This window comes from Myodes glareolus, chromosome 9, assembly GCF_982192425.1.
Source record: "Myodes glareolus chromosome 9, mMyoGla1.1, whole genome shotgun sequence".
In the NCBI taxonomy this organism is placed as follows: Eukaryota; Metazoa; Chordata; class Mammalia; order Rodentia; family Cricetidae; genus Myodes; species Myodes glareolus.
In genome coordinates this window covers 95,653,562-95,722,877 of record NC_142034.1, presented here as the reverse complement: position 1 = coordinate 95,722,877, position 69,316 = coordinate 95,653,562, and the positions used below count along the sequence as shown (strand labels likewise).

The following is a 69,316-nucleotide window of genomic DNA, read 5'->3' as shown; positions in this document are numbered from 1 at the left end:
TGAGCCAGGTCTGAGGGCATACGGGAGGGCAGAGTGGCCCTGTGTCACCCACTTCTGATTTTTTTTTCTGCAGTGTGTGGACGTCCCAGGGCTTCAGGCCGCATCGTGAATGGGCAGGATGCCCAGCCGGGCGAGTGGCCTTGGCAGGTCAGCGTGAGGGAGAATGGGGTCCACGTGTGTGGGGGCTCCCTGATTGCTGAGGACTGGGTGCTGACGGCTGCCCACTGCTTCAGTCAGTGAGTGTTTCCCTAAGGGTCACGCGGGCTGGCACCAGCTGGGCTTTCTCACATCCCTTCCAGATGCCCTCATCTCTCCATTTGGACTATAACCTCTACCTACTATGTCAGGAGACGAGACAGGGCTGTGTTCCTTCAGTACTGAAATTACCTGTTTCTGGGCTGGCCCTGCTGAGTCAATCACATAGTCTTATTTCCAAGAATCAACTCTTGGGTGGAGGGGAGGCTCAGAGGGTAGGAGGACTTGCTGTACAAGCGTAAGGCCTTGAGTTCAAATCCCCTGCCCAAATTCACGTAAAAAGCTAGGTGTGACCAGTACTGGGGGTGTGTGTGGAGATAGGAGGATCTCTGGGGAGGTTCTGTGATAAGGTCTGTCTTAAGGTCAAGGTCAAGGTCAAGGGTAATAGAGGATAGATCAGGGCATCTGACGTCAATTCTCTGCTTTCTACATGCACAGGAGCCTTCACACCCACCAACACACACACACAGACACAGACACCAACACACAGATACACAGACACGCAGGCACAGACACTAACACACAGACACACACACACACCAACACACAGATACACAGACATGCAGACACAGACACTAACACACAGAAACACACACCACACACACACCAACACACAGACACACACACCAACACACACACCAACACACAGACACATACACACCACACACACCAACACACAGACACACACACCAACACAAAGACACACACAACACACACACCAACACACAGACACACACACACACCAACACAAAGATACACACACATATACACACACACACACACACCACCACCACCCACACACCCCCACACGCACACACACAGAATCAACAGTTCCTAAAAACAGTTCTCTAGATCCCAAGGTCTTAGTGTAAGTATGCTTGCGTATGTGAGTGTATGTTCATGTGTGTGTGAATGTGGGCCCAGACACACTTCAGCCAGTGTGTGAAGATCAGAGGGCGACCTTGGGTGTCAATCCTTGCCTTCACTTAGCTTTGGGAGACAGGCTCCCTCTTTGGGTCCACTGATTCTCCTGTCTTCACCTCCCACCTCTCCAGAGGACAGGCTTGGCACAACTCTTATGTGGGTTGTGGGCTTCCAAACTCAAGTCTTTACGCCTGTACCACAAGTACCCTTGCACACTGACCCATCACCCCAGCATCTCAAGAATCCAAGATCTTGAATGTACTGCTCAACAGCCAGGCAGTCTTCCGATGGGTGGCATGACTTTGCTAGCTGTGTTCCATACTTGAAACATGGAGGAAGTGATGGTAGACCTATGGGTTACAAGGACCATTAATGGTGGCCCTTAAAAGGGGGTGTTTGGCATCGCTTCCATGTGCTTAGCTTTCAGAAAAGCCCAGTGGCAATATTAGAGCCTCCAAATGAAGACTGTCTTTCCTTTTCACCCTTGACCTTCCCATTCTTCCTAGGGAGCAGCCTCTGTCTGACTACACGGTAATGCTGGGTACCATCTCCTCCTACCCTGGGCCCAATGAGCCCAAGGAACTGAGAGCTGTGGCCCAGTGCATCAAGTACTCGAGCTATTCAGAAGATGAGCACAGCAGTGGAGACATCGCCCTGGTGCAGCTGGCCTCATCCGTCTCCTTCAACGACTACATCCTTCCAGTCTGCCTCCCGAAACCTGGAGACTCCCTGGGCCCTGGCACCCAATGTTGGGTCACGGGCTGGGGGAACATTGCCACAAATACACGTAAGGATGATTGGTAACAGGGTAGGGGGAGAGTAGAATGTGTATTCAATAGGGCCAGCCTTGACACTTTCCCCAAGGCCAGCCCTCACCCTCAGACAGGATCCATATGGAGTTATGCGAAGAATGTCCACTACAGAGGGTGCATTGAAACATTGCCACAATAGCTCATCACCAACTGGCTGCTGCCAGCTCCCTAACATTTAATCCGCCTAACATTTAATAACCAGGATAGTGTTACAGCCATAACGGACTGAGGGATGCCGATCCAGTCTGCACTACAACCTTCCTGCTACCCTTGCTGCTTTGTCCCTTGTGGACAGTGCTTACCAGGGGCTAACTGGGCAGCCTCCACTATCTGATGGGGCCCTGGATCTCTTGTCAATGTGCTCTCAAGAGTGCTGGCCTGGTGGGGTTAATGCCGGAGGTCCATGGCCTGATGCCGTCTAAGGCATTTCCGTTGCGCACTATCATCAGCATGGCCCCCATCCCTGCCATCATAAGTGTGATCTTGTTTCAGTGTCCTAGGCTGATGGTAAACCAGATAGGTGTTCAGTCTCAGTTCAGGAGACCAGAAGCCTGAAATGAGAGTATTATCCGACCTCAACTTTTTCAGGGCTCTAGGGAGGACCCCTCTTGACTCTCAACCTCTGCCAGGGCTGGGTGATCCTTGATTCTTGGTTGCATCACTCCAGTCTTGGCCTTGGGGTTCACACAGACCTCCACTGCATGAGTCTCCCCAGGTCCCCTCTCTCTGTCTGTTAAGGGCCTCTCATCCTGCACATCTGCAAGTCTTCTGCTTGATGGCAAGGTTACATTCTGAAGTTTTAGGTAGATGTGAATTTGGGGTCACCTAATTTAACCCACGCGGCACCGAAGCCACCTTTGATTTGATATTTGGAATGCTAAGGAGAGCAGGGTCACGTGATGGATGTGACGTGACCACAGGCAGTGTCCTGAAACCAGCCATAGGCTCTTGCTTATTGTCTTGTGCCCTCACCCCGTGTGCATCCCATCCCATTGTCTTCACACTGGGAGAGAAGTTGAGACCCACAGAGCTGTCACACATCTGTCTGTCTGTGTGTCCAGCTGGGGGAGGAAGAACCGAGATCTCCCTAGCTTGTGTCTGTGAGGACAAATCTACGTTCTCATCCTGGGGTATCACCTTTTCAGAACATTCAGGATTTCATGTGGGGAAATACGGCTCTGTTTGAAGAAGCAGAAGAAATGGCCCCGACCACAGGGTTCAGTTAAACTGTGGAGCTGGGAGGAGATGGAGCATCTTCTTCCTCTAACTCTGTTCTCTCCCAATTCCAGCTCTCCAACCACCATTTACCCTGCAGGAGCTGGAGGTGCCTCTTATTGATGCCCAAACCTGCAATGCCTACTACCAGGAGAACTCCATTCCCAGCATGGAGCCTGTCATCTTTGAAGATATGCTGTGTGCTGGCTTCGAGGAAGGCGAGAAGGATGCCTGTAATGTGAGTCATACCCAGACAGTGGCCTCTCACCAGGAACCCCAGTGGGCAGGGCGTTCCTGTCCCATCACACCGAGACCCTTCCAGAAGGACTGGGCATCTTATAAAACAACAGTACCACTAATATCACCAACACACACACACACACACACACACACACCACACAAGAGCTCAAAAAGAAATCCCGATGCTGTCTCCCTTTCAAATAATCATATTTGAAGGGCTGGGAAGATGGTCCATTGTTGCATCACAAGTATAAAGAACTGAATTTGAATCCTCAGCATCCACGTATTAAAAAAAAAATAAAAAGCTGGGTGCGATAGCACAAATCTATAATGCCATCACAGGGGCTGGTGTGTGTGTGTGTGTGTGCAGCGGGACAGAGACAGGCAGCTTCCAGAGGCTCGCTAATCAAAATGCACATTCCTAAGCTCAGTTAGAGACCCTGTCTTAGAAAGTAAGGTGGGGAATGAGAGAGGACATCAGTGTTGACCCCTGGCCTCTATGTGCACACACAGGGAGGGGATGCACCTCTCCATCACATGCCTCACCTCTCTCAGATACAATAAATATCACCAGAGTGTGGGGGTGTGGATCAGTGGTAGAGTGTTTATCAAATATTTGAAAGGCCTTGGGCTTTGCCCTCGGTAGAGAAAGGAGAGGACAGAGGGGGGGGCGGAAGGAGGGAGGAGGGAGGGAGAGAGAGAAAGAGAGAGAGAGAGAGAGAGAGAGAGAGAGAGAGAGAGAGAGGAGGGAGGGAGGAAGGAAGGGGAGGGAGGAAGGGAGGGGAGGGAGGGAGAGAGGGAGAGGAAGAGAGACCGAACAAGAGCCTTTGACTGTATTTTCACGAGGAGCAGGCCACTTTCAAGCTTGCTTGGTTGTATCCTGTCTCGTTTGCTCTTCTACACACCCTGACTGCCAAGTCCCTCTTGATTGCTACTTCAAAGAGATGTCTAGATAAAGCCAAACAAACTGAAGCAAGCAGCATTGTCTTGAAATGGCCCCTGCTCTCAGCTCTGAACACACAGCTGTGGTGTAAGTTCAAATTTGCTTAGAGACAGGTTGTGTGTTCCATTTGCTAGGGGACCCACTCTCCTTCGGTTCTCAGTCACCCAACCCTGTGTGATGGGTGTAGTCGACCGGTAAGCTGGAATTAACCAGACCGGCTCAAAAACAACAAATATAATTTAATAATTAGAAATGGGGAAACTCACACGACCAGGGTCCAGCGAGCACCAAGAGAAGAGAGTGTACCTGGATTCCCAGGTCTTTTTTCCCTGGCCCCAGGCGGCCACGCCCTAGCCAAATGTGATTGGCTGAGCTTCCCCATCACCTATGGCTTTCTAGGATCTACCAATTCATTGATCCTGTATACTCTGACAAAGAGAGCCAGGTGGGACTGGGTAGGAGAGCTTTGAATTCCTACCTGTGTAATACAGGCAGCAGGCTCAAACAACTGCAACACCTTTGAATCCCTTCTTTCTCCTCAGGGTGATTCCGGAGGACCCCTGGTCTGTGACATTGATGGTGTCTGGATCCAGGCAGGGGTGGTGAGTTGGGGAACCGATTGTGCCCTTCCCAAGAGACCAGGTGTTTACACCAACGTCAGCGTCTATACCTCATGGATTACGAACACAATGTGGAACTCAGCCCTAGAAGTGAAGAGTTTCTCTCCGAGCCTTGCAGGGACCTCAGTCTCTGGCCTGTTGCTGTTCCTGGCATCCCTGGCTAGCACCTTATGCTTCCTGGGGCCCTAACCTGCAACCTCAGTATCCCAACCCCTGTACTTGGAACTTTTGTCCTCTCTCTGCCCCCAGGCTAGAGCGGCTTCTCTCAGGGACCCCCTTCTTGTGCTCTCCTTGCATAGCCACATAAGCGTGCCCTTATGTGGTCCGTGGTCTGCTGTCCAGGGACCCTCTCTTCACTCCCACATCGTTAAGACCCTTGGGACCATCAGCTAACTCTGGTCTCCTGGCCCCCAGGGGCCCTGAGCAGAGGAGGTCTTTGAATTTCCAGGAGCGGAGGCACAGGAATCTCTCTTGCCTCTCACTCCAGGGCAGAGCCCAGGGTGCAGCCACCTTTCAGGGTATCCTTTGGTGGCGTCTGTGACTGGCCTGATCTCTCTAGAGTGAGCCTGAATGTGAAGCAATAAATACTGGATACAGCAGGATAGTTTCCCACTGCGTGGTTCCTCCTGTGCCTATGAACACCCAAGGATGCTCCTGCATGCCCCCCACATAGCGTGCGTCACCCGCAGAGTGTCGCTAGGTCCTTGGCACTCCTGTGTGCACATTGCTCTCAGCCCCATCACTCAGAAGCGGGAAAAAAAAAAAACGAGGGTTGGAAACTCAAGCTTGTTCTGGTCTTCTTGGCTCAGCATCCTTCCTTCTAGGAATGGCAGAGCGGGCTTCCTGAGGAGTTTGAGGCCATTGGTAGAACTGGGATACTATCAGGGTCATGAGTAAGGCCTGGGGTGACTTTCAGGCTCGTGGGTGTGAGGTAAATCCTAAAGGTCATTGGTAGGACTGAAGCGAATCCCAGCATTCCTGGCAGGTGTGAGGCCCAATCTCCAGGCTATGAGCAAGGATGGTGGTGGTGGGTCAGGCCTGTGCCTGCCTGGGCTGGGCAGGTGAGATGCCAGCTCACACCTCTGGGTGTGAATAGTCCTGCAAAGGTGACAAGCAGGTGTTGCTTTCAACCTCTGCCCTCCCCTGTTCTGTTGCTCCAGAGAAACCTGGAAACTGCCTGGGAGTATGAAACCTCAGCTGGAGGACGGCCCTCAGGCGGCAGCCCAGGCAGTGGTGGAGGTGTGAGAGGGGGAAAGGAGGGGATAGGAGGTGGGGAAAGACCAATTGTGTTTGTGATTGGGAGCCTCAGCCTGCCCCAGGATACCCCTCTGACCCAGTGGTCCCAGGGTACCGTAGCCCTTTGAGTCCCAGATCTCCTTTGCCTCAGATCCACATATAGAAGAGCCACCATCAGCCTTGTTTTCCCCCAATTCCCATCTCTGGTGCTTTATCAACATGGACACAGGCTCCCGGCTGCAGCCTCCTCTGGTGTGCCTGTGTCCCCAACCCTCCTTTTGCCTGCTGTGACAGGAGTGTCAGCCTCCAGAGCTACCCCTGCTGGCTGGTCAGACCCAGAGGCATCCACAGGCACCCTGGGCATCTTACCTACACATGGGAACAGGGCTTGCAGTGATGACGGTGATGGGGCCTGACAGCCAGCCCCGCCGAGGTAAATGTCTGTTTCCAGATCAATCACTCACTCAGTCAGACATCACTATGATCATGGCATGGTTCTCATGTTCCCGAGTCTCTTCTTCCTGTCACAGCTGAGGCTCTCTCCCCAACCTCTGTGCTTACTGGCTGGGGTACACGGAGGAGTATGGCTTGCTTTCTCCTCTCATGAACGGCTTTCTTACACACTGCCCGCCTGGGGCATGGCTTCCAGTAGTTACTGTCCACTTTCTCAGGAGCCCCATTGGGTGGCAGCCTAATGAGACAGAATAGAGGGGTCAGAGAAGAAAGTGCCAGGCCCCTCAGAGGTTCTTCTGAGCTTCTCAGATTCTGTTTGTTTGTTATTTTTACAAGACAAGGTTTCTCTGTGTAACTTTGGAGCCTGTCCTGAAACTCGCTCAGTAGACCAAGCGGGCCTTGAACTCACAGAGATCCGCCTGCCTCTGCCTCCTCAGGTGTGCCCCACCACCGCCCAGTGAACTTCACAGATTCTGTCTCAGGATCCAAAGAGGAACGTCTGAGGGCGGCTGAAAGCTCAGGCACAGCCACTCCGAGGCCCCTTGGCCCTAGGGACTCTGACAGCCTGTACCTTCCTTTTCCTTTTCCATTTCCCCAGTTCTTCTTTTTCTTTCTTTCTTTCTTTCTTTCTTTCTTTCTTTCTTTCTTTCTTTCTTTCTTTCTTCCTTCCTTCCTTCCTTCCTTCCTTCCTTCCTTCCTTTCTTTCTTTCTTTCTTTTATGTGTGTGTGTGTGTGTGTGTGTGTTTGTTTTTCAAGACAGGTTTTCTCTGTATAACAGTCTAGCTATCCTGGAACTAGCTCTTGTAGACCAGACAGGTCTCAAACTCACAGAGATCCGCCTGCCTCTGCCCCCTAAGTGCTGGGATTAAAGGCGTGCACCACCACCGCCCGGCATTTCCCCAGTTCTTTCTTTATCATCAACTCTTCAACTCAGCAGATATTCATCCGGCAAACACATCCCACATGGCGCTCACCAGGGGAGATCTTTCTGGCTCTTTAGTTTGGGGCAGTAGGGTAGATGGCTTATAGGGTCTCTAGGGTTCATTTTTGTTATGATCAGGGTGCAGAGGGCCCTGCCGAGGAGATACCGCTAGCACAGGGATCAGAAGGCCAGGGAGGTGCCAGTTCCGTAGCTGTCTGGGAGATAGTCTATAGTCCCCTGGTAGCTGGGGCAGATGCAGGCCTAACTGTGAAAGGATGGCCTGGGGCCAGAGATGGGAGAGGAGTCAAGGAACTGGGTAGGGCCTGTGAGACACTTAGTGGATAAAGCCAATTGTCACTCAGCCTGAGACCTCATTTTGTTCCCTGGGACCCACATGGTAAAAGGAGTACTCAACTTTTGTAAATTGTTCTCAGCACCCCCCCCCCCCCCCAATTAGGAACAAAAAAGCTCGGACAGCCTGCGAGGTCAGGCTGGGACCTGAGGCCTGAGCAACCCCTTGGGCTGCAGGCAGGATTGTCACCCAGTCTCCCAAGAGGGTAGCTGGTCCTGTGCCTGGGTGGTGAGCTGTGCTGGGTTGTGGCAGCAGGGGGCACACAGAGGAACACACAGATGGCTGAGATGCAAATGCTAGGGTTCCTGGGAAAAATCTTGGTCTTTCCCTACGCAATGGACCTGGTCCCCTAGCCTGCTGCCTTAGGACCCATTCTGCTCTTGAGTGTCTTGGCCAGCTCCTATGCCCACTGGCCCTTTCTTGGCAGGAGGAACAGAGGACAAACATTTGAGTTAAGGAGACCTTGGCTGTTGCTACACCAGCACCTTTAGGGGTCACCATTTGGGAATGCTCCCTAAAGTGCCTCCTGGTGAAATCCCTGGGTGACTGCTCCTGCCTTGCCATCAAGCTTAAGGCTCAGAACTCCCAGGAAGTAGATACCCTCGACAGAAGAAATGCCTTGACCAGAGAGAGCCCCCGAAGGCAGGCTGGGGACTATGCCATTCTCCCAATTCCGCTGTGTCCTGGAGGAACTGGGGGCTCAAGACACACAAAGGACATTGAGTGGGGACAGATCCTATGATCATTAATCTTTTTTAAATATTTATTTATTTATTATGCATACAACATTCTGTCTGTGTGTATGTCTGCAGGCCAGAAGAGGGCACCAGACCCCATTACAGATGGTTGTGAGCCACCATGCGGTTGCCGGGAATTGAACTCAGGACCTTTGGAAGAGCAGGTAAAGCTCTTAACCCCTGAGCCATCTCTCCAGCCCCCTAATCTTTTTTATTCATATCTTGAGACAAGATTTCTCTGTTATGTAGCTCTGGATGTCCTGGAGTTCATTATGTAGACTAGGGTAGCCTTGAACTTACAGGGATCTGCCTGTCCCTGCTGGGATCACAAGTGTGTGCCATCACACCCCGCCAGTGATGGTGAATCTTAATATTTACCTTGACAGCCTTGAGAATCACCTAGATTATAGGTAGCAAATATTTTTCTGGGTGTGTCTCTGAGGGCATTTCCAGAGATAATTTGATGTCCAGGGTTCTGACCTAAGGAATGAAGCAATACCTTGATATATTTGTAACATGATGGCATTATTAGGAGATGGTAAAATTAGGTGTGGTGGGCATGTGGTGGTGGCGCATGCCTTTAATCCCAGCACTCAGAAGGCAGAGGCAGGTGAATCTCTATGAGTTCGAGGCCAGCCTGGTCTACAGAGTGAGTTGCAGGACAGGTTCCAAAGCTACAGAGAAACCCTGTCTTGAAAAACAAAAACAAATGAACAAAATATAGGTGTGGTGATTTGAACAAGAATAGCCCTCATAGGCTCATATATTTGAATACGTGGTCCCCCATTAGTAGCAATGTTTGGGAAGGATTAGGAGGTGTGGCTTTGTTGAAGGAGGTGGGCTTGGAGGTTTCAAAAAGACTCCATCATTCCCGGTTAGTTCTTTCTGCCTCATGCTCATGTCTCAAGATGTGAACTCTGAGCTGCTGCTCAGGCACCATGCCTGTTGCCTGCAGCCATGTGTCTGCTGCAATGGTCATGGCCTCTAGCCCTCTGAAACTGTAAGCTCCAAATAAACTCTCTTTCCTGGAAATTGCATGGGTCATGGTGTCTTATCTCAGTGTAGAAAGCTAACTAACTGAGCTGGTAGCTAAGACCTAGCAGGAGGAATGGTTTTACTGGGGTGCTGTCCTTTTAGGGCTGTATCTTGTTTCCTTTTTTTCTTTATTGTGCTCTGCCACACCTTCCCTGCCATGACAGCCTCACACCTCTCAAACTGTGAGCTGATACAAAATCTTTCTCCCTCAAGTTCTGTTTGGTGTTTTGATTATAACAAGAGGAAACTAATACAGACTTCCTCCAGGGGTCACAGGTCACTGGGATCCTGAGATGGACAGCCCGGTGGTGTCTCTTTTCCTTTCATACACTTTTCTTGACCCCTGGACAAGAAAGCTACTAATGAATTAGTCAGTTTATTATTATGTATGTGCATGGTGTGCTGTGTTACACCTGCCGCAGCCCAAGGGTGGCGGTCAGGGGACAGCATTTTGCAGGTTAGTTCTCCCCCTTTACCCTTAGGTGGGTTCCAGGATCAAACTCAAATTGAAAGACTTTTCCCAAGTTTGTCCAAGGTAGTGTCAGCCTTCATCAGTATTTAATCCAGGGAGGCTAGAGTGAGGCTCAGTGGCTGTGCTCTTGCAGAGGACCCAAGTTTGGTTCCCACCATCCACATCCATCTCCAGCTCTAGGGGATCTGTTATCTCTGGAGTCTGAGGGCACTTACACTCACATACACATACTCCTGACTCCACTGCTGTACACATCATTTCACAAAATCCCTAGGTATGGAGATGGCTCAGCCGTTAAGAGCACCCGCTCTTTTAGAAGTCCTGGGGTCATTATGGATGGTGTAACGCCAATTCCCAGATCTGATGCCTCCTGGTTTCCGCTGGTTCCATATATGCATTCGTTGCACTTATAGGCAGGCAGGCAAACATTTAAACACATGGGCTGGAGAGATGGCTCAGAGGTTAAGTGCCCTGGCTGCTCTTCCAGAGGTCCTGAGTTTAATCCCCAGCAACCACATGGTGGCTCACAACCATCTGTAATGAGATCTGGTGCCCTCTTCTGGCCTGCAGGCAGACATGCAGGCAGAACACTATACATAATAAATAAATTTAAAAAATTTAAACACATACAACTAAACTTTAAAATCTTTTTATTTTTGTTCATATTTATATGCGTGTGCCTAGAAGCCAGGAGGCCTAGAGCTGCCGTCACAGGGAGTTGTGAGATGCCCAACACCGGTGCTGGGAACTGAACTTCGGTCCTGGGGAGAAAAATACGTGCTATTAACCACTGAGTCATCGCTCCTGACCCATAAAATAAATACGCCTTAAAAAAATCAATTCATAATAAGAAAACATAGAGGACTATTCAGGGAGAAGGAAGCAGAATAAATGGAGGAGAGGGAAGAGAAGCTATAACCAGAGCAAGATGAACTTCACTTGATTTCACTCAAGTGGATCTTCATTTGATACTCTACTCTCTTTTAAATTAAAAATCTAGTCGGGTGGTGGTGGCGCACACCTTTAATCCCAGCTCTCGGGAGGCAGAGGCAGGCAGATCTCTGTGAGTTTGAGACCAACCTGGTCTACAAAAGCTAGTGCCAGGTCAGCCTCTAAAGCTACAGAGAAACCGTGTCTCGAAAAACCAAAACCAGGAAAAAAAAAATCTATGTGTAAGAGTCTTCTGCCTCAGTAGGGCGTGGTGGTGCACACTTTCAATCCCAGAACTCGGGTGGCAGAGGCAAGCAGATCACTGTGAGTTTGAGGCCAGCTTAGTCTACAGAACAAGTTCCAGGACAGCCAGAGCTACATTGTGAGATCCTGTCTCAAAAAAAAAAAAAAAGAAAAACCAAAACAAAAAAGTTTTTGCCTGTGTGTATGTATGCATGTGTATATGTGTATGTATGTATGTATGTATGTATGTATGTATGTATGCATGTATGTATGTGTACCACATGTATCAGGGGTCAGATCCCCTGGAACTGGACTTAGTTATGTTTATGAGCTGCCATGTGAGTGCTGGGAGCTAAACTGGGGTCCTTGGCAAAAGCAGCCGATGTTCTTACCCGCCAAGCCTCCTCTGCCCTCCACTAATATTCTGAGGAGTTATTTGGAGGGAGCGCGGTGGGAGGGGCCAGGAGAGAACGCGGGTGAGCGTGAACACAGAATAATGATGCACACAGGATGGAAATGGCAACACAACCCTTTGTTTTGTATATTAGTGAAGAAATCAATTGAAAAATGAAGAAGAAAGGGTTCAATCCAGAACTTGATCCTGAGCCTGTCCATGTGAAGGGTTATCCCCAGCAGCCAAGACACCAGTCCACAGAGACATCTGCCAACGGATGAATGGACAAAGAAATGTGGTGCAGATGCACACAGACATTGTTCGGTCAGTTGTTCACAACATGGATGAGACTACAGGACACTGTACACGCACATTAAATCAGACACAGGGTAAATACTAGAAGGTGCAAGGCTCCGAGGTCCATCCCATCACAATAAAACAAACATACCTCCCCAACCTAGACAAAAATCAAACACCATAAAAGTTGATCTCAAAGTACAGAACCAAACAGTGGTAGCCAGAGTTTGGGAAGTGTGGGAGAGGGGAATGGTGGAGGATGGTGAGCCATAGGAGGCCGGGGTAGGAAGAGGAGTAATTTCTAGAGTGCCATAGCAAGGTGAGGGGAACTATGGGTGGCAGCAATTTACTGATTATTTCAGAATAGTGGAGAACATTTTCAATATTTCCAACACAAGAAAAGATGAACGTTTGATGGTGTGGATTTGCCATTTATTCTAAGCTGATGCTGCACATTTTGTGTCTGTACTGAAATACCATGCTAGTCAGGCATGGTACTAGATGCCTTTAACCCCAGCAATAGGGAGGCAGGAGTTCCAGACCAGCCTGTTTTACATTGCAAGTTCCAGGACATAGAAAGACCCTTTCTCAAAACACACAAACAGAAAAATGAAATAAAGAATGAATGAGGGAAACACCACACTGCACTCCATAAATATGTATAATTATGCAAGTTAAAAATAGAGGGTTGAGGCCTGGAGAGATGGCTCAGCAGTTGAGAGCCTTTGTTGCTCTTGCTGAGGATCTGGATTTGGTCCCCAGCACCCACATGCTAGTTTACAACCATCCGTAACCCCAGCTTCAGGGGAACACCCTCTTCTGACTTGTACAGGCCCTAGACATGCATGTGCTACACATACATACATACATGAAGGCAAAACACTCATACACGTAAAATAAAATTTAAAAGACGGTGATGATGGCGCTGAAGAGATGATTAAATGGTTAGGAGCACTTGCTTGCTCTTCTAGAGGATCCAAATTCAGTTTCAGTACTCACAGCTGGCCCACAAAGCCCGTAACTCCAGCTTTGGGGATCTGAGACCCTGTTCTTGACTCTCTGATAGCTACACATGAGTGGAACATACACAGAGACACTCACAAACATTTTTTAAAAAAGATTTACTTATTTTTGTGTGCACTGGTGCTTTGCCTGCATGTATGTCTGTGTGAAGGTGCCAGATCCCCTGGAACTGGAGTTCTAGACAGCCGTGAGCTGCCATGTGAGTGCTGGGAGTTGAACCCGGGTCCTCTGGAAGAGCAGTCAGTGCTCTTAACCACTGAGTCATTGGTGTAGGAGTTTCTTCTGTTTCTGTGTTGCTTTTATTTGGTTAACGAATAAAGGAACCACCTTGGCTTAGTTGATAGGGTGGAACTTAGGCAGGTGGAGAAAACAGAACTGAATGCTGGGAGGAAGAAGGGCAGAAGGAGAGAAGCCATGGATCCTCTGCCTGAGATGGACTCTGGTTGGAATCTCCGGTAAGCCACTGGTGTGTGGCAATACACAGATTAATGGAGATGGGTTAAACTAATATGTAAGAATTCGCCAATAAGAAGTTAGAGCTAACGGTCAAGCAGTGTTTTAATCAATACAGTTTCTGTGTGGTTATTTCAGGTGTAAGCTAAGCTGGGTGGCCGGGACAAACAAGGGGCCTCCCCTCCTCATACAACAAGCCATCTCTTCAGTCTCACAAACATTTAAAAAAAAAAAAAAAGAGAGAGAGAGAAAATAAACCAGACAAGATGGTGCACACCTTTAATCCCAGCACTCAGTAGGCAGAGGCACGAAAATTTCTGTGAGTTCAAGGTCAGTCCAGTCTACAGAGAGTTATTGGACAGCTGGAGCTACATATGAAGATATGTCTTAACAAACACACAACAACAAAACAAAACCACAAAATCAAAAAGATTAAAAAAGAGTGGGAAATTAAATATTGAAGTAAAATACCTCTATATTTTTAAATTTTTGATAGTCTTTGCCTTTGTGTGCGTGTGTGAGTGCATGCATGTGTGTGTGTGTGTGTGTGTATGTGTGTGTGTGTGTGTGTGCAAAGGAAAGAAATCCTAGGAGGCACTGAGGAAGCTATGGCCATAAATTTGAGGGCAGAGTGGGACACAAAATGAATCATTGTCTCAAAAAGAAAAGCAAACAAGCAACGATAAAACCAAAGAAAATAGAGAAGAAAAAAGAAGAGTAAATACATTAAAAGAAAAAAAGATTTCACAAGGAGGAAGGCCATTAAAGATAAACTTGCCGCCAGGGGGCAGCCTAAACCAGCGGGACTCTGCCGGTTGCTCAGGCCCTTCTCTTTCCGCCAAGAAAGTCCTGTGAAGGAGCAAGCTCTTGGCTGATTCCATGAGGGGTAGGTCTCAGAAGTGCTCATGGAGCTTCCTGGGGGCCTCTGGCTAAGGGTCAGCGGTTCTATCCTGGAGGAAGTTGTGGGCGGAGGACAGAGGGCACCCCTGAGCTCAGATGACACAAGGTCTGCTCGGGTTCCCTGGTTGCTGTGTCATATCAACAGCTTTTATGGACGTCCTGGATGACAGTGCCAGGGCATCATGGTCCCCAAACAGCATTTGGGCCTAAGGAGCTGCCTCTCCCCCGGTGGGCGCGGGCCTGGCCCAGCAGGAAGTAAGAGAGAGTGCCAGGCGGCGGGAGAAGTGGCCATGGGCGCGTGGGGCAAGACGTTGGTGCCACTGCTGCTGCTGGTGGCGGCGGTGGCCTCACAGTCAACCCTTTTGCAGGTGGAACCAGAGAATCCCTGTGAGCTGCTCTGGGGGTACTGTTGTGGGATTGGGGGCGGCGATAGGGAGATGGGGAGGTGAAGGTGAAGTGTCTCGCATTCTCTCACTTCATTGCAGTATGGCAGGAAGCAGACCTATTGTCAGGTAAGGGGATCAGAACATGCTTCCTGCGTGGCGGGCCTGCACTGGGGTGCGCCTCAACCATTCCTCTCCTTCGCCCCAGGATCGAGAACTCAAGTGTGTTTGCTAGTAACGGCCCCCGGGGGTGGGGGTGGGGACAGGTGCACACGGATCACGTGGGGAGTGTCCCAGCGAATCCTTAGGACTTCCGTCCCTCCTCATGCCCTTCAGTTATAAAGAGTGAGTGGTGTGTGTGGGGTGTGTGTGTGTGTGTGTCTGCTCAGTCTGTTCCTCCTCACAGGACCCTGTGGTCACAGGACCGTCCCTCCACGTATAGTGGGTGGCGATGACGCAGAGCTTGGCCGCTGGCCATGGCAAGGGAGCCTGCGTATATGGGGTACCCACTTATGTGGAGCGACCTTGCTCAACCGGCGCTGGGTGCTTACAGCTGCCCACTGCTTCGAAAAGTGAGTGTGGGGTCAAGCCGGGCAGTTGAGGGCTAGGGAGTTGGGGCCTGGGTAGGCATTTTAGTGTAGTCCCAGGAGTAGCTGTGATAGGTTAAATCTATAAGGATTTATAACATAATGTCCCTAGAGGCAACCCTCTCCCAGTTCTTCTAGAATGTTCTTTCAGGACACTCTCTGTCCCTCTTCTACCTCCCCTTCCTTCCTCAAGTCCTTCCCAAATATCCCCACACTGATTCCACCTTTGCTCAGCTCTTTTGGGGGCTGCACAAGGATTCCCTTAGGCCCAGCTGCTCTCTTTAGGACAGTTCTAACAGACGGCAAGACCACTTTTCTGCTCTCCCACTCCCAGTGCCCAGGAGCAAGGACTGTTTCCAGCCTGTCTGGATTCTGTGCTTCCTATAGAAGGCTTCTGGGCCCACAAGAAGGTCTTGGCAAGTATGCTAAGAATGAGCATCCTTACAGAGAGGCACCACAGAGAGAGGCCCAGGTGAACTCAGGTGACCTGTCTGCTCTCTCCTTCTCTGGCAGGAATAGTGATCCCTTTGAGTGGACAGTCCAGTTTGGCGAGCTGACTTCCAAGCCATCTTTCTGGAACCTACAGGCCTATTCCAACCGTTACCAGGTAGAAGATATCTTTCTGAGCCCCAAGTATACGCGGTCATATCCCCACGACATCGCCCTGCTGAAGCTGTCGTCTCCTGTCAACTACAACAACCATATCCAGCCCATCTGCCTCCTGAACTCCACATACAAGTTTGAGAACCGAAGTGACTGTTGGGTGACCGGCTGGGGGACTATTGGAGAGGATGAAAGTGAGGCTGGGAACACACGGGGTCGGGGGGGGGGGAGGCACCTCCCCATTCTTCCACACCAGTTCCTCCCTGGACTCTGCCACTGCAGTGAGCCCCTCTCCTCCACCACACAACATTTTCTCATCGATTTTTCTTACTTCTGCTTGCCAGGAGGTCAGGAGGCAGCCCTTTCCTTCCAGACAGGGTGCAGGCTGTAGCTCAGGGGTGCCAGGAGGCCTGCAGGGGCGGGGGGATCCCATAGGACCCACAGGGAAACTTCCACAGTATCGTATTTATGATCTCTCTACTTCTGCAGTCACCCCCATCCGTGAGTGTCAGGAAGCACGCTTCTCCATGTTCCACCCACCCCGATTCTGACTGTGCACGCCTTACAATTAATTCCCAAGTCATTTCCCTCCACTCCGTACTCACCACTGAAATCCCTTTGGAGGTCCTTGGAGGACATCATCAAACACCTACCTGCAATTCAACAGGAACACTTCCCCTCAAGATGCACTGATCACAGTATCCTCCTAGCCGCCTTGGGGCCTACAACCCCATAGCCTGGGCATGCCTTTTGTGTCCAGAGTGACCCTGCTCAGTGGCCCATTTCTGCAATGTCCCCTAATAAGACTGGCAGTGAGAGAGTCATCTCCTCTCCTGCATGGCATGCGCTTGACTCTGTTACAGGCTTGGGAACCCTGGTGCAGCAAAGCGGCAGCGTAACTAAAAAAATTCATCTTCTTATTATTTTTTGTGCATGGGTGTTTTGCCAGCACGTGGATGTCTCGGATCCCTGGAGCTGGAGTTGTAGACAGGTGTGAGCGGCCACACCAGTGCTGCAAATTAAACCTAGGCCTTTTGGACCGGGCTCCCGATCCTAGCAGCATAATTTTTAAAAGGGGGTTTTAAATATTTTATTTAATTCATATGTGTGTGAGTGTATCTGAGTGTATGTGCACATGTGTACAAGATGCCCACAGAGGACAGATGAGGATATGGAACCCCCAGGACTGGAGTTACAGGTGTTTCTGAGCCTCTTAGCATTGCTGGGGTTCCCACTTCTGTCCTCATTACTGAGAAAGTGCTCTCAATCACTGAGCCATCTCTCCAGGCAGCTTTAAAGGGATCACATCTATTTTTTTTAATATTTATTTATTTATTATGTACACAACATTCTGTCTGTGCGTATGCCTGCAGGCCAGAAGAGGGCACCAGACCTCATTACCGATGGTTGTGAGCCACCATGTGGTTGCTGGGAATTGAACTCAGGACCTTTGGAAGAGCAGACAATGCTCTTAACCACTGAGCCATCTCTCCAGCCCCTATTTGTTTTGTTTTTGAAACACTTATTTTTTTTTTAAAAGGGCCAGTGCCAGGTGGTGGTAGCACCTGCCTTTAACCCCAGCACTTGGGAGGCAGAGGCAGGTAGGTCTCTGTGAGTTTGAGGCCAGCCTGGTCTACAAAGAGAGTTCCAGGACAGTGAGGGCTACACAGAAAAACCTTGTCTTGAAAAGCAAAGCAAAAATATTTATTTTACTTGTTAAGTGTTTATGTGCTTGAGTGTATCTATGAATACCACATACATGCAATACCTGCAGAGACCAGAAGAGGGTTTCGGCTCCTCAAGAACTGGAGTTACAGGTGGTTGTGAGCTGCCTGTGGGTGCTGGGAACGGAACCCAAGTCCTCTGCAACAGCTGTCAGCGCTCTTAACAGCTGAGCCTTCTCTCCAGCCCTGGTTGTTTCCTATGTGATGGGGGGGGGGGCGCAAATTCACACAACGGCTCATATGTGAAAGCCAGGGAGAGCGTCCGAGAGTTGTGGGTCTTGGGGATCAAAACCAGACTTGATGGCAAAGGTCTTTACTCACTGAACCGTTTCATCTATGCAACAGTGTATTTTTACGTCCACTTTATAGCTGAGGTAATTGTGGGTATCATGGAGAGTGTCCAAGGCCCCAGAACTAGGAGGTGAGGCCAGGGTTCCATGGTGCAGACAGTGTAAGGGAAGTGGCAGGGAGAATGGAGAACCCGACGCTGAATCTGCTTGCTAGGCAGGAGTCCAGTCCTTCTCCTAGAGGGTTGTGAGCCCAGGAGCCCACCCAGGCCCACCTCGCTGCCTATGCAGAGCATAGGTCACGGTGGCGGGTGGCAGCATAGGGGGCATTTGTCTCCTTGAGCCTTGGCTTCTCTCTTCCCAGTACACAGATGCAGGCAGCAGGCCCTTCTGGTTTTGATATAGGCTCTGTTCACCCTGCAGCTGGGGCAACGGTATCTTTGGTTCTGCTAGCTGGGACACGCTGAACAAGACACTTGGCTGAACTATGCCTCAGTTTCCTCTTCTGTGGAATAGAATAATGGAAGCTCTGGCTTCTGTGAGCACGCTGAGATCTGAGCTCTTAGAGAGCTCTCAGCAGACAGGAGACACCCGCTGTTGCCACCCCTGCAGAGTCAGACAGTGCTAGGAGCCTAGACTCAGGGGCCCAACATCTGGGAGTCCTCATCGGGCTCCGACAGTTCACTAGTGCCTTTTGGGAACGGGGCTCTTCCCCAGAACTGTTTTTAAAATAATGTATCCTGATGCTGTTATATCCTAGAGGTATTTTAGGCTCTTGGCTTAGGCCTAAGAAAAGCCTAGAAGGAAAGGGCATCACAGAGCTGCTACCCTGGTCCAGTACCTGGATGTCTTACAGGACTTGGCTGCTGCATCCACTGTCTTTCTTCACTATCACAGCCCCCTCCCCGCCCTGTACATATTTTGGTTACATGCTCACATATTTTGGTTACATGCTCACATATTTTGGTTACATGCTCACATATTTTGGTTCCATGCTCACATATTTTGGTTCCATGCTCAGGCAGGGTCCACCCAGTCTGGGGATGGCATTAACAGTGGCTCCGTCCATCGAGTCCCGTGATACCGATTACCCACACTGTTAGTGTGGGACTGCAGCTGGGGACCGTTGATGTCTCAGGCACAGCAGGGGCCCAGGACACTCCTGTCTGCACACACTATGCCATTCCTGCCAGGAGAAGGGGACCCAGGGGCCCATCTCTCCGTCTTCCACCCCCGCACAGGTCTGCCATCTCCCTACACTCTCCAGGAAGTGCAGGTGGCCATCATTAACAGCAGCATGTGCAACCACATGTACCAGAAGACGGACTTCCGACTAACCATCTGGGGGGACATGGTTTGCGCTGGCAATCCCGCTGGTGGCAAGGACGCCTGCTTTGTGAGTATCACCGCACCCCACCATGGCTTCTGGGCCCAGCACCTACCATTCCTATCTCGATCTTCCATCCAGCTGAGTTTCACAAGGTACCTCATTCACTCTCAGTCCAACCCTGGGAAATGGACTGTGGCCCCATTTTGCAGATGAAGAAGCTGAGGCTTCAGGGCTGTCAGGGCAGGGGGTCATATCCTTACCGAATCTGCCAGTTCCACAGTACTCCCTTTCCCTTGGCCTCCCTCCTAGTCCCACTTGCCACCCCCTAGGCCAGCCTTACCTGTGCTGCTCCTCAGGGTGACTCAGGAGGACCCTTGGTCTGCGACCAGAATACGGTGTGGTATCAGGTTGGAGTTGTGAGCTGGGGTATAGGCTGTGGGCGACCCAACCGGCCTGGAGTCTACACCAACATCAGTCATCATTACAACTGGATCCGGTCTACCATGATCCGCAATGGGATGCTCAGGCCTGACCCAGCCCCCCTGCTGCTGTTTCTCACTCTGTTCTGGGTCCCCTCGCTGCTGAGGTCTGCCTGAGGTCACCTGTGAAAATACGGTCATTGGTGGAGCTGGGGTGTGTTTCTTTCGTATCGTGTTTGCTAATAAACATGCTTATGTTTTCATAGTTTTCCTTGAACTTGGATGGCTTCCTATACAAGCACCTCCTTTCTCCCAGACCAAGCCCTGTATCTAATCCCTGAAATCTGGACCCATCCGCATCAAGTTCTGGCTTTAAGCAGTAACATCCATGTAGTGCAATTACAAAAACCACAATTTGTGGCTGGGCATGGTAGCACCCACCTGTAGCTCCAGAACATGGGAGACGGAGGCAGGAGGATCAGGAGCCTTTCTGCAAAGAGCAGCATCCAGGACAGCGAGTCCAGCATGATTAAGGTTCCTGCTCCCACTGGCTCAGGCTGGGTTTCCTCAGTATGTCCAGTGGGAGCTCTGCTGCTTCCCGAGCCTTTCTGTTTTCTTTTTGAGACATGCTCTGGGGTCCTCTGGTCTTCCCCATTCTGATCCAGGAGTCGGAGCATCCGCAACCCTCACCTTTTGTTGACGTGGGACCAGTGCATAGTGTGCCTGGCACTGCACTAACCACAGAATGCACCCAGGCTCCTCAGAAGCTGTTCTGATCACACCCCACAGCACTGGAACTGAGACTCTGGGGTAAAGGATGTGACCAAACCCCTACAGGGGCAAAACCAGGGACTTCCACCTTCTGCTCTGTATTGCCGTGTCCAAGGACCCCCAGGAGATGGGAGGAGGGGGACAAGGTGGACATGAACTGAAGTCTTCAGGACATTCTAGGAGGTGTCCTGGCTAGGCAAACCTCACTCTGCCCCATCAACTGTGTTTCAACCAGGAAAAGCCGAAGTCCCTGCTATGTGGCCACATAGGGTAGGCACCTACATGTCCATCACTGTCCACCAGGGAGCAGTCATGAGCTTGGATCTTTGGTTCAGAGGCAGACGGAGGGAGGGAGGGAGGGCTTGCCAACATTGATGTGCAGGAGAGGTACAGGACACTCTGTCTCCTGTGGTGTTTCTGCTTCCTCATAGATCTCTGTTGTTTGGCCATCTTCCATTTGGTCTCTGGGCTAAGCGTTTCCAAGGGAAGCGTTGTTCCTGGGGACTTGCAGCTCCCTAGAGCCCCAAATGCACAGCTGAACCTGAAATTTTCCGTGGCGATTACATTGATGAGACTGCTTTTGCCTTATTTATACCCTCTAGCAATTTCCAGAGGACAGAGGCCATTAAGAGGAGAAGAGGCTCAAAGGAATGTGTCAAAGTCAAAAGGCAGTTCACAGCCACTAAGTGACCCCCGTGTATGTGGTCAGAGACCATGACACCTGCTGAAACCCTGAGAAAGGCAGCCGCCAAGAAGTAGCTTTTCTAGCTAGAGAAGCCCACGGGAAGCAGAAAGCTGGAGCCAAGAGGTGGGGCTGAGAGCGTGGGCCCCAGATGGAGAAAGTGGTGTCCTGGACAAGGGCAGATGCCCGAGGGCGTCTCAGTGGTGTGTCGATGATGAGCTGGGGGTGGGCTAACTAGATCCCTTAACTAGAACAGTGCCCCGCGCTACCGTCTCGCCAGCAAGAACCACGCGGGACACATAGGATACTTCTGCAGTAAAGCTTTAATGCCCCTTGGGAGAGCGAGCATCAGCCAACATGGCAGAGACCCGGAATGAGGGGAACCCAGCCCTTATAAAGGAAACAGTCCTCGCTTCTGACGTGTCACTCTTGGATTGGTCCGCTGCCCATTATCCCAGATGATGCCTCGGGAGTAGGCAGGGACGCAGCGGTAGACAGTTAACAAGCACATGCGCTGGGATTAAAGGCGTGTGCTACATCACCTTGAACTCACAGAGATCTGCCTGTCTCTGCTTCCCAGGCATTGGGACCAAAGGCGTGTACTACCATGCCTTGAGGTCACAGAGGTCAATCTGCCTGTCTTCCAGGCATCAGGACTAAAGGCGTGTACCGCCACACCTTGGGGTCACAGAGGTCAGTCTCTACCTTTGTTCCTTGAAGCAATGGAGAATGTGGTTGCGGCCCTCCACAGAACAGGACTTTGTAACTTTCTTCCCTTTGGCTCTTTGTCACTAGAGAGGTTTTTAGAAGAGATCTATTTATTCTTTAAATTTTAGTCATGTGTATGCATGTGTTTCTGTGTGGGGCTATGTACATAGGAGAACACTTGCATGCAGAGGCCGGAAAAGGGTGTTGGATCTCCAGGGCCTGAAGCTAAAGGCAGCTGAAGGTACTACCATCTGATCTAAGTGCTGGGACCGAACTTTCAGCTGGAAGAGCAACAGTGCTCTTAACCACTGAACCATCCCTAATCAAGTGCTGAGTTTTCTAGGTTAGAGCGTAGCAAAAACGTTCAGCACAGAGAGAGGACTTGGCAGGAGTATCGATTAAGGTTGCCACTGATCTCAGTAAGTAGAAATGTCGTCTCTCAGTCCTGGTTGCTTCTTAGTGTCTTCCCCCAGCAGCGTAGACTCAGGTCCATATACAAAGACAGCCTCTGTTCCTCCCTGTACAAATATGCCACTTGGCTTCTGATCCTTCTTCCCCTCCCATCGGTCTCCTCTGGTTCCTGTGGTTCCAGGGATCAGTTGGGGATATACGGAGGAGCCAGCTTCCTCCTTGGCCCCAGAAATCACCCTTTGGACAGAATGGCCCAAGACCAGACCAGGATCTAGCCTCCAAGTGAGGACAGAAGCTTCCTGTAGCTGACCAGCATGGCGCTGAGGATGTGGCTCTGAGAGGGTTGTAGATGGAGACGCACTTATCCAGAGTGTCCTGAGGGGTCTTTCCTAGTCCTCTAGCAAGAGAGGTGGGATACCAGAGCCAGGTGTTAAAACCACCTTTGGCCTCACAAGGACTCAGCAGCCCAGGGCCCACCTCTGTTGGAGGAGAAGGCCCCATTGTTTCAGTCCCTGGCACAGTGCGGACTGGGCTGTGCCCAGGGCAGTTGATAAATGCCCAGGAAATCCCCCTTTGGGGAGTCCTGATCCTGAGGGACAAAAGGCCTGTGTTGAGCATTCCTTACTGTAGGCTCAGGGCCAGCTCTGTAGCTGAGGGGATACAAAGAAAGACTCTTTGGGGTTGGACCCCCCACCTGTGTATGTGAGGACTGTACCTGTCCAATGTGGGTGTAGCTGGGTGAGTGTGTATTTTCACACATAGATGTGGGAAAGCGTGATAGCCATTACCACATACCAACAATAGGAAACTGTTCCTTACTTGTGTAACTAGGCAGGTCCCACAATCCTCTTTGGCCTGGTTAGCCACTGTCTGTTCCCTCCACCCCACCCTCCGCTCAAGGGGTACTTCCTTGAATCTCAGCCAGCCAGACCCTCCTTTTGGCACCTGAAGTGACAGCAAACCCACAGAAGTGCTTCTGGGCTGGGCTGGGACAGAACACAAGCCCCCATTTGTGCTCCCTTCCAGGCCCCTGGCTCCAAGAGCATATCTGCCAAGAGCTTAGGCCCTTTTGCCTCCACCTCCCCAAAGATCCTCCTGGAGCATCAATAGGGGACCTGTTGCCCTGTCCCCAGCCAAACATCCACTGTGTCTGCAGAGAAGAGATGTAAGGAGGGCTGGGAGGGCAGATGAGGTGGGCTCTCACCTCTTCAACATCCATGGATGGAGTGCACTATGAGCCTCCCTAGGGAGGCAGTGCAGTACTCAGAACCAAGCGCAGGTGTTCTGCTAAGAGAGCTCCTCCCAACGTCGTCAAAGACAGCTACTGCACAGAGCCCCTTACCCTCTACTTTGTCCAGCCAACCAGGGACGGGGCTGTAACTGCTCCGGGGTAAGGAATGAGTGTGGACAAGGTCAGAAGTCCGTGTGAAGGACCAGGCAACACAACTCTGTGCTTTGGGAGCCATCAGCAGCTCCAGACAACAGACAAATGCCCTGACTCTTGACCTTGGTGACAGGGAAGGCATCAGGATTACAGAAAATTTTCTTTTTATGGTAAGTGTGGTGATGCATATTCCAGGAAAATCTCAGCACTGGGGAGGCAGAGGCAGACAGATCCCTGTGACTATGAGGCCAGCCTGGTCTATATAGTGAGTTCTAGGCAAGTCAGGGATACATAGTAATACCCGGTCTTCAAAATTATTTTTAATTATGTGTGTGTGTCCACTCAGGGGGGCGGTATGTTCTTGTGAGTACAGTGTCCTTGGAGACCAGAAGAGACACCCAATCTCCTGCAGCTAGAGTTGTCAGTGGTGTAGGCCACCTGGTGTGGCTGCTGGGGACAGAATTCAGGTCCTCTGGAAGAGCGGTCCATGTTCTTCTGTTGGACAGGGTTTCTCTATGTAGTTCTGACCGTCCTGGACTCACTCTGTAGACCAGGAACTCACAGAGATCCACCCGCCTCTGCCTCCCGAGTGCTGGGATTAGAGGTGTACGCCACCACGGCACACAGCAGTCCACGTTCCTAACCACTGAACCATCATTCCAACCTGAAAATTTTCATGAGTCACTATATATTATATATATATATATATATATATATATATATATATATATATATACATACACACACACACACTTTTCTGAGGATTATAACACATGAAAAGCACTCTTATCTCAAAATCTCAAACACATGCCAGGCTACTTTGACCTTTGTGTCTCTAGTTTTCTCACCCCTTGTATAGCCATTAATAGTGCCTGGCTCAGGAAATGGAGGTCCCTCCTAGTTCTGCAGCCCATCCCTCATTGCCATCCCTATGGGACCAGTGATCCTAGTTCCTGGAAAGAGCCAGGCTGTGTACACACAAGGCCATTCTTTGCAACTCTTTGTAAGCGCACGAGGGCCTCAACAGGAATCAGGGGCAGAAGCAGAGTGAAGGACAGGGACCAGGCAGGTGGCGAGTGGGAGACTCATAGAAAACGGGAGCCATCCGGAAGTTGGGAAGCTGGCGGTGGACTTGTGAGCGGGACAACAGCGTCAGGCAGAGGCGCAGACAGATGGGGGAAACTTTGCTGCATGCTGGCTCCCACAGGAACTCAAGAAAGCAAGTCTCACGTACAAGTAAGCGACAGAAACGCTCAGTACTATATCAGTGTCAGGACTGGCTGGGCATGGAAGGGATGAGGGGGATGAGGTCACCGCAGAATGCTGCCACTAGCAGGTCTCTGTTTTGATGAGTCTTTTCAAGCTTTTCCAATGAATAAAGATTTTTTTAATTAGCAAAAATAGTCAAATAGAGAATGATGTAAACCATGAAAGGTCATCATTAATCAGAAGGAGAGAAACTCAGAAATTGGTGGCTAGTGGTTGCGGGAAGATGAACTTGTTCTCCATCCATTCACCAAGGTGAGGAAAGCAGTGTAGGGAGGATTCATGCTCCTCACAACTCCGCGGTGATCCAGAGGGGGCTCACCATAGTATTGCCCTCTGGCACCCTAGAGGCATGCATCTGTTCTTCCTAGGACATTGTCCTTTACAGAGAATGACCTTGACCTACACGGCATAACATCTGGTACTCGGGTGGAAAAAGCTCTGTGGATCTCCATAGCAACACTGAGTTTCCACGTGTGACGGGAGAAAGGACAGAAGCACAGCGGAGACCAAGGCTCACCCATCACCTCCCTCATGGTCAAGGAGCTGGGCTTCACATCAGTCTGGCTCCTATGGCTTATCAACAGTCATGACTGTAGAAGGCCGCAACTACACTCTCCACCATAGATGGCACTGCACCGCCAGGTGAGCTAGAAAGCTCACACGTGTTGGTATTTTTCCACTACTGTCCCCGCCTACTCCCGAGGCATTCACCTGGGATTATGGACAATTGACCAATCCAAGAATGACACGTCCAAAGCAGGGTCTGTTTCCTATATAAGGGATGGGTTCCATCTTATCTGTCTCTCCGCCATGTTGGCTGATGCCTGCTCTCCCAAGGGGCATTAAAGCTTTACTACAAAAATATCCTATGTGTCCCACATGGTTCTTGCGGACGAAACGGTAGCGCGGGACATCTGGTGCCATACCCGGGAAGAAGAAAAAGAAGAACTTTGCACCGCCGGAGACCCCTTGGACACAAGGAGGATTCAGAACTGCAGGCATGCGTGCTCAGAGAGGTACGTTCTAAAGTCCAGAGAGCATATCAGAAACTGAGCAGCAGTGGGAGGTTGTGCGCGCACCCAGATAAGTTAAAAAATGACCCTCCGGTAAAGAATGGGGGAGACAGAAAAGAAAATAAGTTAAAAAGGACCCCCCAATGATTTTAAAAAAGTAAAAATGGGGGAGAAGGCTGATTTACAAGGTCAAAAGCTTTATGTTATGTTATATGTGTTGTCTTTTGTGTACTGGATAGGAGAAAGATATTTAAATTTAGAAACTGCTAAGGATATGATGTTTTGGGAAAGAGGTTCTGTTTTCGTCTCCACAGAAAAGGAGAGCCTAAGGGTGTACTTGGGATTTATGTGGTTTGAATCACCGAGACCTCCTGAAATGTTATAATGTTTACCCCTAAAATTCAGCGGCCCAATAACAGCAGGAAGCAGCCAAAGAGACTAAACGACGCCCAAATTCCCTAAAAGATTAAATGAGGTCCTTTCAGTGATCGCAGATCTGCAAGCCTGCTTCTCTGAGTTCAGCTTTGCTCCATGCACCGGTTTGGGCGCGGAATGGGTGCAGCTGCGGCTGGAGGATGGCTGGAGCGGAGCTTTGCTCGGTGGCTATGGCAGGAGGCATGTTGCGCCGGCTCAGTTGGTGCCTGGCCTGGAGGATGTCACCGAGAATGAGAGCGGCGCCACAAGCAGCCAGGCCAAAAGGCTTACAATATACCTAAAACTGTGCTGGTCTCTGAGGGTAAAATGGCTTGGTTCCATTTGGCTATGCTAAACGATGCTGACTTCAGGCAGGACTGGTCGTATTTATCATAATAAAAGCACAATTAAGGTTTAGATGCAGTAAATAGACAGTACCATATTACATCTACATAATGCGACTTAAGTTTTTAAAAACAGCTTAGCATTTTAAAAACTCAAGTCCTCCTAAAAGATTGCTGTGTATACACTTGGCTTGTCTGGTGTTTCAGGATCCGCAGGGAGATGGATGCGAAGAGCCCTTGGATTTTGGGATGATTGGGTAGTTGGCTGGATCTATGAGAGTTTACAGCCGCTTTTGCTGTGACACAGATGTTGAGAGTTTGCTAGTAGGGAAGCGGCCCTGTTCGCCGCCTCTTCCATCGGCCCCTTGAGCCGCAGGCTCTGGCGCGGACCTTGAGATATTGCCGGCCTGTGCCGCCTCGGTCTGAGTGTCGGCTCCCGCCACACTCCGCCACCAACACAGCCTCAGAGAACTAGGCTAGCCCCGCGGGGAAGGCTGGGGCGCCTGGGGGTGGAGCCACCACTTCCTGGCCTGGGACAGGCGGAGCCACACAGCAAACAGGCCCAGGGCCTCGGAGAATGGAGGGATGGGCTCTGGAACCCAAGGCCACCGTACCGGCAAGGAATACGGGAGCCAATAAATCTTAAATCTAATATCAACAAACAGGGCCTGGGTTTTTCTTAGGCGCCACTGGGACAACATGGCCTATATCATAAAAAACAGAGACCCTCAATCAGTTATCTACCACAGTGGCTAGAGCCCTGGATCAGCAGGCTACCATAGATACATCTATTAGAGGTAAAATAATGGTTCTTAATCAAATAATTGACCTAATGCAAGAACAGGTGGATATCTTATGACAGCTTGCCCAATTGGACTGTAAATGAAAAACTCCAGCCTTATGTGTGACCAATGTACCATATGAAAACTTTATAAAAATGGCTAACTTGTCCCGAGAATTGTCTTTGTATCTTACAGGAGAATTTTGATGATTTGCTGTCCTCCTTGAGACGGTCCATCATGACAATCAACTCCACGCGAATGGACATAAGCCTGGCCAAAGGATTCCAGTCCTGGATCATGTCCTTCATCCCCTACTTCAAAGAATGGGTGGGGATGAAAATGTTTTGGAACAGTCCTATGCTATGGATTAATGTTTCTCCTCTGGATGGTCTGCTGACTCAAATCCCAAAATCGTAGGGACAAAATGGTTATTGCACAAGCGCTGGCTGCCCTGGAACAGGGGGCCTCTACTGATGTATGGTTATTTATGTTAAAGCAATAAGGTTTAAGCCAACCAGCTCCTGCACCCCTAGGACTATGGTCCATGGCACAGGGTGGAGTGCTTGGCTTAGCTAGCCCTAAAGGTTATGGAGCTAAAAAGCATCGCACAGAGAATGGCCCTCTCTGAGAGATAAGTCGCTCTACATAAGGGTTTCCTGCCGTATGTTCCCTTTCCCAGAAAATTGGCAGAGGGCAGGCCGGATAGGTTCCAGATGTCATGAGCCTAGGGACAGATTCCATGTAAGCCCATTTTAATGTTTTCATTTTGGGAAATGCGACCTCTATCTTTACCTTCCTAGGGAGTTGCCTTTCTGCAAAGAAGTAAAATTAGGGGGAGATGTAGAAGGCCGCAACCACACTCTCCACCATAGATGGCGCTGCACCGCCAGGTGAGCTAGAAAGCTCACACGTGTTGGTATTTTTCCACTACTGTCCCCGCCTACTCCCGAGGCATTCACCTGGGATTATGGACAATTGACCAATCCAAAAATGACACGTCCAAAGCAGGGTCTGTTTCCTATATAAGGGATGGGTTCCATCTTATCTGTCTCTCCGCCATGTTGGCTGATGCCCGCTCTCCCAAGGGGCATTAAAGCTTTACTACAAAAATATCCTATGTGTCCCACATGGTTCTTACGGACAAAACAGTAGCGCGGGACACATGACCTTGTACTGTTTCCAGAGACCCCAAGGATACCCTTCCTGAAGATGTTCTCCGCTTCACCTGGGGTACCAAACAGACTTCATTTCCTCCGTCACTATCCTACTCCCTCAGTCTCTCCAGACCACTCCAAAGGGGTTTTTCAGTCACTTGAAGTGAAGTCTGGAAATGATGGTATAAAAGAAACAGCGATCTTCGTGTTCCTTTCATGGGTCTTCAAGAAGGAACTCAGTAGGGGCAGATGGAAGGGTCTCAGTAGGGGCAGATGAAGGAGGGTTAAAAATAAATAGATCAAGTTACCTAGGACCTAAGCCCTGGAGAGAAATATCACCACCCAGATAAAGAAGAGGCTCTTGTGATGGAAGCAAAGACCTATATTTGATTATAGCCATCTTAGTCACAAATTAAGTAAGCTATTCAGAAGCCTCTGTAGGGCCTAGGATAACCCTTAACTCCCTGTGAGTTAAGATCCCCTGCGGACCTGCGGATGCCAGGCACCAGAAGTAATTAACATTTCCCTTGTTAGTAAATACTTACAGACCCTCAGCATCTCCTTATTTCTTCCTATCAGCTAGGGGTGCCTCCAGACCTGACATTCCAGCATCCTACCCCCCTGCCCTTTTGCTATATAATGCTCCTGTGAAAAAATGAAGTTGGTAGCTTGATCAGAATACAGACTTGCTGTCCATTTCTTGTGTCTCTTGCCCCTTTCATTCCTCTCCTCCGGGATGATCCGGTTCCGATCGGGTCTTGCTGGTCGGGACAGTCTTGGAACTTGAGGAGGTAGCAGGGAGATGGTTCAGTTGGCAAAGCGTTTGCCATCAAGTATAAATATGTGAGTCTGAGTCCCAGCAGCCCCCAAAAAGCTGCGTCAACAGACTTTTACAGTCACATATGGCTGTATATTATCTATTATGTGGCTATAATACAAGTGCAGGAAAAGTGCAGAGACAGGAGGATCTTGCGAGGCTGTTGACAAGCCAGTCTAACTGAACCAGTGAGCTCTAGGTCTAGTGAGAGATGTCTAAAAACAGGGATAAAGGGCTGGAAGGCGGCTCAGCAGCTGTTCTTCAGAGTAGCCGGCTTGGATGCCAGCACTAACACCACTGTCTGTAATTCCAGTTCCAGGGGATCCGATACAGTCTTACAGCGTCCAAGGGCACCAAGCATAAAATTAGTGCATTGACATATGTGTAGGCAAAACCACCGAAGATATGATTTTTTTTAAACTTAAAAACAGGAAAATTTCAGGCCTTTAATCTTAGCATTTGGGAGTCAGAGATAGACCACTGTGAATTTGAGATAAATCTAGTCTATGTAGTGAGTTCCAGGCCAGCCAGGGTTATAGTATGACCTTGTCTTTAAAGAAATAAGAGGAAGAGGAGAAGGAGGAGAAGGAGGATGAGAAAAAAAAGTAAGAAGTCAACTGATGTACATTACATGTGCTCACAGTCATGTACCTCGGACCCACATGCACAAACAAGTAACACAGAGAGGAAAGGCCCTTAGTAGCTCACTGGTAGAGCATGTGCCAAATGTATTGGTGGTCTGGGTCCAATCCCCAGTAACACACACACAGAGACACACACAGAGACACACAGGCACACACAGGCACACACAGGACACACACACACACACACACCTCAGCCTGGCCTCAGGTGCTGCAGATGGGATGGACAAGAGAGTTCACCCTCCCCTCAGTCTCTGCCTCTAATTGTGGCTCCTGTTACATCTTGTGTGTCTTTCTATCCCCACGACCTCCGAGTCCCTCAGCACCTGTTCACCCTTCCTGTCCCTAAATCCAGTCTATGAGGGAGACCACCTTGGATACCTGAGTGACAGACCAAGCAACCAATGATTAAGTGCCCCTTGCTCCTTAAGCAGGGCAGGAGCATGAGTGTGGTCCCTGACTCTCTGAGGTCAGCAAGGAGCTTGTAGGGGCTCTGGGAAGTCTGACAGACCTGGGGCTGCCTAGGCTTATGGAGGCCTGGGCCTGTCTGTAGACTTTCTGAGGCCAGTTGTTCCTTCAGCAGAGCTGGTTGAAACCTGCCTGGCAGAGTTGGGGAAGGGCTCTCAGCAAACCTCCCCCACTTGTAATGCCAGGCTCATGAGAGAGAACCAAGGTGACAATAGGAATAAATGGCTGTCACTGTCACCAGCCCTGTTGATGTAAGCTACAGTGCCAAGTCGGCAAACACAGTGTGTCCGGGAGCCTCCCCAGATGGCTTTGAGAACTCCCCCAGGAAGAGCCCCCCACCAGCTCCTTCCTGTCCCTCTGGTGGCCTGTGGCTGCTGCTTCCTTCTGGACCCAAGAGACTCCAGGAGCATATAAGGGGAGGGGAAGGAGGTCCAGGCATGAGATACCCTGGGCAGATTCTCCCAGTCAGGTAAGGCGCATGGCTCCCAGGGGCAGGCATGGCGAAGTCCAGCTGGTTCCCTGTCTAGGAGTTAGGTCGTCTTTGTTCTTTCTCTCAGATCTTGAGATGTTCCAGCCGGAGGCCATGCTGCTGTTGCTGATCCTTGCCGTGCTGGGGACCCCAGCCTTTTCGGCAGATGGTAAGCCAACTGTGGGATGGGCTCCTCTCCCTGGTGGCCACCTCATCTCTCTCAACCCTGGAGACCCGGGACTCTTCCCAGCCTTTGCCACAGACTAAATGAGGTCATAGGACATCCTCCCTGGCTTCAAGGGTGGGAAGACAGGCCCTCCACATGGCCGAGTGGGTTTTCTCCTTGCTGGGTTTTTGTCCACACAGATTATCATGGCACAACAACGGGCACACCTTTCTGTACTTCCATACCTGAGGGGAAAAACCTAACGGCAGTGCGCATGTATGTTCGGAATAGCATTATTATGGGGTAAGTATGAGCAGGATCATGGCACCTACCATGTGTCCTGTCCCAATCCTTCCAGTTTCAGGAACCCATCTATAAGTACATGGTCTAGAGGGAGAGGGAGAGAGAGGACAGAGACAGAGGCAGAGGCAGGGAAACTGAGCTATTCCGTAACCCTGTTGGATGACTAATCAATAGTGTCTTCCCACAGAGTTCCCATCTGGTTCCCGGTGCCTGGTTAAAGCTATTTGATGTTTAGAGTCAGGGAGTCACTAAGCAAACCTTTTGTCTTGTTTCTGTCCCCAAACACCTCTCTTGATTACAGTCCTATTATTTTAGATTCCATTTTTAATCCATTTGATCAACCCACCTTGGTTGATCAAGGTTGAAAATGCATCTGTCTACTGAAGTCAGACACAAAAGGTGCTGAGTCCCCACACTTGAAGCAGAATCTAAGCTGTCTGGCTCGAGTCGAGGAGCTGAGGGTCAGAGGGGAGCTCTGACTGATTATTAGTGGCATGATATGTTGGAAGCAGAAAACCCAAAGTCAGGCCTTTCATACTGGGGTCCACCCTCCTTGGGGCCCGAGTGGATTTCTGCTCTGTGCTTAGAGGACGGCAGGCACATGGGAGATGGAGATGGGACGAGTCAGACAAACTGAAGACAGCGTGTGAACAGGGCTGAGAAAGCTCTGGAATGACAAGAAGGATGAGGATGCCGGTGGAGTCAGTGGGTGGGGCTGGTGAAGTCCCCTAGAGCATGGAAGGCACCTGTTCTTCTGGGATCTGCTGTTGTCTTATAAGTGGCTGAGGTAGAGAAAGTCCCAGCTTGGCCAGGGTCAGCTTCTCGTGGCAGTAGCTGCTCCGTCTGAAGGTCTCATGAGCAGGTTCCAGGTTCTGCTCTGCTTGTGATGTTACTGTGCATGTGGGGGGACCGAGTCCCCAGCAGGCTGAGTAATGACCACAGTGTCTGAGAGACTTTCTGAGTGAGAGACTTGTTTGTGTGTCTCAAGAAGTCAGACGAGAGCGGGGAGGGGCACCACGGACCGGGAGGCAGGCTGTGCTGTGTCTGGATGAGGGTCCTAATCTTGTCCTCTCTCCTAGTGTCCAGGTGCAGCATGATGGCAGCTGGGATGATGTAAGTGGCTATGCCGAGGGGACTCCTGTGCTACTGACTCTGAGCGATGATGAACAGGTCTTCGGGGTCTTCGGCACATACAGGACCTATATTCAGCAAATAGTCTTGTACACCAACAGGCCACGGGATCAGTATTTTGGGTCCCTCAAAGGTCCCAATGAGTTCTCCGATTACCCTCAAAATGGTGACCATGTGCTCAAGGGCTTCTGTGGCTTTTATGTGAGGGGTGGGTTAAGGGCCATCAAGTTTGTGTGGGGGAGTAAAAGTGGAACATGCTCAGATTAAGGAGCATGACTACCCACCCTGGAGTGGTCTGTGTCACATACGCCCCCTCCCGACTTCCAAACTGAACCCACTAATAAATACAATGTCTGCATGAACTCTGTGTCCAGGTGGGATTTGTTCTTTGCAGTCTCTGTGAACTGAAATGAAGGGTGGGTAGAGTAGGTCAGGCAAGGATTAGGGCCTGCCTACAATGAGCCTAGGCTATGGTCTCTGTACAGTGTCAGCTCAGACACCTCCACTGTATCCTGTTCTGTGTATGTGGTCCACACGCGGCTGTCCTCTGCTGACTCTACATTGTTCCAGGCTTCTCTGGTTGTTCAAGGGTCCTCGGGGAGGCCAGTAAACATTTCCCAAGAGCTGGGTCTCACCAAGCTTCTTGGTACTGAGGGATCAGAGAAAGGGGTGCAGCTGGAGGAGCTGGGGGCATGGCTCAGTGGGTAAAGGGCTTTTGTGCAAAAATGAGAACCCAGGTTTGGCTCCCCAGCAACTTCCCAAATGTAACCACAGCAATGGGATATGTTGGGGAGGAGCAGAGGCAGGCTGATCCTCAGTGCTCCGTGGCCAGCTAGTCCAGCCAAATCTGCAAGGTCTGGCTTTAGTGAAGACATCTTGGCTCACAAAATAAGCCAGAGAGGAATGGAGGAAGACATTCAAAGTCAGTATCTGGCCTCCACACGCATGCACATGCATGTAAGTGTGTGCCTTTCCTCACACTCTTGCACACACACAAACATATACATCACATTCACACCCACAGATATAGGCTCACATAAAGGGCCCCAGAGTGCCTCTGAGGGGTTGCTTTCCCATAAGGGTCCACGCAGAAACTCAGGGTGACTGCAAGTTCCTGCATTACTGGACTATGTACAGGTCAATGTGTGGAAGCACCTGCAGAGGGGAAGCAGGCTGAGAACCTCAGGGACTCTTCTGGAGGCAATGGGATCTGAGCCGGGTTTTCACATTCACACAGGCACACTTGCAAAGGAAGACTTAGCTGGGTGTGGTGGCACACACCTGTAACCCCAAAAATCGGGAGGCAGAGGCAGGCAGATCTATGTGAGTTTGACGCCAGCCTGGTCTACAGAGTGAGTTCCAGGACAGCCAGGGCTACCTAGAAAGACAGTGGTAGCCCTGCCTCCATGAGGTATCTGAGGCACAGAGGGCAAAGAAATTTGTCCATGTCATGCAGCAGTAGTAGCAGCATTGAGGTTCAGCTGGGGAGTCTGAATCCTGACCCCAGACTAAGGCAGAGTCTTCACAAGTGGGTTGGAGGTTCAGCTCAGTTGGTAAAGAGCCTGTGTGGCTTGAAGCCTAGGTTCCATCCCTAAGGTCACATAGACTCAGGGGTGATGGTTTGTGCCTGTAATCCCTTAGAGGTGGAGGTTGGCAGATCAGGAAATCCAAGGTCATCCTCTGCTACACACTGAGTATGAGGACAGCCTGGACTACATAATATCTGGACTCAACCTCCAAAAGAACAGAAACAACCAACCAAGCAAACAAAACAAAAAAGAAAAAAATCAAAAATCAAAAAATTAAAGATTTCATAAACAATCCTCATTGCTGTTTGAGACACAGTCTAGCATTTTTCTCTTACTTTGAGCTATTTCACTTATCTTTGTACTATTGGACATCAAACCTGGGGTTTCAACCCCGCTACAGCTGTCACTGAGCTATATATCCATGCTTAAAAACTTCTATAATTTAAAAAAATAATTTGCTATACATGATGTATACATCTTTAAAGCCAATACTCCACGGAGGGGCAGGCAAATCTCTGAGTTTGGCACCAGCCTCCTCTCCACTGTGGGTTTCAGACCGGCAAGGGTTAACCCTTTGGAAAGTGTGCATGGGTAGCTGTCCTTAGCTGTGCAGAGGGGAATGCAAGCCACTGGGCTTGGCTGTGGCTCTCCCACAGGACCTTGGTGGTTCACCTTGCTGGGGTTCTAGCCATCATTTATCTCCTGGCTTGGTAAAAAAGAAATTCAGATTTTGTGCTAAATGGGCTCCTCTCTCTCCTCACCCTTCCTTGGGGCAGGCACGTGTCTTGCAGTGCCTCACAGAGAGACAAGACAGCTGGATCAGGAATGGGAGCATGTTGCCTCAAAAAGTGACCTTCTTCTTCTTCTTCTTCTTCTTCTTCTTCTTCTTCTTCTTCTTCTTCTTCTTCTTCTTCTTCTTCTTCTTCTTCTTCTTCCTCTTCCTCTTCCTCCTTCTCCTCCTTCTTCTTTTCTTCTTCTTCTTCCTTTGTAAGTAAATTGACTTTACCTAGTCTTTTAAAAAAAAGATTTATTTATTCTAGTATTTTACGTACATGAGTGATCTGTCCATGTGCACATCAGAAGAGGGAATCAGATCCCATTACAGAGAGTTGCACCAAAGGTGGGCTAGCGCCAGAGCTGGGCACTCAGGGTGGGTGGTTGTGCCACCCCCATTCAGGGCACTGGTCATTCCACCTCAGCAACTCCTGCGAGCTTCTACCAGGTGCTCGGTAGGGGTTGCTGCAGCGTGCGTGGAACTGCAGTAGGGTGCTGGGATGAGGTGGAGCCAGCATGCTCCCATAAAGGAGTGCCTGTTACTTCATGGAAGCTGCCCTCTGTCCTGGTTGCCAGAGCACGCTGCACTAGAGATTTCCCTCTGATGTTTCAGGGACCAGTGGCCCCTTCCCTTCTCTACTTTTTGAGGACAGCCCCTTCCCCGTCTGCTTCCTAAAGATCTCTCTCCTCTCCTCCCCTCCCCTCTAGTGAGTTAGTTACTTAATTTTTAAAGGCAGTTTCATGTTGCTAAGGTTTGCCCTGAACAAGGTATGTAGCAGAGGTGTATGTGAACTCTCCCTCTACCTCCTCAGTGCTGATATTACACATCTGGACCATCATGCCTCTTTAATTGTGTGTGTGTGTGTGTGTGTGTGTGTGTGTGTGTGTGTGTAGGTACAAATGTACACGGCGTGAGTGTGGATGTCAAAAAACAGCTTGCAAGAGTTTTTTCTTTACCATGCAGATCCCAGGGACCGAACACTTTGTTTGGTGACAGGCGCCTTCATGCCTTTACAGGGTGAGCTGTCTCTTCCAGTCCTTGATGATGATGATGATGATGATGATGATGATGATGACGACCAGACCACCTACACTTCTCAAGGCTGGATCTAGTAAAGCACTCTATTGAACTATATGCCCAATCCTTTTTTTTTTAAGTTTTTTATTTAGATTTTTCCAGATAGGGTTTTTTTTTTGTAGCCCTGGCTGTCCTGGAACTCACTCTGTAGTCCAGGTGGGACTTGAACTCACAGAGATCCACCTGCCTCTGCCTCCCTTGTCCTGGGAGCTCCACCACGACACAGCTTTGTCTTTATTTATATGAATTCTGGTCCTCTACAAGCCCAGCAAGTGCTGTTGGGTGCTGAGCCCCCTTGTCGGCCCCTCCCCACAGCATACTGTCCTTTTATTTGCTTCCTTAGCAACACGACCCTCAGGGCACCTTAGTAGAGCCATAGAACCCTGGAGGCAGAGCCTGGTGAAGGCAGTCCATGAGATCCAGCCCTTACAGGAGTCCATCGGCTTTTCCTGAGTGGAGCAAAGGGCCAGTCAGAGACAGAGAGCAAAGCACACGGTCATGTGCTGCGAGGACAGACAGGACATCTCACCTCCTGTGAGTCATCTGTCACAGCCAAGGGGCCCTCTGGTCTCCAGAACTACCTAGAGGAGGGCCCCTTAGCCTCTGTGAGCTTTTCTGAACCGGAAGTCGCTCTCCTTAGCATGGACTCTGCCCTTAACCCAGCTGGGCATTCCGGCCCTGAGTGGGCTCTCCCAGGTCAGGCTGGGGAAGCAGAGGCTGACAAGGGAGCGCTGGATAAAGATGGGGGTATAAGGCCAGAGCATTCCCTCAGGGCCCCAGGAGGTGAGTGTGTCCTGGGAAGGTGGAGCTTGGGGAAGGCCAGGAGCCAGGATTCTCTCACCGCTCCACTTTGTTTGGGGTGCCCTTGAAGACAAGGATCCTCTGACTGTCCGCACCCCATCCCCTGCTCTTAACCTCTATGGAGAAGAAGCAGGTGCCCACCTTCCTACCCTGAACCTCTGAGGAAAGTGAAGCAGAAGACGAGGCAGCAGGAGAGTTCTCAGGTGAGCCCAGCGTCTTTGGAACTGGACAGCAGCGAAGCTGAGGTCACACCCCGGGCATCGTGACCCATCCTGGGCTCTCCAGGAGGGACTGCTGAGGAGAACCAGGGTGCACAACAGCAGTGCAGGCGACCATGGGAAAACACGTTTCCGATGGTCTTGAAACTCCCAACTGTAAATTTAATTTTGTTGCTATTTCATAACTGTCATTTTGCTACTGAGAGGTGTCTCAGTTCCTAAGACCATCAGAAAAATGTGTTTTTGGATGGTCGAGACCCACAGGTTGAGAACTGCTGATCTAGAGGAGTCAGGAGCCACAGGAAGATAGCAAGTCTTCCTGGAGAATCGGCAGATGTAACACTGAAGGTCACCAAAGGTGGGTCAGGGGGACGTTATGGAACCCTCTTTTCTCACAGGCTTAGATTGCTTCAGAAGAATATACGGCTGGTTTCTTCTGAATGTGTGTAGTATCCTCAGTGGCTCGGACCTTGCATCACCGGCAACACTCCATCACACTGGCCTCTCCAAAAGGCAAAAGTAATAACCATGAAAAGGATCTTAATCACCTTTTGTTGCTCGTGCTATTTTGAGACAGATCTCTACTATGTGCTTCTGGCTCGCCTTCTACAGAGATCCACCTGCCTCTGCCTCCTAGAGTGCTGGGATCAGAGGTGTATTTCACAATGCCTGGCCAGTTTAGGCAGTTTTGAAACAGGATCTTATGCAGTCTAGACTGACCTTTAACTTGGGTGTAGCAAAAGAAGACGCCTTTGAACAAGGCTTCCTTCCACCATCTTTCAGTGTTAGGATGCCAATTGGATGTCATACCCAATGTACGAATTGTAATCTTTGTTCCTAACGAATGCACCATCCTACATGTGTTCAAACCTTAGTAATTTATGTCACTTGGTGTGACAAAGTAGCCCAAGACAATCCACTTGACTCTCATAGTCTAGAGATAACTGTTTAACAAAATCTCAAGACAAATGGTAAACCAGATTAAAAAGAATAGAAACAAACTGCCAAACAAGACCTGAGCTTCTTTGGCACGTAATTTCAAATAACCACACAGACTGCAGCTGAACTCAGTCTTTAGGCAACAAGCAATTCACCAATAGCACAACAGAAGGCAAGCTTTGGACTTGGAGAGTTTATCAGCGAAACAGCCTGAAATTTCCTAAGATTCTCATCAGAAACCGCAATTTCAGTAAGAGGACAGCATTAAACATTTTGTGACTCCTGGTTTTGTTTGGTCACACTGTAATTCCATGTAAGGCACCTGGAGGGCCACCTATAATCCCATTTATCAATAGAGACGGAAAAGTGTTTTCACAACCCTTGGATGTAATTTGAGAGTTCCCTAAATGGTATTCATGATGGACATATAAACTGATGGCTTGATTGCTTCATAGTCTGGTTAAGGGGAAGTTTTCATAACAAATATTAGAGAGAACAGCCAGAGGCATCAGGAAGAGTCCAGAGCAGAGAGAGAGACTGAACCTGGCCAGCAGAGTAGACCTGTCCTGGAGAGAAGTAGAAGCTGGGTGGAGTCAGAGATAGAGAGGGAGGGAGGGAGGGAGAGAAAGAGAGAGGGAGAGAGAGAGAGAGAGAGGGAAAGAGAGAGAGAGAGAGAAAGGGGCGGAGAGATGGAGAAAAAGAGAGAATAAGTGTGAAATACCCAGAGATAGCCGGGCTCTAAGGAGAATTAGAAGCTGGGGAATTTAGGGTAGGGCAGAGGTGAGAAGGGCTAGGACCTAGCATGGACTGTGAAATGTGTAACAGGTAATGAGACACTGAGGGAGACTGGAAGCCAGTGTAAGCTTTGATATGATAATAGATACCACACATAGCCATTTGTCCCTTCTGCCAGTGACAAGGGAAATGACTTCTTTTGGTAGAGGGAACCAGCGTCACAAGATCCTGAGACATGCTGGCTTTCATCTACCCACCAGGGGTCCTCCCATAGCACAGGCTGAGCCTTCTGCTCTCTGGACTGTCATTTGGAGTTTGGGAACCCGGAGTCTCCTTTGGACTTGACAGCTGATGTCAAGACATCTGAATCTGACTCTTCGAGAAGCCACATCCTTGTTCTCAAGGAGTCTCATTCCTCTCCTGGGCAGCTCTCTACTCTGAATAAAGTCCAACTCTGCTTCCTACTGGCTTATCTTGAAGTAATTTTCTGCATCAAAGCCAAGGATCTGGTTTTTTGTGAGTCCAGGTCCCAAAAAGATTAAGGGAACTCCTCAAGGGTGCTTGCCTCTCTCTTTGCTGCTTCTATCAATGACAAAATGTGTGCATACATTATTTGATGCTTAAGCAGACCTGTGTGCAGGGTGAGGGGGTTCCACCCAGACCCTAGATTAGTCGCAAACCAGACCTACACAACAAACATGGTCTTTTTGGGGTACAGGTCCCCCGAGACTCCTTCAGGTTCCAGGTAAGGTGCTGGAGTCAACCAGGCAAATATCTAAGGGTAATGGATCAGCTCACACAGGACTTTCTCTCAGCTTGTCTCTTTATTGTTCTCTCTTTTCCCTTCTGTCTCTATTTTAATTCTTCTGTCCTAATTGACTATAATTTCTTAGCTCTAATTTTCTATCTCAATTCTAATCCAACTTCAATTCTCAGCTCCTTTCTTTTTCTTCTTCTTCGTTTTCCAGCGGTGGGGAAGAAAGGTAAAGTGGCTGCTTTCTGACTCAGTCAGAAAATCAGCAGCCAAAGACCCTGTAGGTGTAATTTTTAAGAGGAGGAGAAGGGGAGATCTATGTTAAAATGGGCTAGGATGTGGACGTAAGAGACACAGAGAACCAGTATTAATGGGAAGGGATGAGAGGCAGGGATATTTGTCCTAGAGGGACAAGGACTGCCTCAGAATAGAGAGGAGACAATGAGCCCAGAGGCAAGTTGTGGTTTATAAAGGTGAGGGGAAAATCATGTAGGATGAAGTGATTAATTTTAATTGGGCGTGCTAATTAAATGAGTCAAAGAGAGCTTTTGATTACTGGACGTCAGTAGTCAGCCTCAGGTGGAGGAACTGACCGAAAAAGGGAATAGACCTTGGTGGCTGACTTTAGGGACATAACCTAACAGTTTTTATCCAGTCAGAGGGAAGCGGGAGAGTGTGAGGGGCACAGGCTGGGGCGGGCTAGTGTCCTCTCCGCTGCAGCACAGTACCACCAGAGGGCTGCTGTCCTGATAGGACAGATTTCTCATCCAGATGACAGCATCTAAAGCCTAGTAACACTCTCAGGAGGGTGTAGAACACCCTACCCTGGTTACGATGAACCATGGAATGCTCTAATGCTCTTGTAGATGGAGACATCCCTCTGTCTGTCCCTTCAAGAGTTAATCCGGCTGTGTGAGCCAATCACATAGCTAAGGACCACTCCTCAGGAAGGCTGGTCCACCTGAAGCTATATAAAACAGGTAGGAGGAACAATTTTTCCTTTAGTAAGATGTTCTTTTCTTCCCCGAATTCCCTCCTCTGGCTAATGCTCTGGGGGCCATCCATGAGTCTGTGTTGGAGCACCTGCCTTTCTGAGTCCTGCCTCAGAAGGTGTAACTTTGTCTTTTTCTTCTCTTTGGACTTTCTTCTGAGTGCTGACCAGAGCTAAGTAGGATTTTCTGGTACCTGGGGCTTCCTTCTTCTCTCTAAAGCTTCCTTCCTGGCTATGTGGCTACTTGTCCACCATGTGGCTGACCTCTCTGGTGTCTTACCTTTTATGTTTTTGGCTCCCTATCTGGGCTGAATAGACATTTGTTCATGCCATCCTAGGACAAGTCTCATACAATACTTGATTCTCTACCTCCCAAGTTCTTGGATTACAGGAATGTGACACCATGCCCAATTCAGACAGTACTGGGTATTGAATCCAGGTGCATGCCAGGCAGGCATCTCTCAATGGAGCTGCACTTCAACTCCAACAATGAACTCTTGAGTGCTATGGTTTATCTGGAATTGGATTTATAGGCACCTTGAATAACTGTCCTAGGGACACACACAATTAAACAAACCTGCATACGAGGGCTGGGATGAGGGTCAGTGGTAGAGCACTCACCAGGAACAGTCAGATCTTTGTATTAGTCCCTTGTGCCCAAAAATAAACGGAAGAACATGAAAACCTCCCATGCTGCAGTTTTAGAGAAGCTGGTTTCTAAGTCACACCTTTTAATTTGCACTATGATTAGGCAGAATTATATAACAGTCTTTGTTACCATCTGTTTTAAAGTTGCCCCCAATATATGTAAACTCAGCCTAAAGGCTGGGTCAGGAATAGATGATTGATTGCCGTGGCTTCATGTTGTCCCTCTAGTTGCCTGTGCACTTGAAAGAAAAGAAGAAAAAAATTCATGTACGACAAGAGATAGACCTTAATTCTGTTTCCCTTTAAAAGCTGGGGTGAGTTTTTTTAGACAGGGTCTGTTTACACAGCCGTGGCTTTCCTGGAGATCGCTCTGAAGACCAGGCTGGCCTCGAACTCACAGAGCTCTGCCCCTCTGCCTCCGGAGAGCTGGAAGCAAAGACTCACACCATATGCCTGGCCTCAGGTACTCCGTACCCTGGGTTTCCCATTGCTGGACTAGACAACACTGAATTGTCCTATACAGGCCTTTTCTTGGTGCTGGTATTCCCACAGCTAGGCGATGGGATTTCTCTAGGAGTGTTGCAGGCTCCTGAGGATGCCAGGTTATGTCTTCTTGTCAAAGTTCTAAAGATAGGCTTAGAAGCACTGAGCATTTGGGTAAAAAAGAAACCATGAAAATTCTATTCATCTGTTCAGCTTTGAAAAATTTTGAAGGCTGCTTTCCCAAGCATTGTTCATTAAAATCTAGAACCATGGTGAGAGTCAGAGAATCTCCTTGAGGAAAATCCGGAGGCTGACATGGAAGGTTGCAAGGCCTTGCCTGCAGAGACACTGGCCACTTATACAGGAAACTTAACAAGCTTTCTAAAGACAGCTGGGAAGGGGAATGGAGAGTTGGTTGGCTTGTTAAGAGCGCTTACTCTCTCGCAGAGAACTGGGGTTTGGTTTCCAGCTCACAAACACCTGTAACTATTTCCAGGGATCTGACACCCCCTTCCAGCTTTCAGGGGTTCATGCAGGTGTATGACACCCCCTTCCAGCCTCCAGGGGCTCCTGCAGGTGTATGACACACTTAGATTCAGTAAGGTAGCTTAGTGGGGGAGAGATGGCAGACAGGAGAACCTTAACACCAATAGAAAAAGACAAGTGTCCTCTTCAGCAACCAGTTGGCCAATACATGCTCAGGTTTGCAAATGTAACTCCTAACTAGGTTAGCTTCTCTGGGTTCACCCCAGAGTCAGTTCATCTGAACAGAATCAAGGCAAGCTCCTGTTCTTATCTATGCAGAGGGCAGCTCAGAACATCTCCCGGGTCATTCCTTTAGCGAAGTCCTCCTAGGCAAGCTGTGTGCTCCTCTATCTGACCCAAGACAAGTGTATGGAGACTTTCGATTTTCCTAGCTGATGGCTGGAGACATGTATTAAATACTTGGTGAGTCTGTAGCCTTTCTTCTAACAAAGGAAAAGAGAAACAAAAGAAACAGAAGCCAGAGATGATGAAGACACCGCTTGACAAACTCGCAGCAGCCTGAGGATTTCCCTTCCCAATTAGGGACTTCTGCTTACATAAAGCCAGAACCTTATCTATGCCCCACAAAAGAACTTCTGTTTGAACCAGAGCAAAGCAACGTTAGTGAAGTTCTTAGCAGGTATTTAAACAGAAATGCACAGGAAGACGACAGTGCACAGCACCAGGACACGGGTGCAGGCTCCTTGAAAGAGAGAGCGCCACAATTCGGTGACACATATATTCAAATATCTTCCTCCACTTTTGGTGTTTCTCAGCTTACATTTCTCTCGAAGTTTTTAATTTACAATATGTTTTAAAGATTAAGCAGAGCATCTGGGCAGTGGTGGCTATCTCTTTAATCCCAGCACTTGGGAGGCAGGGGCAGGTGATCTCTGGGAGTTGGAGCCCAACCTAAAGACCTTGTCTTAAAAAGAAAAAAAAAGACTGGGTGTGGCCGTGCATGGTTGTGATGCCAGTGCAAGAAAGTGGGGAGACAGGAAGATCCTAGGAGCCTGTTGAGAAGCCAGCCTAACTGAACCAGGGTGCTCTAGGACTATAGACATGGTCTAAAGCAGGGATAAAGGCCTGGAGAGGCAGCTCAGCGGCTGTTCTTCCCACGGAGCCGGGCTGGACTCCAGCACTGACACCACTGTCTGTAACTCCAGTTCCAGGGGTCTGCGCCCGTCCTCTGGCCTCCAAGCACTCTGAACATAAAAGTGGTACACAGACATATGCAGGCAAAATGATCCATATACATAAAAATGTTAAATTAAAAATAGGAATAATTCAGTCTTTTAGTATCAGCATTTGGGAGATGGGGTAGATATCTGTTTATCTGAGGTAAAACTAGTCCAGGCTAGCCAAGGTGATAGTAAGACCCCGTCTTCAAGAAATAAAAAAGAGGAGGAGGAAGAAAGGGAGGAGGAGGAGGAGGAGAGGAATAAGAAGACACCTGATATACACTGACATGGGCACACACAGTCATGAACTCCGAATCTACACGCACATACAGTAACACAGAAACAAAAGACCCTTAATAGCTCAGGGGTAGAGCACGTGCCAAATGTATCTGTGATTCGGGTTCAATCCCATTAATACAGACAAAGACACAGACACACACAATATACAGACATATAGAGGCACACAAACACACATATACACACAGACACAGATATAAAGACACACAAACACATAGAGAAACACACACACAGACAGACAGAGACACACACAGACACACAGACATACACATACACACACACATACACAGAGACACACACAGACACAAAGACATATACACACAGACAAACACAGAGTACACAGACACACACACACACACACACACACACACCTCAGTCTGGCCTCAGGTGCTGCAGATGGGATGGACAAGAGAGTTCACCCTCCCCTCAGTCTCTGCCTCTAATTGTGGCTCCTGTTACATCTTGTGTGTCTTTCTATCCCCACGACCTCCTCCGAGTCCCTCAGCACCTGTTCACCCTTCCTGTCCCTAAATCCAGTCTATGAGGGAGACCACCTTGAACACCTGAGTGACAGACCAAGCAACCAATGATTAAGTGCCCCTTGCTCCTTAAGCAGGGCAGGAGCATGAGTGTGGTCCCTGACTCTCTGAGGTCAGCAAGGAGCTTGTAGGGGCTCTGGGAAGTCTGACAGACCTGGGGCTGCCTAGGCTTATGGAGGCCTGGGCCTGTCTGTAGACTTTCTGAGACCAGTTGTTCCTTCAGCAGAGCTGGTTGAAACCTGCCTGGCAGAGCTGGGGAAGGGCTCTCAGCAAAACTCCCCCACTTGTAATGCCAGGCTCATGAGGGAGAACCAAGGTGACAATAGGAATAAATGGCTGTCACTGTCACCAGCCCTGTTGATGTAAGCTACAGTGCCAAGTCGGCAAACACAGTGTGTCCGGGAGCCTCCCCAGATGGCTTTGAGAACTCCCCCAGGAAGAGCCCCCCACCAGCTCCTTCCTGTCCCTCTGGTGGCCTGTGGCTGCTGCTTCCTTCTGGACAGGGGCCCAAGAGACTCCAGGAGCATATAAGGGGAGGGCAAGGAGGTCCAGGCACGAGATACCCTGGGCAGATTCTCCCAGTCAGGTAAGGCGCATGGCTCCCAGGGGCAGGCATGGCGAAGTCCAGCTGGTTCCCTGTCTAGGAGTTAGGTCGTCTTTGCTCTTTCTCTCAGATCTTGAGATGTTCCAGCCGGAGGCCATGCTGCTGTTGCTGATCCTTGCCGTGCTGGGGACCCCAGCCTTTTCGGCAGATGGTAAGCCAACTGTGGGATGGGCTCCTCTCCCTGGTGGCCACCTCATCTCTCTCAACCCTGGAGATCCGGGACTCTTCCCAGCCTTTGCCACAGACTAAATGAGGTCATAGGACATCCTCCCTGGCTTCAAGGGTGGGAAGACAGGCCCTCCACATGGCCGAGTGGGCTTTCTCCTTGCTGGGTTTTTGTCCACACAGATTATCACGGCACAACAACGGGCACGCCTTTCTGTACTTCCATACCTGAGGGGAAAAACCTAACGGCAGTGCGCATGTATGTTCGGAATAGCATTATTATGGGGTAAGTATGAGCGGGGTCACGGCCCCTACTGCTGTGTCCTGTCCCAATTCTTCCAGTTTCAGGAATCCACCTATAAGTACATGGTCTAGAGGGAGAGGGAGAGAGAGGACAGAGACAGAGGCAGAGGCAGGGAAACTGAGCTATTCCGTAACCCTGTTGGATGACTAATCAATAGTATCTTCCCACAGAGTTCCCATCTGGTTCCCGGTCCTGGTTAAAGCTATTTGATGTTTAGAGTCAGGGAGCCACTAAGCAAACCTTTTGTCTTGTTTCTGTCCCCAAACACCTCTCTTGATTACAGTCCTATTATTTTAGATTCCATTTTTAATCCATTTGATCAACCCACCTTGGTTGATCAAGGTTGAAAATACATCTGTCTACTGAAGTCAGACACAAAAGGTGCTGAGTCCCCACACTTGAAGCAGAATCTAAGCTGTCTGGCTCGAGTCGAGGAGCTGAGAGTCAGAGGGGAGCTCTGACTGATTATTAGTGGCATGATATGTTGGAAGCAGAAAACCCAAAGTCAGGCCTTTCATACTGGGGTCCACCCTCCTTGGGGCCCGAGTGGATTTCTGCTTTGTGCTTAGAGGATGGCAGACACATGGGAGATGGAGATGGGACGAGTCAGACAAACTGAAGACAGTGTGTGAACAGGGCTGAGAAAGCTCTGGAATGACAAGAAGGATGAGGATGCCGGTGGAGTCAGTGGGTGGGGCTGGCGAAGTCCCCTAGAGCATGGAAAGCACCTGTTCTTCTGGGATCTGCTGTTGTCTTATAAGTGGCTGAGGTAGAGAAAGTATCAGTTGGCCCAGCGTCAGCTTCTCGTGGCAGTAGCTGCTCCGTCTGAAGGTCTCATGAGCAGGTTCCAGGTTCTGCTCTGCTTGTGATGTTACTGTGCATGTGGGGGGACCGAGTCCCCAGCAGGCTGAGTAATGACCACAGTGTCTGAGAGGCTTTCTGAGTGAGAGACTTGTTTGTGTGTCTCAAGAAGTCAGACGAGAGCGGGGAGGGGCACCACGGACCGGGAGGCAGGCTGTGCTGTGTCTGGATGAGGGTCCTAATCTTGTCCTCTCTCCTAGTGTCCAGGTGCAGCATGATGGCAGCTGGGATGATGTAAGTGGCTATGCCGCGGGGACTCCTGTGCTACTGACTCTGAGCGATGATGAACAGGTCTTCGGGGTCTTCGGCACATACAGGTTCTATATTCAGCAAATAGTCTTGTACACCAACAGGCCACGGGATCAGTATTTTGGGTCCCTCAAAGGTCTCAATGAGTTCTCTGATTACCCTCAAAATGGTGACCATGTGCTCAAGGGCTTCTGTGGCTTTTATGTGAGGGGTGGGTTAAGGGCCATCAAGTTTGTGTGGGGGAGTAAAAGCGGAACATGCACAGAGTAAGGTGCACGGTCACCCACGCTGGAGTGGTCTGTGTCACATACGCCCCTCGCCCCCACTTCCAAACTGAACCCACTAATAAATACAACGTCTGCATGAACTCTGTGTCCAGGTGGGATTTGTTCTTTGCAGTCTCTGTGAACTGAAATGAAGGGTGGGTAGAGTAGGTCAGGCAAGGATTAGGGCCTGCCTGCAATGAGCCTAAGCTATGGTCTCTGTAGAGTGTCAGCTCAGACACCTCCACTGTGTCCTGTTCTGTGTGTGTGGTCCACACGCGGCCGTCCTCTGCTGACTCTACATTGTTCCAGGCTTCTCCGGTTGTTCAAGGGTCCTCGGGGAGGCCAGTAAACATTTGCCAAGAGCAGGGTCTCACCAAGCTTCTTGGTACTGAGGGATCAGAGAGAGGGGTGCAGCTGGAGGAGCTGGGGGCATGGCTCAGTGGATAAAGGGCTTTTGTGCAAAAACGAGAACCCAAGTTTGGCTCCCCAGCAACTTCCCCAATGCAACCACAGCAATGGGACATGTTGTTTAGGAGCAGAGACAGGCTGATCCTCAGTGCTCCGTGGCCAGCTAGTCCAGCCAAATCTGCAAGGTCTGGCTTTAGTGAAGACATCTTGGCTCACAAAATAAGCCAGAGAGTAATGGAGGAAGACATTCAAAGTCAGTATCTGGCCTCCACACGCATGCACATGCATGTAAGTGTGTGCCTTTCCTCACACTCTTGCACACACACAAACATATACATCACATTCACACCCACAGATATAGGCTCACATAAAGGGCCCCAGAGTGCCTCTGAGGAGTTGCTTTCCCATAAGGGTCCACGCAGAAAGTCAGGGTGACTGCAAGTTCCTGCATTACTGGACTATGTACAGGTCAATGTGTGGAAGTACCTGCAGAGGGGAAGCAGGCTGAGAACCTCAGGGACTCTTCTGGAGGCAATGGGATCTGAGCCGGGTTTTCACATTCACACAGGCACACTTGCAAAGGAAGACTTAGCTGGGTGTGGTGGCACACACCTGTAACCCCAAAAATTGGGAGGCAGAGGCAGGCAGATTTCTGTGAGTTTGACGCCAGCCTGGTCTACAGAGTGAGTTCCAGGACAGCCTCCATGAGGTATCTGAGGCACAGAGGGCAAAGAAATTTGTCCATGTCATGCAGCAGTAGTAGCAGCATTGAGGTTCAGCAGGGGAGTCTGAATCCTGACTCCAAACTAAGGCAGAGTCTTCACAAGTGGGTTGGAGGTTCAGCTCAGTTGGTAAAGAGCCTGTGTGGCTTGAAGCCTAGGTTCCATCCCTAAGGTCACATAGACTCAGGGGTGATGGTTTGTGCCTGTAATCCCTTAGAGGTGAAGGTTGGCAGATCAGGAAATCCAAGGTCATCCTCTGCTACACACTGAGTATGAGGACAGCCTGGACTACATAATATCTGGACTCAACCTCCGAAAGAACAGAAACAACCAACCAAGCACACAAAACAAAAAAGAAAAAAATCAAAAATCAAAAAATTAAAGATTTAATAAACAATCCTCATTGCTTATTGAGACACAGTCTAGCATTTTTCTCTTACTTTGAGCTATTTCACTTATCTTTGTACTATTGGACATCAAACCTGGGGTTTCAACCACGCTACAGCTGTCACTGAGCTATATATCCATGCTTAAAAACTTCTATAACTTAAAAAAGTAATTTGCTATACATGGTGTATACATCTTTAAAGCCAATACTCCACGGAGGGGCAGGCAAATCTCTGAGTTTGGCACCAGCCTCCTCTCCACTGTGGGTTTCAGACTGGCAAGGGTTAACCCTTTGGAAAGTGTGCATGGGTAGCTGTCCTTAGCTGTGCAGAGGGGAATGCAAGCCACTGGGCTTGGCTGTGGCTCTCCCACAGGACCTTGGTGGTTCACCTTGCTGGGGTTCTAGCCATAATTTATCTCCTGGTTTGGTAAAAAAGAAATTCAGATTTTGTGCTAAATGGGCTCCTCTCTCTCCTCACCCTTCCTTGTGGCAGGCACGTGTCTTACAGTGCCTCACAGAGAGACAAGACAGCTGGATCAGGAATGGGAGCATGTTGCCTCAAAAAGTGACCTCCTCCTCCTCCTCCTCCTCTTCCTCCTCCTCCTCCTCCTCCTCCTCCTCCTCGTCCTTCTTCTTCTTCCTCTTCTTCTTCTTCTTCTTCTTCTTCTTCTTCTTCTTCTTCTTCTTCTTCTTCTTCTTCTTCTTCTTTCTCTTCCTCTTCCTCCTTCTCCTCCTTCTTCTTTTCTTCTTCTTCTTCCTTTGTAAGTAAATTGACTTTACCTAGTCTTTTAAAAAAAAGATTTATTTATTCTAGTATTTTACGTACATGAGTTATCTGTCCACATGCACATCAGAAGAGGGAATCAGATCCCATTACAGAGAGTTGCACCAAAGGTGGGCTAGTGCCAGAGCTGGGCACTCAGGGTGGGTGGCACAGGGATGTGCCACCCCCATTCAGGGCACTGGTCATTCCACCTCAGCAACTCCTGCGATCTTCTACCAGGTGCTCGGTAGGGGTTGCTGCAGCGTGCGTGGAACTGCAGTAGGGTGCTGGGATGAGGTGGAGCCAGCATGCTCCCATAAAGGAGTGCCTGTTACTTCATGGAAGCTGCCCTCTGTCCTGGTTGCCAGAGCACGCTGCACTAGAGATTTCCCTCTGATGTTTCAGGGACCAGTGGCCCCTTCCCTTCTCTACTTTTTGAGGACAGCCCCTTCCCCGTCTGCTTCCTAAAGATCTCTCTCCTCTCCTCCCCTCCCCTCTAGTGAGTTAGTTACTTAATTTTTAAAGGCAGTTTCATGTTGCTAAGGTTTGCCCTGAACAAGGTATGTAGCAGAGGTGTATGTGAACTCTCCCTCTACCTCCTCAGTGCTGATATTACACATCTGGACCATCATGCCTCTTTAATTGTGTGTGTGTGTGTGTGTGTGTGTGTGTGTGTGTGTAGGTACAAATGTACATAGCGTGAGTGTGGATGTCAAAAAACAGCTTGCAAGAGTTTTTTCTTTACCATGCAGATCCCAGGGACCGAACACTTTGTTTGGTGACAGGCGCCTTCATGCCTTTACAGGGTGAGCTGTCTCTTCCAGTCCTTGATGATGATGATGATGATGATGATGATGATGATGACGACCAGACCACCTACACTTCTCAAGGCTGGATCTAGTAAAGCACTCTATTGAACTATATGCCCAATCCTTTTTTTTTTAAGTTTTTTATTTAGATTTTTCCAGATAGGGTTTTTTTTTGTAGCCCTGGCTGTCCTGGAACTCACTCTGTAGTCCAGGTGGGACTTGAACTCACAGAGATCCACCTGCCTCTGCCTCCCTTGTCCTGGGAGCTCCACCACGACACAGCTTTGTCTTTATTTATATGAATTCTGGTCCTCTACAAGCCCAGCAAGTGCTGTTGGGTGCTGAGCCCCCTTGTCGGCCCCTCCCCACAGCATACTGTCCTTTTATTTGCTTCCTTAGCAACACGACCCTCAGGGCACCTTAGTAGAGCCATAGAACCCTGGAGGCAGAGCCTGGTGAAGGCAGTCCATGAGATCCAGCCCTTACAGGAGTCCATCGGCTTTTCCTGAGTGGAGCAAAGGGCCAGTCAGAGACAGAGAGCAAAGCACACGGTCATGTGCTGCGAGGACAGACAGGACATCTCACCTCCTGTGAGTCATCTGTCACAGCCAAGGGGCCCTCTGGTCTCCAGAACTACCTAGAGGAGGGCCCCTTAGCCTCTGTGAGCTTTTCTGAACCGGAAGTCGCTCTCCTTAGCATGGACTCTGCCCTTAACCCAGCTGGGCATTCCGGCCCTGAGTGGGCTCTCCCAGGTCAGGCTGGGGAAGCAGAGGCTGACAAGGGAGCGCTGGATAAAGATGGGGGTATAAGGCCAGAGCATTCCCTCAGGGCCCCAGGAGGTGAGTGTGTCCTGGGAAGGTGGAGCTTGGGGAAGGCCAGGAGCCAGGATTCTCTCACCGCTCCACTTTGTTTGGGGTGCCCTTGAAGACAAGGATCCTCTGACTGTCCGCACCCCATCCCCTGCTCTTAACCTCTATGGAGAAGAAGCAGGTGCCCACCTTCCTACCCTGAACCTCTGAGGAAAGTGAAGCAGAAGACGAGGCAGCAGGAGAGTTCTCAGGTGAGCCCAGCGTCTTTGGAACTGGACAGCAGCGAAGCTGAGGTCACACCCCGGGCATCGTGACCCATCCTGGGCTCTCCAGGAGGGACTGCTGAGGAGAACCAGGGTGCACAACAGCAGTGCAGGCGACCATGGGAAAACACATTTCCGATGGTCTTGAAACTCCCAACTGTAAATTTAATTTTGTTGCTATTTCATAACTGTCATTTTGCTACTGAGAGGTGTCTCAGTTCCTAAGACCATCAGAAAAATGTGTTTTTGGATGGTCGAGACCCACAGGTTGAGAACTGCTGATCTAGAGGAGTCAGGAGCCACAGGAAGATAGCAAGTCTTCCTGGAGAATCGGCAGATGTAACACTGAAGGTCACCAAAGGTGGGTCAGGGGGACGTTATGGAACCCTCTTTTCTCACAGGCTTAGATTGCTTCAGAAGAATATACGGCTGGTTTCTTCTGAATGTGTGTAGTATCCTCAGTGGCTCGGACCTTGCATCACCGGCAACACTCCAACATCACACTGGCCTATCCAAAAGGCAAAAGTAATAACCATGAAAAGGATCTTAATCACCTTTTGTTGCTCGTGCTATTTTGAGACAGATCTCTACTATGTGCTTCTGGCTCGCCTTCTACAGAGATCCACCTGCCTCTGCCTCCTAGAGTGCTGGGATCAGAGGTGTATTTCACAATGCCTGGCCAGTTTAGGCAGTTTTGAAACAGGATCTCATGCAGTCTAGACTGACCTTTAACTTGGGTGTAGCAAAAGAAGACGCCTTTGAACAAGGCTTCCTTCCACCATCTTTCAGTGTTAGGATGCCAATTGGATGTCATACCCAATGTACGAATTGTAATCTTTGTTCCTAACGAATGCACCATCCTACATGTGTTCAAACCTTAGTAATTTATGTCACTTGGTGTGACAAAGTAGCCCAAGACAATCCACTTGACTCTCATAGTCTAGAGATAACTGTTTAACAAAATCTCAAGACAAATGGTAAACCAGATTAAAAAGAATAGAAACAAACTGCCAAACAAGACCTGAGCTTCTTTGGCACGTAATTTCAAATAACCACACAGACTGCAGCTGAACTCAGTCTTTAGGCAACAAGCAATTCACCAATAGCACAACAGAAGGCAAGCTTTGGACTTGGAGAGTTTATCAGCGAAACAGCCTGAAGTTTCCTAAGATTCTCATCAGAAACCGCAATTTCAGTAAGAGGACAGCATTAAACATTTTGTGACTCCTGGTTTTGTTTGGTCACACTGTAATTCCATGTAAGGCACCTGGAGGGCCACCTATAATCCCATTTATCAATAGAGAAGGAAAAGTGTTTTCACAACCCTTGGATGTAATTTGAGAGTTCCCTAAATAGTATTCATGATGGACATATAAACTGATGGCTTGATTGCTTTATAGTCTGGTTAAGGGAAGTTTTCATAACAAATATTAGAGAGAACAGCCAGAGGCATCAGGAAGAGTCCAGAGCAGAGAGAGAGAGAGAGACTGAACCTGGCCAGCAGAGTAGACCTGTCCTGGAGAGAAGTAGGAGCTGGGTGGAATCAGAGATAGAGAGGGAGGGAGGGAGGGAGAGAAAGAGAGAGGGAGAGAGAGAGAGAGAGAGGGAAAGAGAGAGAGAGAGAGAAAGGGGCGGAGAGATGGAGAAAAAGAGAGAATAAGTGTGAAATACCCAGAGATAGCCGGGCTGTAAGGAGAATTAGAAGCTGGGGACTTTAGGGTAGGGCAGAGGTGAGAAGGGCTAGGACCTAGCATGGACTGTGAAATGTGTAACAGGTAATGAGACACTGAGGGAGACTGGAAGCCAGTGTGAGCTTTGATATGATAATAGATACCACACATAGCCATTTGTCCCTTCTGCCAGTGACAAGGGAAATGACTTCTTTTGGTAGAGGGAACCAGCGTCACAAGATCCTGAGACATGCTGGCTTTCATCTACCCACCAGGGGTCCTCCCATAGCACAGGCTGAGCCTTCTGCTCTCTGGACTGTCATTTGGAGTTTGGGAACCCGGAGTCTCCTTTGGACTTGACAGCTGATGTCAAGACATCTGAATCTGACTCTTCGAGAAGCCACATCCTTGTTCTCAAGGAGTCTCATTCCTCTCCTGGGCAGCTCTCTACTCTGAATAAAGTCCAACTCTGCTTCCTACTGGCTTATCTTGAAGTAATTTTCTGCATCAAAGCCAAGGATCGGTTTTATGTGAGTCCAGGTCCCAAAAAGATTAAGGGAACTCCTCAAGGGTGCTTGCCTCTCTCTTTGCTGCTTCTATCAATGACAAAATGTGTGCATACATTATTTGATGCTTAAGCAGACCTGTGTGCAGGGTGAGGGGGTTCCACCCAGACCCTAGATTAGTCGCAAACCAGACCTACACAACAAACATGGTCTTTTTGGGGTACAGGTCCCCCGAGACTCCTTCAGGTTCCAGGTAAGGTGCTGGAGTCAACCAGGCAAATATCTAAGGGTAATGGATCAGCTCACACAGGACTTTCTCTCAGCTTGTCTCTTTATTGTTCTCTCTTTTCCCTTCTGCCTCTATTTTAATTCTTCTGTCCTAATTGACTATAATTTCTTAGCTCTAATTTTCTATCTCAATTCTAATCCAACTTCAATTCTCAGCTCCTTTCTTTTTCTTCTTCTTCGTTTTCCAGCAGTGGGGAAGAAAGGTAAAGTGGCTGCTTTCTGACTCAGGCAGAAAATCAGCAGCCAAAGACCCTGTAGGTGTAATTTTTAAGAGGAGGAGAAGGGGAGATCTATGTTAAAATGGGCTAGGATGTGGACATAAAAGACACAGAGAACCAGTATTAATGGGAAGGGATGAGAGGCAGGGATATTTGTCCTAGAGGGACAAGGACTGCCTCAGAATAGAGAGGAGACAATGAGCCCAGAGGCAAGTTGTGGTTTATAAAGGTGAGGGGATAATCATGTTAGGATGAAGTCTTTAATTTTAGTTGGGCATGCTAATTAAATGAGTCAAAGAGAGCTTTTGATTACTGGACTTCAGTAGTCAGCCTCAGGTGGAGGAACTGACCAAAAAAGGGAATAGACCTTGGTGGCTGACTTTAGGGATGTAACCTAACAGTTTTTATCCAGTCAGAGGGAAGCGGGAGAGTGTGAGGGGCACAGGCTGGGGCGGGCTAGTGTCCCCTCCACTGCAGCACAGTACCACCAGAGGGCTGCTGTCCTGATAGGACAGGTTTCTCATCCAGATGACAGCATCTAAAGCCTAGTAACACTCTCAGGAGGGTGTAGAACATCCTACCCTGGTTACGATGAACCATGGAATGCTCTAATGCTCTTGTAGATGGAGACATCCCTCTGTCTGTCCCTTCAAGAGTTAATCCGGCTGTGTGAGCCAATCACATAGCTAAGGACCACTCCTCAGGAAGGCTGGTCCACCTGAAGCTATATAAAACAGGTAGGAGGAACAATTTTTCCTTTAGTGAGATGTTCTTTTCTTCCCCGAATTCCCTCCTCTGGCTAATGCTCTGGGGGCCATCCATGAGTCTGTGTTGGAGCACCTGCCTTTCTGAGTCCTGCCTCAGAAGGTGTAACTTTGTCTTTTTCTTCTCTTTGGACTTTCTTCTGAGTGCTGACCAGAGCTAAGTAGGATTTTCTGGTACCTGGGGCTTCCTTCTTCTCTCTAAAGCTTCCTTCCTGGCTATGTGGCTACTTGTCCACCATGTGGCTGACCTCTCTGGTGTCTTACCTTTTATGTTTTTGGCTCCCTATCTGGGCTGAATAGACATTTGTTCATGCCATCCTAGGACAAGTCTCATACAATACTTGATTCTCTACCTCCCAAGTTCTTGGATTACAGGAATGTGACACCATGCCCAATTCAGACAGTACTGGGTATTGAATCCAGGTGCATGCCAGGCAGGCATCTCTCAATGGAGCTGCACTTCAACTCCAACAATAAACTCTTGACTGCTATGGTTTATCTGGAATTGGATTTATAGGCACCTTGAATAACTGTCCTAGGGACACACACAATTAAACAAATCTGCATATGAGGGCTGGGATGAGGGTCAGTGGTAGAGCACTCGCCAGGAACAGTCAGATCTTTGTATTAGTCCCTTGTGCCCAAAAATAAACGGAAGAACATGAAAACCTCCCATGCTGCAGTTTTAGAGAAGCTGGTTTCTAAGTCACACCTTTTAATTTGCACTATGATTAGGCAGAATTATATAACAGTCTTTGTTACCATCTGTTTTAAAGTTGCCCCCAATATATGTAAACTCAGCCTAAAGGCTGGGTCAGGAATAGATGATTGATTGCCGTGGCTTCATGTTGTCCCTCTAGTTGCCTGTGCACTTGAAAGAAAAGAAGAAAAAAATTCATGTACGACATGAGATAGACCTTAATTCTGTTTCCCTTTAAAAGCTGGGGTGAGTTTTTTTAGACAGGGTCTGTTTACACAGCCGTGGCTTTCCTGGAGATCGCTCTGAAGACCAGGCTGGCCTCGAACTCACAGAGCTCTGCCCCTCTGCCTCCGGAGAGCTGGAAGCAAAGACACACACCATATGCCTTGCCTCAGGTACTCCGTACCCTGGGTTCCCCATTGCTGGACTAGACAACACTGAATTGTCCTATACAGGCCTTTTCTTGGTGCTGGTATTCCCACAGCTAGGCGATGGGATTTCTCTAGGAGTGTTGCAGGCTCCTGAGGATGCCAGGTTATGTCTTCTTGTCAAAGTTCTAAAGATAGGCTTAGAAGCACTGAGCATTTGGGTAAAAAAGAAACCATGAAAATTCTATTCATCTGTTCAGCTTTGAAAAATTTTGAAGGCTGCTTTCCCAAGCATTGTTCATTAAAATCTAGAACCATGGTGAGAGTCAGAGAATCTCCTTGAGGAAAATCCGGAGGCTGACATGGAAGGTTGCAAGGCCTTGCCTGCAGAGACACTGGCCACTTATACAGGAAACTTAACAAGCTTTCTAAAGACAGCTGGGAAGGGGAATGGAGAGTTGGTTGGCCTGTTAAGAGCGCTTACTCTCTCGCAGAGAACTGGGGTTTGGTTTCCAACTCACAAATACCTGTAACTATTTCCAGGGATCTGACACCCCCTTCCAGCCTCCAGGGGCTCCTGCAGGTGTATGACACACTTAGATTCAGTAAGGTAGCTTAGTGGGGGAGAGATGGCAGACAGGAGAACCTTAACACCAATAGAAAAAGACAAGTGTCTTCTTCAGCAACCAGTTGGCCAATACATGCTCAGGTTTGCAAATGTAACTCCTAACTAGGTTAGCTTCTCTGGGTTCACCCCAGAGTCAGTTCATCTGAACAGAATCAAGGCAAGCTCCTGTTCTTATCTATGCAGAGAGCAGCTCAGAACATCTCCCGGGTCATTCCTTTAGCGAAGTCCTCCTAGGCAAGCTGTGTGCTCCTCTATCTGACCCAAGACAAGTGTATGGAGACTTTCGATTTTCCTAGCTGATGGCTGGAGACATGTATTAAATACTTGGTGAGTCTGTAGCCTTTCTTCTAACAAAGGAAAAGAGAAACAAAAGAAACAGAAGCCAGAGATGATGAAGACACCGCTTGACAAACTCGCAGCAGCCTGAGGATTTCCCTTCCCAATTAGGGACTTCTGCTTACATAAAGCCAGAACCTTATCTATGCCCCACAAAAGAACTTCTGTTTGAACCAGAGCAAAGCAACGTTAGTGAAGTTCTTAGCAGGTATTTAAACAGAAATGCATAGGAAGACGACAGTGCACAGCACCAGGACACGGGTGCAGGCTCCTTGAAAGAGAGAGCGCCACAATTCGGTGACACATATATTCAAATATCTTCCTCCACTTTTGTTGTTACTCAGCATACATTTCTTTCGAAGTTCTTAATTTACAATATGTTTTAAAGATTAAGCAAAGCATCTGAGCAGTGGTGGCTATCTCTTTAATCCCAGCATTTGGGAGGCAGGGGCAGGTGATCTCTGGGAGTTGGAGCCCAACCTAAAGACCTCATCTTAAAAAAAAAAAAAAAAAGACTTGGTGTGGCCGTGCATGGTTGTGATGCCAGTGCAGGGAAAGTGGGGAGACAGGAAGATCCTAGGAGCCTGTTGACAAGCCAGCCTAACTGTATCAGGGTGCTCTAGGATATAGACATGGTCTACAGCAGGGATAAAGGCCTGGAGAGCCAGCTCAGCAGCTGTTCTTCCCAAGGAGCCGGGCTGGACTCCAGCACTGACACCACTGTCTGTAACTCCAGTTCCAGGGGTCTGCGCCCGTCCTCTGGCCTCCAAGCACTCTGAACATAAAAGTGGTACACAGACATATGCAGGCAAAATGATCCATATACATAAAAAATGTTAAATTAAAAAATAGGAATAATTCAGGCTTTTAGTATCAGCATTTGGGAGATACTATGTATCTGAGGTAAACCTAGTCCAGGCTAGCCAAGGTGATAGAAAGACCCCATCTTCAAGAAGTAAAAAAGAGGAGGAGGAAGAAGAGGAGGACGAAGAAAGGGAGGAGGAGGAGGAGGAGGAGGAGAGAAATAAGAAGACACCTGATGTACACTGACATGGGCACACACAGTCATGAACTCCGAATCTACACGCACATACAGTAACACAGAAACAAAAGACCCTTAATAGCTCAGGGGTAGAGCACGTGCCAAATGTATCTGTGGTTCGGGTTCAATCCCATTAATACAGACAAAGACACAGACACACACAATATACAGACACATAGAGGCACACACACACACATATACACACAGACACAGATATAAAGACACACAAACACATAGAGAAACACACACACACAGATAGAGACACACAGACACACAGACATACACATACACACACACATACACAGAGACACACACAGACACAAAAACATATACACACAGACAAACACAGGGACACACAGACAGACACAGACATACGCACACACACACACACACCTCAGCCTGGCCTCAGGTGCTGCAGATGGGATGAACAAGAGAGTTCACCCTCCCCTCAGTCTCTGCCTCTAATTGTGGCTCCTGTTACATCTTGTGTGTCTTTCTATCCCCACGACCTCCTCCGAGTCCCTCAGCACCTGTTCACCCTTCCTGTCCCTAAATCCAGTCTATGAGGGAGACCACCTTGAACACCCGAGTGACAGACCAAGCAACCAATGATTAAGTGCCCCTTGCTCCTTAAGCAGGGCAGGAGCATGAGTGTGGTCCCTGACTCTCTGAGGTCAGCAAGGAGCTTGTAGGGGCTCTGGGAAGTCTGACAGACCTGGGGCTGCCTAGGCTTATGGAGGCCTGGGCCTGTCTGTAGACTTTCTGAGGCCAGTTGTTCCTTCAGCAGAGCTGGTTGAAACCTGCCTGGCAGAGCTGGGGAAGGGCTCTCAGCAAAACTCCCCCACTTGTAATGCCAGGCTCATGAGAGAGAACCAAGGTGACAACAGGAATAAATGGCTGTCACTGTCACCAGCCCTGTTGATGTAAGCTACAGTGCCAAGTCGGCAAACACAGTGTGTCCGGGAGCCTCCCCAGATGGCTTTGAGAACTCCCCCAGGAAGAGCCCCCCACCAGCTCCTTCCTGTCCCTCTGGTGGCCTGTGGCTGCTGCTTCCTTCTGGACAGGGGCCCAAGAGACTCCAGGAGCATATAAGGGGAGGGCAAGGAGGTCCAGGCACGAGATACCCTGGGCAGATTCTCCCAGTCAGGTAAGGCGCATGGCTCCCAGGGGCAGGCATGGCGAAGTCCAGCTGGTTCCCTGTCTAGGAGTTAGGTCGTCTTTGTTCTTTCTCTCAGATCTTGAGATGATCCAGCCGGAGGCCATGCTGCTGTTGCTGATCCTTGCCGTGCTGGGGACCCCAGCCTTTTCGGCAGATGGTAAGCCAACTGTGGGATGAGCTCCTCTCCCTGGTGGCCACCTCATCTCTCTCAACCCTGGAGACCCGGGACTCTTCCCAGCCTTTGCCACAGACTAAATGAGGTCATCGGACATCCTCCCTGGCTTCAAGGGTGGGAAGACAGGCCCTCCACATGGCCGAGTGGGCTTTCTCCTTGCTGGGTTTTTGTCCACACAGATTATCATGGCACAACAACGGGCACACCTTTCTGTACTTCCATACCTGAGGGGAAAAACCTAACGGCAGTGCGCATGTATGTTCGGAATAGCATTATTATGGGGTAAGTATGAGCGGGGTCACGGCCCCTACTGCTGTGTCCTGTCCCAATTCTTCCAGTTTCAGGAACCCATCTATAAGTACATGGTCTAGAGGGAGAGGGAGAGAGAGGACAGAGACAGAGGCAGAGGCAGGGAAATGAGTTATTCCATAACCCTGTTGGATGACTAATCAATAGTGTCTTCCCACAGAGTTCCCATCTGGTTCCCGGTGCCTGGTTAAAGCTATTTGATGTTTAGAGTCAGGGAGTCACTAAGCAAACCTTTTGTCTTGTTTCTGTCCCCAAACACCTCTCTTGATTACAGTCCTATTATTTTAGAATCCATTTTTAATCCATTTGATCAACCCACCTTGGTTGATCAAGGTTGAAAATGCATCTGCCTACTGAAGTCAGTCACAAAAGGTGCTGAGTCCCCACACTTGAAGCAGAATCTAAGCTGTCTGGCTTGAGTCGAGGAGCTGAGAGTCAGAGGGGAGCTCTGACTGATTATTAGTGGCATGATATGTTGGAAGCAGAAAACCCAAAGTCAGGCCTTTCATACTGGGGTCCACCCTCCTTGGGGCCCGAGTGGATTTCTGCTTTGTGCTTAGAGGATGGCAGACACATGGGAGATGGAGATGGGACGAGTCAGACAAACTGAAGACAGTGTGTGAACAGGGCTGAGAAAGCTCTGGAATGACAAGAAGGATGAGGATGCCGGTGGAGTCAGTGGGTGGGGCTGGTGAAGTCCCCTAGAGCATGGAAAGCACCTGTTCTTCTGGGATCTGCTGTTGTCTTATAAGTGGCTGAGGTAGAGAAAGTCCCAGCTTGGCCAGGGTCAGCTTCTCGTGGCAGTAGCTGCTCCGTCTGAAGGTCTCATGAGCAGGTTCCAGGTTCTACTCTGCTTGTGACGTTACTGTGCATGTGGGGGGACCGAGTCCCCAGCAGGCTGAGTAATGACCACAGTGTCTGAGAGACTTTCTGAGTGAGAGACTTGTTTGTGTGTCTCAAGAAGTCAGACGAGAGCGGGGAGGGGCACCATGGACCGGGAGGCAGGCTGTGCTGTGTCTGGATGAGGGTCCTAATCTTGTCCTCTCTCCTAGTGTCCAGGTGCAGCATGATGGCAGCTGGGATGATGTAAGTGGCTATGCCGAGGGGACTCCTGTGCTACTGACTCTGAACGATGATGAACACGTCATCGGGGTCTTCGGCACATACAGGTTCTATATTCAGCAAATAGTCTTGTACACCAACAGGCCACGGGATCAGTATTTTGGGTCCCTCAAAGGTCTCAACGAGTTCTCTGATTACCCTCAAAATGGTGACCATGTGCTCAAGGGCTTCTGTGGCTTTTATGTGAGGGGTGGGTTAAGGGCCATCAAGTTTGTGTGGGGGAGTAAAAGCGGAACATGCACAGAGTAAGGTGCACGGTCACCCACGCTGGAGTGGTCTGTGTCACATACGCCCCCTCGCCCACACTTCCAAACTGAACCCACTAATAAATACAACGTCTGCATGAACTCTGTGTCCAGGTGGGATTTGTTCTTTGCAGTCTCTGTGAACTGAAATGAAGGGTGGGTAGAGTAGGTCAGGCAAGGATTAGGGCCTGCCTACAATGAGCCTAGGCTATGGTCTCTGTAGAGTGTCAGCTCAGACACCTCCACTGTGTCCTGTTCTGTGTGTGTGGTCCACACGCGGCCGTCCTCTGCTGACTCTACATTGTTCCAGGCTTCTCTGGTTGTTCAAGGGTCCTCGGGGAGGCCAGCAAACATTTGCCAAGAGCAGGGTCTCACCAAGCTTCTTGGCACTGAGGGATCAGAGAAAGGGGTGCAGCTGGAGGAGTTGGGGGGGGATGGCTCAGTGGATAAAGGGCTTTTGTGCAAAAATGAGAACCCAGGTTTGGCTCCCCAGCAACTTCCCCAATGTAACCACAGCAATGGGACATGTTCTTTAGGAGCAGAGGCAGGCTGATCCTCAGTGCTCAGTGGCCAGCTAGTCCAGCCAAATCTGTAAGGTCTGGCTTCAGTGAAGACATCTTGGCTCACAAAATAAGCCAGAGAGGAATGGAGGAAGACACTCATGGTCAATCACTAGCCTCCACATGCATGTACGCATATGTAAGTGTGTGCCTTTCCTCACATTCATGCAGACACAAACATATACATGACATGCACATCCACAGATAAAAGCACACCCATTAAAGGGCTCAGACTGCTGCTAAGAGCCACAGATAATTTATGTCACTTTGTGGCAAAGTAGCCCAAGTTGATCCACTTGGGTCTCAGACCACAAATGGAGACAGAATTCTTTAACAAAATCTCAAGACAAATGGCAAACCAGATTAAAAGAATAGAAACAAACTGCCAAACAAGACCTGAGCTTCTTTGGCACGTAATTCCAAATAACCACGCAGACTGCCGCTGAACTCAGTCTTGAGGTAACAAGCAATTCACCAATAGCACAACAGAAGGCAAGCTTTGGACTTGGAGAGTTTATCAGCGAAACAGCCTAAAATTTCCTAAGATTCTCATCAGAAGCCCCAATTTCAGTAAGAGGACAGCATTAGACATTTTGTGACTCCTGGTTTTGTTTGGTCACACTAATTCCATGTAAGGCACCTGGAGGGCCACCTATAATCCCATTTATCAATAGAGAAGAAAAAGTGTTTTCACAACCCTTGGATGTAATTTGAGAGTTCCCTAAATGGTATTCATGATGGACATATAAACTGATGGCTTGATTGCTTCATAGTCTGGTTAAGGGGAAGTTTTCATAACAAATATTAGAGAGAACAGCCAGAGGCATCAGGAAGAGTCCAGAGCAGAGAGAGAGAGATAGGCTGAACCTGGCCAGCAGAGTAGACCTGTCCTGGAGAGAAGTAGGAGCTGGGTGGAGACAGAGAGAGAGGGAAGGAGAGAGAGACAGAGAGAGAGAGAGAGAGAGAGAGAGAGAGAGAGAGAGATGGAGAGAGAGGGAGAGAGAGAAGACAGGGTTGGAGAGCAAGAGAGAATACGTGTGAAATACCCAGAAGCCCATGAACTTGAGATTTTAGGGTGGGGGAGGAGGTGAGAAGGGTAGGACCTAGCATGGACTGTGAAGTGTGTAACAGGTAATGAGACACTGAGGGAGCCTGGAAGCCAGTGTGAGCTTTGATATAATAATATATACGGTACATAGCCATTTGTCCCTTCTGCCAGTGACAAGGGAAATGACTTCTTTTGGTAGAGGGGAACCAGCGTCACAAGTTCCTGAGACATGCTGGCTTTCATCTACCCACCAGGAGTCCTCCCATAGCACAGGCTGAGCCTTCTGCTCTCTGGACTGTCATTTGGAGTTTGGGGACCCGGAGTCTCCTTTGGACTTGACAGCTGATGTCAAGACATCTGAATTTGACTCTTAGAGAAGCCACATCCTTGTTCTCAAGGTCCTCATTCCTCTCCTGGGCAGCTCTCTACTCTGAATAACATCCAACTCTGCTTCCTACTGGCTTATCTTGAAGTAATTTTCTGCATCGAAGCCAAGGATCTGGTTTTATATGAGTCCAGGTCCCAAAATGATTAAGCAAACTCTGTAAAGAGAAATCCATGTGTGTCTGATTAAAAGGTATCAAGGATTTATTAAGATATGAAAAGGGGAAAATACACTCATGAATACCGAATTTGGTAAATCCAATTACACAGTCCTCGGAAATCTTGGGACCAATCACATGCAATTTTATCCTGCCTCACTTGGCTTTTCCACTCAAGAGAGAGTGACCCCCCCACTTCCTTATAAGAGGTCCTGTAGGCAGACAAGGAACACTGCCTCCGTTGGGCCAGATATCACTAGGTCCTGTGCACAGAGAAACTACCTACCATAAAATGCATATTTTGGCAGACTTTTATAAATGACCAAAGACCAAAATTAATGGTACAAATACATAACTTTATAATTGAGGTATTATTAGATACAGGTATGGATGTGACTATTATTACTCCAAATTCATGACATCCTAACTGGCTTCTTTTGGAGGTGGATGTTCAGTTCTTAGGGATTGGATTTCTATCTCAGGCAAAATAAATCACAAGATGTATTGAATGAATAGGGCCAGAAGGACAAAGAGGAAGGTTGAGGCCCAACGTGGCTAATGTTGCAGTGTATGTATGGGGTCATGATTTGTTACAGCAATGGACTACCCAGATTAATATTCTCCCAATCTCAGAAGCAGACCATAAACCAATTCACATTTCTGGGAATAATATTGTAAGACACTGTAAAAAATAGTCACCGACCATCCAGGTTGTACAAGAACAGGACACAACAGCTGTTGAACTCTCAGAGGTACCCCACATCTCACCCTTAATATGGTACCTTGACAAACCTGTCTGGGTTGGCCAGTAGCCTTTGACATTAGAGGATCTACAGGCTTTATTTAAATCAGTTGGTTCAGATACAGCTAAATGCTAGACATATTGAAGAATCTGTGAGCCCTTGGAATTCTCCTGTATTTGTTTTTAAAAAGAAATCTGGAAAATGGAGAATGCTGACAGACCTGAGAGCCATAAATTAAGTAATTCAGCCAATGGGTGCTCTACAGCCTGGAATGCCTTTGCTTTCTCTGTTACCTAAAGAATGGCCTATCACAGTTACTGATTTAAAGTCTGTCTCTTCACTATACCTCTACAAGAAAAGGTTAGGGATAAATTTATCTTCATGGTACTTATTTGTAATAATTCTCATCCAGTTAAGAGATATCAATGGAAGAATCTTCCACAGGGAATGTTAAATATCCCCATGCTGTGCAATATTTTATGCAAAAACTACTGGAAATAATTCTTGTACAGCTTCCACAATCTGTAATTCATCACAATCTGAATGATATCTTATTAGCTAATTCAAAGGCAGACACTAGAAAAAAAATGTTTGAAGAAGTAAAGGAGGTCTTGCCTTGCTGGGGATTACAAATTGTTGCTCTTTCCTGGGCTGTGCTCCTATGTTAGTTGAAACCAAGGTGAGGGGTGATACAGAATGTCAGTAGCCTGTTAAGTCAGAGCAGAAGACCAGTAGATCACGCCTTCCTGAGTCTGCTGTTAGAGCAGTCATACTGCCTCCTGGACGAGGCTCCTTTCTTATCAGTCAATAGAGGTTTGTGTGGTGTGGGGCAATATTATACAGGCCACACATTTCTGCATTGTACCAGCAGGCAGCCTCTCAAGCCACAATAGCCGCAGAGATGCTGAAAGCATCTTCAGAAGGCTGTCTCCAGAGCTCAGGATATGCTGCCCCTTTCTTTGTAATTAGGAGATGGCCTGAGAAGAGGGGTCAGCTCCAAGCTAGTGACAGAGCTGCGGACATGACTTTAGTCCAGCTACCCTGGAAACAGAATGCTAATGAATTTACACTTCAGTTTACCTTGGGGGGAAAATTGGATAATAAACACAGGGTGATCTTCAGGATTTAAATGAACCCCGAGACTCCCTTCTGATATTACTGTGTGAACTGTGTCCCAATTATTCATGCACCTCCACGCTAGTCCAGAGGGAAAGATAGTTTATGTTGGGGCATTGGACCCAGACAGTGTGGGACTATTTTTCTGTAGATTTGGGCTATGAGACTTGACTGACTGAATCGTTTTTTACCCCATGGCTTCATGGTGTGGGGGAGGTACCCAGTTGCCCTACAAGAAAAGTCAGGTTTATACACTGTTGGGATACTATAGAACGGAGAAATGCCATGATTATATAAGATTTTTACAGAATTGACAGTGACTTATCCAAAGGACAGTGTTCCCACAGCTCTGCAAATCAGGTTACTCCAGGTGGAGTGTACATACACACTTCCTGTGGATAGTCCAACAGATCTGTCAGCTGTGCATTCACTGTATAACACCTACGGGCTCACCACACACATCACTGAATCAAATGAGTCCATGGAGCTGGTTTCCAATGTAGATTACCTGAGGGTCTTTGTTGAGCAAGCTTAAGTTCAGACCTCAAATCTCCAGCACATTGACACAGCAGGTGAGAAGAGAATGTGGCCTGAGTTCAGAAAAAGGCAAACTCTTAAAGGGGAAACGCCACAAGTAAGGGAGTACTTGTCTCGTCCACTGCGGATTGTGTAGGGGGAGTATAGTGTTAGATTTTTCTTAAGACAAGCCTCTCCCTCGATGCAAATAATTCCAATCAGACCAAATATGACCGAATAAAAGATGCCCATGTTTAATGCAGCGTTCCCAGGTGGTACCAGGAAAGCATGGAGAGGAAAAGAGAGAGAGAAGGGGAGACCACGTGTTCATTCTCTGGAGCTCAGTTTAAATAGCCTTTTGGAGTGGTCTTGACCTTCCCTGGGGAGGCGGCTTATTCCAGGAGCTGGGCTGAAGGCCCTAGGCAAACAATCTGGACTTTGTATAAAGGGGATTTAGGAAGCTGGGGTGATGCTTCTGACCAAAAACAGAGTAAGAAGATTTCTGAAACCATTGGTCAGTTTTTTTGGGCATGAAATCCTAACAAAGAACCATGTATCACTGACAAGGTATCTGAGAGGGCAGGATGTCTTCAGAGACATCTGAACCTCATTAAATTTTATGGCCCTGCTCCTTAGCTCCTTAATTGGCTATTTGTAGGGTAGCTATTCAAATTCTGCTGTTGCAACCCATTCCTGGAACTGAGGTCGCACCCCCCCACCTCATGACTGTTTGCTTTTCCTTTTGCTGGGCAGCCCCATCCCCACCTGCCTCTAAATGCTCTTTTTCTTGCTGTATTCCTTTTCTGGCTCCTCTTCCTTCTATTCAGTCTCTGCCATTGCTACCGCTGGTTCGGCAGAAACCAGTAAGATTAGTTGGATCTGCAAGGTGCTGTTTCCAGTTTCAGCCCTTGTCCTCCGCGCCCCACCCCACCCCTACCCCCCCCCCGCAGTCCCCGCATGGTGGCTGGGGGCATGGCGGTTCAGCAACACTGTGGCTTACGGTACTGAGTAATTTTCCTGTCTATTTCATGTATGAAAGAATGTGTGAATGAGTGACTACAAGGATATAATTCTGTTTTACATGTATGTTCAACATGGCCTCTATGTCGTTCTTGTTATTTATATCTGTTTAATATTACTGCCACAGCTCTAAAAATGTGGCTTCTCCATACAACCACGTGGCCTCCGCCCATTTGGCCAAGGTCAGGTGACCTCATCCCCATCTTGACTAAGGGAAGGTCAGGTGACTAAGTCCTGCCTTCTTTACTGAGGTATTCCTTGCCTAGTCTCGTGGTTCACTTACATTTTTGTCTCTAAATTCTTCTTATTGACTCTGTTGCATGTGTGTTTTGCATAATGGCATGCTTTTGGTAGGGTCCACCAAAGCATCCACTCTGCCCAACTCCTGTTTAATGTGTGTGTGTGTGTATGTGTGTGTGTATGCATGTGACTTGAGTTAACTATGTACAAATATAAGTTAGCTTTAACTGTGTGTGTATATGTGTATAAAACTTAAATTCAACTGGGTGTAAATGTATGTATATTTATTGTTAAGTGTTACAATTGTCTGTTCATTATATCTCATTCCAGACTAAAAAAAAACAAGTCTCATGTTTTAAATTGGCATGTACTTTTAAATCTCTTACAAAAACACTGTATATGTAATCCAACCCTGCTTTAAAGCATATTAAGCTGTCTTCCACTATTGTCAGTTCTTCCGTTAAGTTTCTATTGCAAGCAGCTTTTTTTCTTCTTTCTTCCACAAGTATAAGTTTTACCTGTTAAAAGCCAGCACAGCCAAGCTTGGACCCAGCTTCCAGGCAGATTCTATGCTGTAATTATAACCTCCCAACGGCCACACTCCTAAAAAAAAAAAAATAACTCTCCCTCCCTCAACTTTTACCAACTGCCCATAGCTCTTCAGCTAGGGGTGGGGTGCTGGGAGCCGCTCTCCCATCCATGCTGGAATGGTGATTGGCTTGATCTTGTAGACGTCTTGTGAAGGCAACCGCAGCTGCTGTAAATTAGTCTGTGCAACCATCACATCCTGTTTACTATGCAGACTTTACAGTTCTTCCCTTCTGCTCTTCTGTGACAGCCCCTGAGTCTTGGGTGGGGAGGAGGTGGCTGTAGGTGACCAAGCATTTACAACCACCAGTTCTTAGCATTTTGACCAGCATTTTGCCCATTGTAAAAAGAAACTTCTCTGACCAAGGTTGAGAGCCACACAAATTTATGGATATAAACATAAATATTTAGAAGGTTGTTTCCTGGTTATTGTGGCATACATCTTTAATCTCAGTACTTAGTAGGTACAGGCAGGAAAATCTCTGTGAGTCCAAGGTTGGCTGATGTACATAGTAAGTTCCAAATCAATGAGAATTTCATAGTAAGACCTTGTCTAAAAATAAAATTAAAAAAAGTAGTGTCATTTAGCAAAACATCAGTTAATTCTGCCCCCAATGGACTATGATCTCTTCAGTCATGAGATTCTAACCAAGTTTAGAGTACCAAATATAAAGTCCCTCCAGTGGAACAGGCTTCAAATCTAATCAGAAGACGAGTGGTTAGCCCTATAACCTACGCCACTATTGCACCAGTGAGCAGAACTTGGCTAGCATGTAGGAATTAGTCTTAGTCAGTGTTCTTTTGCTGTGAAGAGACACCATGACCACGGCAACTCTTATAAAAGAAAGCATTTGGTTAGGGTTTGCTTAAAGTTCCAGAGGGCTAGTGCATTATCATCATGGTGGGGAGCATGACAGCATTCAGGCAGACATGGTGCTGAAGAGGTAGCTGAGAGTTCTACATCTGGATCCACAGGCAGCAGGAAGAGAGAGCTCCTGGGCCTGGGTTGGGCTCTTGATACATTAAAGCTTTCTCCCTCGATGACACACTTCCAGCTCCCCCTTCAGTGACACACTTCCTCCAAAAGGGCACACCTACACCAATAAGTCACACCTCCTAATTCTTCTCCCAGCAGCGCCGCTCCCTGATGACTAGGCATTTAAATATATGAGCCTATGGGGGCCATTTTTATTCAAACTACTACAGTATTGTAGCATGCAGGATCCAGTGCTGGGCAGGACTGCCAATAGCTCTTCTTTCCCAAAGCCCATAGAGTACCCTCCAGAACTTTGAAAGTTAGCCAGCAAAGGATTTCCTGATTAGTTCGTAGTTGTCAAAACAGCTTCTGACACTGAGCATACAAGATGAGTCTTGCACCTGAACGGCGCCATCTGTCTGGTGCCACTCAAGTACAGAGACTGACAAATGACCTGTTCACGGAAGCAGGAAAGGTACCACCCTATACATTTATTGAGACTGTAGAAGCACATTGCTATGTGTCTTAGTTCAAGTTTCTATTGCTGTGACGAAACACCATGGCAAAAAAGCAAGCCGGGGAGGAAAGGGTTTATTAGGCTTACACTTTAGCATTGTTGTTCATCACTGAAGGAAGTCAGGACAGGAACTCAAGCAGGGCAGGATCCCGGAGGCAGGAACTGATGCAGAGGCCATGGAGGGGAGCTGCTTACTGGCTTGCTCAGCTTGCTTTCTTATAGAAGCCAGGACCAGCAGCCCAGGGATGACACCAGCCACCATGGCCTGGGCCTTCCCCCACTGATCACTAAATGAGAAAATGCCTCACAGCTGGATCTCATCAAGGCATTTCCTCAGCCGAGGCTCCTTCCTCTGATGACTCCAGCTTGTGTCAAGTTGACACACAAAACCAGCTAGTACAGCATATTAAAATTATATCAGGAGAATCAGCCCCAAGAATTTATGAGACACACGAGACCAAGGAAAGGGTACAATTCCCTCATGTAAAAAGATGGACATCTAACATCTAATTGCTGACAATGAAACCACTGTCCCTTGTGAATTTTTTGTTATTCAATAAATATTGACACTGTGGAAACACACAAACATGTTTGTACTTGTGACCTCGCATATTTATGACATCAGTGACCCCAGTTCCATCTTCAGGGTACTGACATGAGTGTTTAGGTTTAAATAGAGAAAAAACGGGGAACTGGAGAGAGGGGTCAGTGGTTAAAAGTGCTTGCTGTACAACCACAAAGACGTGAGTTCATATCCTAGCCCCAATATAACAAGCTGGGCATGGTCTCATGGTCTCTGCAACCCCAGTGCTATTGGGGGCAGACACAGGAGGATCATTGTTAGCTGGACAAACTGGAGCTTCAGGTTCAAGGACAGGCTATGCCTCACTGATAAAGGAGAAGAGTGACAGAGGAGGGTCCCTGATGCCTTTGTCTGGCCTCTGCAGGCACACACATGTATGCATGGACCACATACATGAAACATACATGCACACACACAAGAATGGAGGCAAAGGGTAAGAGGGATGCATAATTGAACAGCCCTGGTCTAGGTGTGATCTTGCCCGTTGTTACCTCAGCTGTATGCTGCAAGGTGCTGGG

At 48.7% G+C, this 69,316-nt stretch overlaps 5 protein-coding genes across 5 annotated transcripts in view; all 5 read left to right on the top strand.

Moving 5' to 3' along the window:
* Positions 1-5,608, top strand: part of LOC146892845 (serine protease 33-like) — a 6,283-nt gene extending 675 nt beyond the window's left edge. The window contains exons 2-5 of the mRNA XM_085694697.2: positions 74-236; positions 1,686-1,966; positions 3,281-3,444; positions 4,932-5,608. Of these exons, the coding sequence (XP_085550823.2) occupies positions 74-236; positions 1,686-1,966; positions 3,281-3,444; positions 4,932-5,198 (875 nt within the window). The 3' untranslated portion in view covers positions 5,199-5,608. The remainder of the gene's footprint in view (positions 1-73; positions 237-1,685; positions 1,967-3,280; positions 3,445-4,931) is intronic.
* An 8,726-nt stretch (positions 5,609-14,334) lies between these two features.
* LOC125401538 (testisin-like) lies at positions 14,335-20,057 on the top strand. Its single transcript, XM_048435852.3, has 6 exons — positions 14,335-14,843; positions 14,942-14,968; positions 15,246-15,411; positions 15,940-16,223; positions 19,282-19,436; positions 19,727-20,057. Exons 1-6 carry the CDS (start codon positions 14,639-14,641, stop codon positions 19,964-19,966), a joined length of 1,077 nt encoding a protein of 358 aa, XP_048291809.3. The 5' UTR covers positions 14,335-14,638; the 3' UTR covers positions 19,967-20,057.
* A 10,995-nt stretch (positions 20,058-31,052) lies between these two features.
* Positions 31,053-33,078, top strand: LOC148121034 (prostatic spermine-binding protein-like). Its single transcript, XM_087910780.1, has 4 exons — positions 31,053-31,116; positions 31,205-31,285; positions 31,483-31,585; positions 32,665-33,078. Exons 2-4 carry the CDS (start codon positions 31,213-31,215, stop codon positions 32,981-32,983), a joined length of 495 nt encoding a protein of 164 aa, XP_087766906.1. The 5' UTR covers positions 31,053-31,116; positions 31,205-31,212; the 3' UTR covers positions 32,984-33,078.
* An 11,598-nt stretch (positions 33,079-44,676) lies between these two features.
* LOC148121033 (prostatic spermine-binding protein-like) lies at positions 44,677-46,758 on the top strand. The gene is made up of 4 exons (XM_087910779.1): positions 44,677-44,794; positions 44,883-44,963; positions 45,161-45,263; positions 46,343-46,758. Exons 2-4 carry the CDS (start codon positions 44,891-44,893, stop codon positions 46,659-46,661), a joined length of 495 nt encoding a protein of 164 aa, XP_087766905.1. The 5' UTR covers positions 44,677-44,794; positions 44,883-44,890; the 3' UTR covers positions 46,662-46,758.
* Positions 46,759-58,437: 11,679 nt separating this feature from the next.
* On the top strand, positions 58,438-60,451 carry LOC148121032 (prostatic spermine-binding protein-like). Its single transcript, XM_087909618.1, has 4 exons — positions 58,438-58,486; positions 58,575-58,655; positions 58,853-58,955; positions 60,035-60,451. Exons 2-4 carry the CDS (start codon positions 58,583-58,585, stop codon positions 60,351-60,353), a joined length of 495 nt encoding a protein of 164 aa, XP_087765744.1. The 5' UTR covers positions 58,438-58,486; positions 58,575-58,582; the 3' UTR covers positions 60,354-60,451.
* The last annotated feature ends 8,865 nt before the right edge of the window (positions 60,452-69,316 follow it).

Coding starts and splice junctions, on each gene's coding strand:
- LOC125401538 (XM_048435852.3), top strand. CDS start 14,639: ATGGTCCCCAAACAGCATTTGGGCCTAAGGAGCTGCCTCTCCCCCGGT. Junction 14,969..15,245: donor GGAAGCAGACCTATTGTCAG/GTAAGGGGATCA, acceptor TCCTCCTCACAG/GACCCTGTGGTCACAGGACC. Junction 19,437..19,726: donor GTGGCAAGGACGCCTGCTTT/GTGAGTATCACC, acceptor GCTGCTCCTCAG/GGTGACTCAGGAGGACCCTT.
- LOC148121033 (XM_087910779.1), top strand. CDS start 44,891: ATGTTCCAGCCGGAGGCCATGCTGCTGTTGCTGATCCTTGCCGTGCTG. Junction 44,964..45,160: donor CCCAGCCTTTTCGGCAGATG/GTAAGCCAACTG, acceptor TTGTCCACACAG/ATTATCACGGCACAACAACG. Junction 45,264..46,342: donor CGGAATAGCATTATTATGGG/GTAAGTATGAGC, acceptor CCTCTCTCCTAG/TGTCCAGGTGCAGCATGATG.
- LOC148121032 (XM_087909618.1), top strand. CDS start 58,583: ATGATCCAGCCGGAGGCCATGCTGCTGTTGCTGATCCTTGCCGTGCTG. Junction 58,656..58,852: donor CCCAGCCTTTTCGGCAGATG/GTAAGCCAACTG, acceptor TTGTCCACACAG/ATTATCATGGCACAACAACG. Junction 58,956..60,034: donor CGGAATAGCATTATTATGGG/GTAAGTATGAGC, acceptor CCTCTCTCCTAG/TGTCCAGGTGCAGCATGATG.
- LOC148121034 (XM_087910780.1), top strand. CDS start 31,213: ATGTTCCAGCCGGAGGCCATGCTGCTGTTGCTGATCCTTGCCGTGCTG. Junction 31,286..31,482: donor CCCAGCCTTTTCGGCAGATG/GTAAGCCAACTG, acceptor TTGTCCACACAG/ATTATCATGGCACAACAACG. Junction 31,586..32,664: donor CGGAATAGCATTATTATGGG/GTAAGTATGAGC, acceptor CCTCTCTCCTAG/TGTCCAGGTGCAGCATGATG.